General features: G+C 34.6%; 1 pseudogene; it reads right to left on the bottom strand.

Annotated features, from left to right (window-relative positions):
* Positions 1–38027: 38027 nt before the first annotated feature.
* LOC101031742 (uncharacterized) lies at positions 38028–70118 on the bottom strand (annotated as a pseudogene).
* Between the last annotated feature and the right edge of the window lie 1971 nt (positions 70119–72089).

Below are 72089 nucleotides of genomic sequence, written 5' to 3'. Positions count from 1 at the left end.
TGCTTCTTTCATACAGTAAATACATCTATTGATTTAAACCAAAATTGAATGTTGATGAAAAATGGTTATTCATTAATCATTCATAAACTACTTTTTATAGGGTGCAAGTAACTTAGAGGAATCAAAAGCTAAAAGTAGGCAAGTTGATAGAAACCATGACAAGAAGTGCAGCTGTGATGAGTTCTGGAATTCAGACCAGCAATTTAGGCAGGTGGATAGTTATATCATGTAACGGCCTGGGCAGTAGGATTGGAGAAATGAGTCATTTTATGGAAAAAGGGGATTTGGGAACATAGTAATGGAGAAAATTGAGGCAAACCTCAGCTTCAGACAGAAATTATTTTATTATCTTATTTTCAGGACAAAAACTGATCTCTGATCAAAGTTGGGGACAGAATACAGTGACATTTAACATTTGCCTTATGATTAAAAATATATTCTCTTATTTGATCATGTTTATTAAGATACATTTTATGTTTAGAAAAGCTTATTCTTTTCAGAGAACAGTTCTTTTAGTTTTGACAAAATTAACAGTCGTGTAGCCACTACCACAATCATGATATAGATCAGTTTCCAGCACCCATCACTCCATGCCCCTTTTTAGTTAATCCCTTACCTTTACTTCTGGCATTTGGCAATCATTGATCTGTTTTTTTGTCCAGAATGCCAGATAAATGGAATCATAAATTCTATGGCCCTTTGAGTCTGGCTTCCTATACTTAGCATAATGTGTTGTGATTCATTCATGTTGTTATGTTTATTGTTTTATTTTTGTTGTTGCTGTTTTTATCTTACCCCACTAGCAAAAATTATGCCGTTGAGTTTCTTGATAAGAATCTTAGCTTCAGCACATCGCCAGTGTAATAGACAAGTCTCACCCTAGCAAAATCCCTTTTGTGATCATAGTATCTCTTCTACCAGGTAAGAATTTATTAGTTTACTTTTATTGCTAAGTATCACAGGTGCTAAGTATTACAGGTTATACTGTGATACTTCTGTGATACTTCTATCACATATTGTTTACCCATTGTCCCACTGAAGGCCATTTGGTTTGCTTCCAGTTTTAAGCAATTATGAATAAAACTACCATAAACACTCCTGTACAGATTCTTGTGTGAAGATAAGGTTTTTACCGTTGGGTAAATTATATATTTGACTTTGAAAGAAAGGTCCAGTTTGCGTGGCAAGAAGCAATGTATAAAAATTCCAGATGCTCAACATCCTTCCTAGTCTGTGAAATTGTCAGGTTATTTGTTGATTTGGATGTTCTGTTGAATTTTTGCTCTTATTTTTGTTTTAGCATTCTAATCAGTGTAGTGGTATCTCATGGTAGTATGATGATGTTGGGCATTTACTCTTCTTGTCTTTAATGTCAGACCTATCTCTTCCTCACTGAAGTATTTGTTTAAATCTTTTGCCCATCTTGGTTAGCAATTGTTTCATATAATATTTTATGATTGAGTTTTGAAATTTCTGTATGTATCCTAGATGCAATTCATTTTTTTTACCAGATATATGCTTTAAAAATATTTACTCAAATCGCTGGTTTTGTCTTTCATTCTGTTAATAATGTTATTAGAAGAGCAGAAGATTTATATATATGTATATAGAGATATACACACACACATGCAATATATCCCATGTGTATATATATGTAAATCTATCATATGTATGATATACATATGGATATATATCTATATATGTGTATATATGTGATATGTAATTGTGTGTATATGTATCATACAACTTTTTTTAATGAATGAGCTCTTTTAGTGTTGTATTTTTAAAATTTTTCCTTAAGTTCAAAAAGATGTGTTCGTATGATTGTTCTAGGAGTTTTATGGTCTCAGGTTTACATTTAGGCCTCTGATTCAAGTTGACTTAGTTTTTGTGTAGTTTATGAGTTGTGAGTGAGATTCATAGTTTCTTTATGAATATCTAATTGTTACAGGAATGTTTATTGAAAATACCATTCATTGTACATTGAATTACTTTGCATTTTCTTAAAAATCAATTGATGGAGATAAAAAGTATTGACAAGGATGTGGAAAAAATGGAGTTCTTGTGCTTGTTAGGAATGTGAATTGGTACAGTCATTATGGAAAACCGTATGGAAGTTCCTCAAAAACCTAAAAGTAGAATTACCACATTATTCAGCAATCTCTCTTCTGGGTATATACCCAAAGGAAATGAAATCACTACTGCATAGAGACAGCTGCACTTCCAAGTTTATGGCAGCATTATTCACAGTAGCCAAGATATGGAAACAATGTGTCAGTCAGTGGTTTAATAGATCAATAAATTGTGGTATATATACAATGAAATACAACTCAGCTTTAAAAACAAAGGAAATCCTGCCATTTGTGACAACATAAATCAACCTGGAGAACGTTATGTAAAGTGAAATAGGCCAGACAGAAACAAAAATACCACATAATATTATTCATATATGGAATCTAAAAAACGTTGGATACGTAAAAACAGTTGAATGGTGGTTACCAAGGCAGGGAAGATAAGGAAATGGGGAGCTGTTAGTCAAAGAATACAAGATTGCAGGTATGTAGGATGAATAAATCTAGAGATTGAATGTACAATATGATGACTACACTTCATAATATTATAGCCCATACTGGAAATTTTCCAAGAGAGTAGATTTCAGGTGCTCTTACCACAAAAATAGTAAGTATATGAAGGAATGGATATTTATTTGCTTGACAGTGGTAATCATTTTTCTATGTTATGTATATCAAAACCATGTTGAATACCTTAAACATATACAATAAAAAATCACAATTGACGTGTGGGTCTACATTACAAATGTCTCGTCTGTTCCTGCCTGCCCTTTCACTAATACCACATTGCCTTGATTAGTGTTACCTCATAATAATTATTGGAATCTGGTAAAATGTATCCTCCAACTTTGTTCCTTTAAAGATAAATGCTCTTTTGCTTTTCTAACTCCTTTGCATTTTGATCTAAGTTTAGAGTCGATTTTTTTCATTTCTAGGACAATTCTTGCTGGGATTTTGATTGGACTTGAGCTGAATGTATACATCAGTTTTGTTAAAATTGCTGTTTTAACAAGAGTCTTCCAATCTCTGAACATGATATATCCTTCCATCAACAAGTTATTTGATTACTATCTGTTTCATGTTTTTGGTGCAAATTTAAATGTTATATTTCATAAGCTTTACAGAAAATTTTCAAAGAAAATACAGTTACTGTATATCCTTCACCATTTCCCCTATTGTTAAAAGCTAAGGAACCAACATTGTTGTGCTAATATAGATAAAATGTCATATCGTATTAGTATTTTGTTCATGTCATCTTTTTAGTTCCAGGATCCTATCCAGAGTACCATATTACATTTATATATTGTGTCTCCTTAGGCCAATCTGGTCTGTGACAGTTCCTCAGACTTTTCTTGTTTTTGTAACCTTGGCAGTTTTGAAGAGTGCTGGTCAGGCAATTTATACATTTTTTCTCAATTGGAATTTTGTCTAATTTTTTTCATGATTAGAATGGAGTTAAATTTGGGAAGGAAGACCACAAAGATAAAATGCCATTCTCATCACATTATGTGAAAAATATACTTTATTGATATGATTTATAATATTAATGTTAACCTTGATCATTTGGCAGTAGTAATATTTGCCAGGTTTCTCCACTATAGAGCAACTTTTTGAATAATATTTTTTAAAATTAAATTTCCAATTATTCATCATGAGTATGTAGAAATACAATTCATTTTTTAAATTGACCTATCAATTGTATATCTACATACTCATGATGAACAATCTAGATGCCATTGGGTTTCCAATGTAGAAAATCATGGCATTTGCCAGTAGATATAATTTTATTTCTTCATATCCACTTTGTATGCCATTTATGTATGCGTGTGCATATGAATATAAGTATATATTCATGCGTCTATGTAGGTACTTGTCTTATTGCATTGTCTGGGACCTGAAATACAATGTTCAATAGGACTGATAAGAATGTTTTGCTTTTTTCCTGAAATTGTGAAGAAAGTATTCAGGTTTGCGTCATTACATATTATACTATTTGTAGGGTTTTTAAAAGAGATCCTTTATGAAATACAGGAAGTTCCTTTCCCTATTTTTCTGAGAGTTTTTAATGTAAATGGATGTTAAAATCTGTCAAATCTTTTTCTGGATTTATTGAGATAATCACATTGTTTTGCTTCTTTACTCTGTTGATGTGATAAATGACATTATTTTAAACTGAGGGATATTTTCTCTGATAATCAGCCTATCTCACAATTTTTCTCTTCAGCACCAGTAAAGTCCCTGGAGAAGAATCTTCACGTGTATACAGTCTTCTTTTATTGTTTGCAACTCTTGGAAATTCTGTAGTCTCGTGCTAGCCCACACTTCACGTTTAGCAAATTGTTAAATATTTTAGATGAAATCTTTTTAGCCACTTGTATAACAACCTGTCTTCCTCCTGTGCTCTGCCATAGGTGAGACAATGGCTGTGCTACATTTTACCTTAGAAGTGCCTATCTTTCCAAGATCTCAGCCTCAGTTATTCTGCAACCTCAGATCTCTTATGGGTTCAATAAAATTAATGATTTTATATTTGGTGCTGCTTTTTTCTCATTGTTGATGTGGAAATGACAGCTTTCTCAGCTTTCTAAATTCTAGGCAGAAGGAGGTAGTCCTTGTGATTAGAAGAAATTGACTTACCTCTAACAATGAAATGATTCAGGGATGTTCTTTCCTCAGAAGATTTTACGTGTAACTTCTTTGTGAAGAGTAAAATGTGACAACGAGGTTGGTTTCAGTTCATATGCACATAGGCAAGGCTAATTTAAAAATTGTCTTCTGTATAGCATCTAGTCCTTTGCTGGAAGTTAAGACTCGGATAATAACTGTATTTGCATTTAAGGAAGCTCTCCCTCTGGGCTTTAATATGAAGAAGATAAGAGATAATTATATCACTTTTGGCACAGCAAATTAAAAGCAGAATAGGATATGAAGCTCTCTAAAATTGCATAAGTCAAACCTGCTGGCTGTTTTCCCTAAGGAAAAAACAAGTGAGTACCATCCAGAAGTGAATTCCATGTTGTTTTTTTAGGAAACATGTGAATGGTATCAATCAATAAACTAACTTTGTTCATATTATGATATTTTATGTGGGAGTACATGACATTAATATATTCTTTAATTCCATAAATATTCATTGACCATCTAAAATGTAACAGAGCTATTCTCCCAGCTATAGAAGAAACATTCAGACAGGCAATTTGGAGACCTGAGTTTTCACCCTGATGTTATTACTAACCCTCTGCATGATCTTAGATAATTCACTTCTCTGAAAAAAAATTAGAGCGAATTATGTAAAAGATTACAGATATGCAGCCATCTCAGTACCTCTTACCCAATGTATTTCACACAGTAACTAGGGAAGACCGGTTTATTCATATGTGATTATTCCACCTAAGGTAAATGGGAAAAGAGCGAGCAATAATGAAGAATTACAAGACCAAGATTTGGGAGAGGAAGACCTTGAAAGGTACAACCAGCATTAAAGATTCTTGTTGAGCCAGGATAATATGCCAATCCACAAAGAATGGCTAAAGGCCTGAGATACTATATTTGGTAGCCTTGCAAGGCTAAACAGATAAAACTGGGTGTCCATAGTCCACCAGGAATAGGAATCCTGCTAATTTCCCACCATACCATCCAATTTGGGCTTGGATCCTGAAGAGTCAACACCTGGCATTAAGAATGAATCAGAAGTAAACCAACCTTCAGAGTTTTCAGTTCAGATTTAGTCATGTGAAAGTTCCAAAAATCCGCAGTCCTTGAAATTGGGTTAAGATGGTCCCTGACTGCTAGCATTTCTGGAATGCCTCATGGGAAAAAAAATAATCATATGTGAAGAAAGATGGTGATATAGGAGTTAAAAGGAAATTATTTAGGCAGATAGTGAAGGTAAGAAAGTCCTTGGTAAGGTTTTCCTTCTAATAAAAGCAGCCTCCAAATCATTTTTTTTCCTAACAAAAAGCAGTCTGTAAAATAGAGCTGCAGACATAGATAAGCAACCTAGAGTCAATGCTAGCAGCTGTGATATTAGAAGAAGGCTACCTGCCGGCCAGGCATGTTCAACATGGCGGCTCAATTTTCCCTTTTCTTTGTCAACCCTGCGTACAGTTAGGAGCGGACAATATGGCACTGGCCAGGAAGAAAAACCATTTGCATAATAAGAGATGAGAGTGGGCGGCGAGCTTCTTTGTTTGGTATGTAAACATCATACCACGTCCAACCAATCTTTGGGCCCTGACTAAATCAGACACCACCTCCTCAAGCCAGTCTATGAAACCTCATGCACTTCACCATCGGACTGGACGTCCCGCTCGGGACGCCCTCTCTCTCTCCGGGACAGAGAGCTATTCTCTTTTCTATTTCTTTTACCTATTAAATGTCTGCTCTTAACATCACTCCACATCTGTTCTTATCCTTGATTTCCTTCGCATGAGGCAATGAACCTTGGATATTACCCCAGATGAATAACGCCACTTTGTTGTGGGGGCTTGTCTGGTATCAGAATGCCGGGTATATTTATTGAAATGGTGAGTATATATATATTATTGAAACAGGTGTGGACCTCAACTCGGTCCTTTCACTTAGAGGCTCTCAGCCTTCATTTTAAAATCAAATCAAATCAAAATGCCAGGCCCACATCAGCCATTTAAAAAATGATTAGCATGGCTGCCAGCCTCACAAGACTTGGAGTATAGGCTTGCTGGGGAGAACACAGAGAATCCCCCACTATCCATGTATTGCTGGGCATATTGGCCATGTTTTGAACCAGTTTTCTTTCACAGAGGACCTCGCCATCATGTTGGGCTGGAAGAGGTCCTGAAATAACAGGATTTTTGGCCAGGGCTACATCCTGGTGTTATCAGAAGGTTTCTGGACTGACCCCAGCCTACAACTGCCCAATTAGGCATTGGCAACAGGATCTCCAGCTTTTCCTATGGTAATTTCCTTCTTTCTTGTCCACAATTGCCATGTCTCCTATCCTGTCTCTGTATACAATGCTGTGGGAATTTTTATAGTTCAGGTCAGGGAAATAATCGTTAGGCAAGATCAGGAAATGTCATAGTAACTGGGGATATAACTCAAGGAAATGCCGTTTTTGTGATTTTCGAGGAACAGAGGGTCTCCCCCTGCCTACCCACAGTGAGTGTCTCTGCTCTTGGTCTGCAGACCACAGGGCATTTCAAGGTTACTCTCTGCCCTTGGCTGGAGAGCACAAGGCATTTCAAGGTCAACAGCGCCACCTAGTGGAATAGAAATCCTCTCTATGGGGCACATTTTTGTTCCTTTGCGGAAACACTCTAGCTTCCCAATTCTCCTCCCTTTTTGTGCCCCTCTACTAGAGACCAGGATTTATGCTGCTTCTGTAAACGGATAAACTCTGCCTTCAACAATTAGAAGGAAAATGTCCTCCGAAAACCAAATTTTAGTCTCGATACTGTCCCATCAGCAGGAAAACTGCCATTCAATTCCTATATTGTTTTGACATACCTATTCTACCTCCAATTAAAATGGTACCTAAAATAGCAAGGGGATTTTAAGTTCAGAAGTTACCTGGAGACAATCTCTAAGGGTAAACACTTTAGCTATAATAGTTTCTTCGTCTGTCCCCAGGCAAGAGGGAGGTTTATTTTCCCCTTCCCAACGGGCTGCTATCTTCTTTGTTTTGGACTATAAACTGTAAACCAAGCTACTCCCAGAGTTAGCTCAGCCTATGCTCAGGGATAGGTAAAGACAGCTTGGGGGCTGGAAGCAAGATGGAGTTGGTTGGGTCAGATCTCTTCCACTGTCTCAATCACAATTTTGTGACTTACCACCCCTTTGAAAATACCTCATACACTTGCGGCTAAGTCATAACCTAATTGAGGCTTGTTGGTTTCACCTATGAGGTTACTTTTGGTAAAGTTCAAACGCTGAAAATCTTAACTGCTTGGCATGGCTAAATTCGGGTAACAAGGGTTTTAAAAGGATTTTCTTTTTCTTTTTGAAATGGAGTCTAGCTCTGCCACCCAAGGTAGAGTGCAGTGATGTGATCGTGGCTCACTGAAACCTCCACCTCTCAGGTTCACACAACTCTCCTGCCTCAGTAGTAGGATTAGTAGCTAGGATTACAGGTGTGCACCACCACACCCAGCTAATTTTTGTAGTTTTAGTAGAGATGGGGTTTCACCATGTTGGTCAAGCTGGTCTCAAACTCCTGATCTCAGGTGATCCACCTGCCTCGGCCTCCCAAAGAGCTGGGATTACAGGTGTGGGCCACCACACCCAGACAAAAGGATTTTCTTAAAGAGCGCTCAGCTTAATTAAAAGTGGATATCCAAGCTATAGGTATATTTAAAGGCCTTTATGTTTTTTTCACTTCTTGGGTCTTGTTTTTCTGGGGGAAAAAAAAAGGGTGTTTTTCTTTTTTCTTCTCAGTAAACTGAATTAGATTTCTCCATTTTTTATCTTGCCACTCTTAATGCACACACAAAAGGCCCTGAAATAACTTCTGGTAGCCTGGGACCACTTGGGAAAAACAGAGGAGGCACCATAGACACCATTTTGGGGAAAACCTGTGTTTTCCTCATGAAACCCCAAAATTAAAAATGGATAGATCCGTCTCAAAATCAAAGGCTCTGTTCTGTCTTGCATTGTATTATCTGACAGTTTTGAGTTTTGGGGGTATCAGCAATTATTTCTCATTATGAGATTGTTTTGTTGTGTAATAACTAGGTAGGAAATATACTTAAACGGATGGCTAATAGTAGTTATGGAGGGATACTTGACTCTGCACAGCTAAGTAAAAGAAGCATGCTTTTGGCCACCTGGAAGATATGGAAACAGATCTATCCCCTGCCCACTGAGAGATGAGACTCCTATGGGGGATGGGTAAATTACAAAATGGGCTGGTTGGCTTTGGGTTGCCTTGCAACGAAATGCACAGTTGAAGCACTTTGCCATCCTCTCCCATAGTATTTCCTTCCTGCGGGGGATCCAGGATACACTATAAAATGGCACCCTTAATTTTTGGAATCTGTCTTTGCCTTCAGCTGTGCCTGCTTATTAGGCTCTAGAAATTAATGCTTCTAGAGCCTTTCCTGGTCCTGTTCCTCCAAGGGCTCCACCCTGAAGGCAGTAGTCCAATTAAGAAAACTGGCAAATGAGAAATCTTACAGTGCTGAATCTTCTGTCTATCTGTGTAGCTACATATGGGTGGTGTGTAATGTCTATGAAAAGAGCTCTAATTGATTGGCTTAAAGAAAAATAAGCACTTAAATAAAATATTTTTAAAGAAAAGATAAATGCTATAATGCCTTATAGTTCATGTGACTTTAATCTTTAAGAAATAAAAAGTCTTAAGAATTATTGGTGAATACAAGTGTCATCAAAATACAAATTGGTGGTATAAATCATACAAGTCAGATACTAGGTTTGCTAAATGTTTCAATGTTGTAAACTGCCTGCTTTATAACTTGGTAAAGTCTGGGGATATATGAAATTAACCATGCCTGAAAGTATGCTGACAAAAGTCAGACTTTATTTGTGCCTAGTACATAATCAAAACAACTTACTAGGTTTCACATTAAAGTTAAAAATTGCTAAAAGTTACCATTATAACATTAATTTAAACTACTAAAAGTAGATTTACCTGCAAGGTATGTAAAAACAGTAAAATGTGTTTTTAGTAAAAGGGTATAAGAAGGCATGGAAATGTAAGTTTTTCTTAGGGATAAAGGATTGTCTTAAATTAGATAAGATAAAGCTGAAGGTTTAAGCAAGTTGTGGAACAATTGTAAAAATTATTCTTGTAAAAATCCCATGTGTTATTGTTTCAAATATTAACTAAATTTGAAAGCATATTATATGGTCTTTTCATAAATTGAGCATTGAAATAAAAACACAGCAATGTTTTCATAAGATACTAGTCTGCCCTTGAGCAAAAGTTATAAAAGCACAGTAAAATATTCACCTCATGGTCAAACTGGTTAAGATTAGATGGAATTGTCTATGAGGTTTCACTAAATAATTTGGATTAACATTAATAAAATAATGCAAGGGTAAAATTTGGCTTTGAATAGGATTTTCATGTAATAGTAAAGGCTAAAGAAAAGTTTTTGCCTTTTTAAAATTTTGAGTCGTTATTTTGGCAAAATAAGTAATTTATGCTAATCTGGAATTCTATTTCATAATATCAGGTGTTTTAAACTGCAAACATATTTAAGCAAGCTTCCAAAAATGAAACCTCCATTTTGAAATTGTCTTTCCAGACAATTGGCTTTTCAGAGACTCCAGAAAGGCCCTGGAATGTCCAGAAAAGAGAGGTAATCGGGACTATTTAACATCTTTAGCTACATGACATTGCCAAAATGATGTTTAATATTCTTCAGGTTATATTTTAGTGAAAAATATTAATATATGTTCCAAAATTGTGTGGGATGTCTCCAACTCTAATGTCTAAGTATATGCTACCAATTGTAACTAAGGCTGAAGTTATTATAAACCACAGAAATAATGAAATCTCTTTGTCAGTAACGTTTTTAACTCTAACTACCATGGAAATTTTGTCATTTGCAGACAATTGCTGTCTCGCTTTGTTGCTTCTCAAAAGATAGTTTAGAGTCATTCTATAGGACTTTAACAGTTGTTCTCAAATATAGATCTCTAATAGCTTTGAAGATTATAACATTGGCATAGTGAAAAAGCATACAGTACTCATAAAGAGCTGAAATGTTCATGAATATCAAACAGGAGTTAACTGCATGAACTACACTAATAGAAATCTGAAGTAATCTTTTTATTTTAACTTTTTTCTTGAAACATTGCTAATCCTCGTTTTGTTCTTCAAAGTTAAGGGAATCTTCCTTTTAAGCTATCTATAGCTTTTAACAGTTAAGTATACATCTGTAAACAAAATTTGAAGCATGTTTGTTTCTTACTGCCTGGTTCATTTAAACTTTGGAAACTATTTGTGAATATTCTTAACTTATGGCAATATAGTTATTTGCATCAGGGCAATAAGAATCCATTTTCTTTTGCAACAGGACGCAAGTGGAGGAACTGGTTGTTTTACCAAGGCTTTGGCTGGAAGAGTGTGTTTCCCTTTAAGGAATCAAGCTTGACTTGCAGGGCCCATAAAAGCCCCTTGGGGAGACTTGCCTACGCAGTCCCTGTACAGGGTTCCTGACCTGTGGTCAGTAAAGAATGTCACCTTCTAACAGGTCCAGGAACTCCAAATTTATTTTGGAAACTTAAAGAGGTATTTTACCCTTTAGGATATTTGAGGATACAGAACCATGGCTAGGCTCGGCTTTAAATGCTCTTATTTGAAATTCTTTGTAGAGCAGAGTTCCATCAAAACCAATTCAAAAGGCCTATGTAGAAATAATTATTCTTGCTGCTCTTTATGCAAATAATCAGGCCAAGTATAAGAATAAAGTTTATTCTACAAACAACATGGTCCTATCATAATTTGTTTTTACTACAAATCAGGACTAGAGAGAGAAAAATTATGCTCCAAAACTTATAATACATTTGTCATTATGTTCTAGTCTCACTGGTTGTTTTTAAATTGTTTTGCCTATATTTTAGATTAACCCTGCTTATTCTTGTCAATCAAGTAGTGATCTCCTGTAGCTCTGAAGAAACAAAAAGGCCTGGGTAATTAAAAAATCTGGATCAATATCCTGGTTGTGGGCAATTATCCTGCAAATCCTGCCAGGTAATGAAAGTAAAGAGGGTGCCCATTACCTGGAGATTCCTTTGATTGGAAAAATAAAAACAAGGAACTTCAAAGACCCCAAAGAGAAATTCTATGTCTTGGCAAGTAAAATTTTAGATGGAAATAATCTACACCACTCTTGTGAGAATTGCTATACTCACTCTACTATTTGCAGTAGGGTTATACACAATAACACCTTCTAACTGGAATATCAGACAGTTTCCATTGCTGTAGTATTTTGCTTAATTATTATCCTTATAGCAAGAATAATATTATGATAAGAAGTAAACATGAAGGTTTTCCTATCAATAAGTCTGCTAGGACTTTTTATTGGGTTTGGTAATATGTCACACCCTAGCTATGCAAAAAAGTTATAAAGAGAAGAGATTTTATTTAATAAAGGATCTTGTATGGTAAATTATTGTCCTAAAGAGAATAACTGGTTGTTTAAAAAGAGGGATGTTTAGGAGAAGCCAGAAAGTTTAAGAATTTTATAGATCGTCTGTGGAAGTCATGAAATGATTGATAATCACAGGAATAATTTAGCCAAGGTTAACACTAAAGTTACTCTAGCCTTCCAATAACATATTTCTCGCAATTATATAGCAAGTTATAAAAGACAGCCTACATCTAAGATTATTCCCTAATAACAAATCAAGGGAGAAATGTAGGTTTTTCTTAAAGAAAAATGTTGCTTTTATATCAATGCTTAAGGTAAAGTACAGGAACCTCTGGTGGAGACAAACCAGTATTACAATCCATCAGAATGATCAAGAGGTATCAAATTCTACTGTCACAGTTGTGGCCTACAGTACCCCCACTAATAGTGGTAATCTTAATGCTTATATTCAAACTAAAATTTGTCTCTTCTTGCCTAGAAGCAATCAACTTCAAATGGTGCTGCAGACAGAACCACACATGGCTACACCTTTCTTCCAAAGACCCTTAGCTCAATCTCAGGAGGAGTCCCAGATGCTGTTCCCCACACAACGTTCAATGTCAGCAGGAAGTAGCCAGAAAGACTAATAATCTAACATGCTCTAACAGCAGTTAATGTTACCACTTCTGAGAGGGAAGTTAGAAGTTAAAGAGAAATTATTTAGGCAGACAGTGAGAGTAAGGAAGTTCTTGCTAAGATTTCCCTTTTTAACAAAAAACAGCTCAAAATCATTTCTTTTCTAACAAAAAGCAGCCTGTAAAATCAAGCTGCAGACATAGATAAACAAGATGGAAGTTTGCATGGGTGAATGCTGGCAGCTGTGACAATTGGAAAAGGCTACCTGGGGGTTAGGGATGTTTAACATGGTGGCTCCATCTTCCCTTTTCTTTGTCAAACACGTATACTATTAGGAGCAGACAACATGGCACGGGCCAGTTAGAAAATCCATTTGCATAATAAAAGATTAGGGTGGAGTGGCTAGCTTCTTTGCGTGCTATGTAAATGTCACACCTCGTCCAATTAATATTTGGACTGTATGTAAATCAGACATGGCTTCCTTAAGCCAGTCTATAAAGCCCTGTGCACTTCACCAGGGGACTGGAAGACCCACTTGGGAACCGCTCTTTCTCTGCAGGAGAGAGATCTATTCTCTTTTCTCTTTCTTTTAACTATTAAGCCTCCACTCTTAACCTTACTCCACATGTGTCTATGTCCTTGATTTCCTTGGCATGAGTCAACAAACCTTGCTTATTACCCCAGGTGAATGATACTGCTTCAATACTATATTGAGTCAAAGTTATTTCTACAAATAATTTTTCAAACACAATAAACTAGCTAAATGTAACAATTTAACAAGAGAGCAAGACTCAGTGAAAAAGAATAAGCAGAAAATTAGACAAACATATGCATGGACTTTATTGTTTAGAAATATTAGTACATGTATGTTATTAGAAATTAACAGTGGAAAAATCCACTGTTGTTATTATGTTCAAGGCTAGAAAATAATACATTAAAATTTTCTGTAATATATATATGAAATTTTCAGTAGCAGATATATGAAAACTGAAAAACAACATTCTAAGAAGAATGAGATCAATAGCAGACTATACACAGTGAAAGACATAAGTAGTCAATGGTGGGTTAGGTAAGTTTAAATTTTTTAAATGCGATGAGAGTAAAAAACAGTCAAAACTATAGAAAAAATAATAGATTTTGAGGACAAAATGAGAAATTGCCTATCATAATTTTAACTGGAATGCCAAGAGGAGAAGATAGAAGAGAATGGTTTAGAGCAAAATTTGAAAGAATAAGTAACAGTTTTTCAGAACTGATGGAAACTTCTATCTTTGAATTCAAGAATGTGAAGGAGTCCCACATTAGAGAAACAAAAATATATTTATACCTAGTCATGCCATGTTAAAAATGGAAAATAAAAAGAATGAAAAAAATCTTAAAAGCAACCAAAGTAAAAAAAAAAATTTCTTTTAAATAATTTATAGACCACAGAGCCATAGCTGACTTTACAACTCTCCTTTCCTATATAACTTTCTTTTTGCCTCCTTATTTTATTTATTATTTTAAATAAAAATTTTAATTGAGGATTTGAAATATAGTAATGTGACTGAAAGCTATCTTTAAAGCACTGAAAGAAAATAATGATCAGCTTAGTATTATAATAAATAGAAAATTATTATATAAAATGATAATAATTCTTGAATTAAAGCAAAATTGACACAATATCTAGACAATTCAACATCAAACACTTGCCAGTCAGGAGGTTCTCCATAAGAGTTCTGCCCCTGCAGCAGACTTCTGCCTCAATGTTCAGGCATCTCCGTACATCCCCTGGAATCTAGGTAGAAGTTTCCAAACCTTAGTTCTTTACATCTGTGCACCCACAGGCCCAATAACATATGTAAGCTGCCAAGGCTTGGAGTTTGCACTCTCTGAAGCAAAGGCCCAAGCTATACCTCAGCACCTCTTAGCCACCATTGGCATGCAAGGCACCAAGCCTGGAGGCTGCACAGAGCAGGGGAGCCCTGGGCCACATCCATGAAACTATTTTTTTCTCCTAGGCCTCCAAGCCTATGATGATGGGAAAGGCTGCCAAGAAGTTGTCTGAAATGCCCTAGAGTGATTTTCACAATTGTTTTGGGGATTAACATTTGGTTCCCTGTTGTTTATGTAATTTTCTCTAGGTGGCTTGAATTTCTTCCCAGAAAATGGGTTTTTATTTCCTATCACATCATCCAGTTGCAAATTTTCCAAACTTTTATGCTCTTCTTCCCTTTTAAATATTCAAATTTCAGATCATCTCTCTTAAGTTCAAAGTTTCACAGATCTCTGTGGCAAGGGCAAAATGCTGCCAGTCTCTTTGCTAAAGCAGAGCAAGAGCGACATTTGTTCCAGTTCTCAGTAAGTTCTTCATCTCATTTGAGACCACCTCAGCCTGGACTTCGTTGTCCATATCACTATCAGCATTTTGCTAAAAACCATCCAGCAAGTCTCTTTAAAGTTCCAAACTTTCCTACATCTTTCTGTTTTCTTCTCAGCCCTCAAAACCGTTCCAACTCCTGCCTGTTACCCATTTCCAAAGTTGCTTCTACATTTTCATGTGTCTTTATAGCAGTGTCCCACTATCTCTTGTACCAATTTATTATGTCAGTTGGTTTTCACACTGCTATAAAGAAATACCTGAGACTGGGTAATTTATAAAGGAAAGAAGTTTGATTGGCTCACAGTCCTGCATGGCTGGGGAGGTGTCAGGAAACTTACAATCATGGCAGAAGGGGAAGAGGAAGCAAGGACTTTCTTCACATGGCTTCATGGCTTCGGGAGAGAGAAAAGTGAAGAGAAGAGGCAAGAGCCCCTTATAAAATCATCAAATCTTTTGAGAACTAATTATCATGAGAACAGCATGGGGGTAACCACACCCATAATCCAATCACCTTCCTCCCTAAACATGCAGGGATTACACATCCCTCCTTTGACACTTGGGGATGATAATTTGATATGAGATTTGGGTGGGGACGCAGAGCCAAACCATGCCAGTAGGTCTGGGGTAAGACTTTATATTTGACCTTCTTTATTTCTATTATTCTTTTTTGTTTTTTTTTTTTTTTATAGGCTTTTATTGACTGTCTTGCATAAGATTTGGGTTTGTTTTTCAAGTGATTGAGTTTTATCAATATTACTTTATTTTACTTTTTATTTATTTAAATTTCAATAGTTTGGTGGTACAAGTGGTTTTTAGTTACAAAGATTCATGGTAAAGTGGTGAAGTCTGAGATTTTAGTGAACATGTCACCTGAATGGTGTACCAGATATGTAGTTTCTTATTGCTTGTTCCTCCCACCCTGCCTTTCTGAGTCTCTATAATCTATTATATCTCTCTGTATGCCATTGTGTACTCATAGCTTAACTTCCACATATAAATGAAAACATATGATATTTGATTTTTCATTCCTGGGTTATCTCGCTTAGAATAATGGCCTCCAGCTCCATCCACATTTCTGCAAATCACATTATTTCATTTTTTATGGCTGAATAGTATTCCATGGTGTATGTATAAACCAAATTTTCTTTATAACTTCATTAGTCATTGGGCAGTTAGGTTGGTTCCATATCTAAGCAATTGTGAATTGTGCTGCAATAAACACACATATACAGGTGTCTTTTGACATAAGGGCTTGTTTTCCTTTAGGTAGATACCCAGTAGTGGGACTGCTGCATCAAATCATAGATCTCCTTTTAGTTATTTAAGGAATCTCCCTACTGTTTTCCGTATAGGTTTTATTAATTTACATTCCCAGCAGCAGTGTATAAGCATTCCCCTTTCACCACATTTATGCCAACCTCTATTGTTTTGGACTTTTTATTAATGGCCATTCTTGTACCACAATCAAGCTAATTTACATATCCATCCCCAGACATAGTTATCATTTTTATGTATGCAGTGAAAACACTTAAGATCTACTCTCTTAGTAGATTTCAAGTAAACAATACATTGTTAGTGACTATAATCACCATGCTGTACATGTCTTCAGTGTGTTTCAACTTATAACTGAATGTTTATACTCTTTGACCAAAATTCCCTTATTTCTCCTAGTCCCCTTTCCTCTAGCAACCATCATTCTACTCTCTGCTTTTTGGTTCAAAGTTTTAAAATTCCATGTATAAATGAGATAATGCTCTATTTATCTTTCTGTGACTGGCTTATTTCATTTAGCAAAATGTCTTCTAGTTTCATCAGTGTTGTCACGAATGATAAAATTTTCTCCTTTTGTAAGGCTGAAAAATATTGTTTTATATTTATTTTAAAAATATATTTTAATTTTTGAGTCAACAGTACATTTTTGGCTAGGTGCAATGGCTCATGCCTGTAATCCCAGCACTTTGGGAGGCTGAGGTGGGTGGATCACTTGAAGTCAGAAGTTTGAGACCAGCCTGGTGAATACAGTGAAACCCTGTCTCTACTAAAAACACAAAAATTAGACAGGCATAGCAGTGCATCCAGGTAGTCCCAGCTACTCAGGAGGCTGAGGCAGGAGAAATCCTTGAACCCAGGAGGTGGAGGTTGCAGTGAGCCATGATCATGCCACTGCACTCCAGGCTGGGTGACAGAGTGAGACTGTCACATACACAGAAAAAAATACATTTTCTTATTTTTTATTACATATATAACAGTGAGAGTTTGGCCTCCAGTGTACCCATTGCCACAATATTGGAGATTATAGCCAGTAGGCAATTTTTCAACCAAATCCCAGAGTCTATTCTTCAATCTTTATGTCCATGTGTACTCTTTGATTAGCTCCCACTTATAAATGAGAACATGCTATATTGATTTTTTTGCTTCTGTGTTAGTTCACTTAAGACAATGGCCTCTAGCTTCATCTCTTTTGCTGCAAAGGGGAAATGATTTTGTTCTTTCTTGTGCCTGTGGAATATTCCATGTATTTACAGCATTTTTTCTTTATCCATTCAACTTCTAGGGGACACTTAGGTTGGTTCCATGACTTTCTTATTGTATATAGCACTGCAATAAACATACAATTGCTGGTGTCTTTTTGATATAATGATGTTTTTTCTTTGGGTAAATACCAAGTAGTGGGATTGATGGGTGTAATGGTAGATCTATTTTTAGTTCCTTGAGATATCTTCAAACTGTTTCTCATAGAGGTTGAGCTAATTTACATTCACACCAACAGCATATGAGTGTTGCTTTTCTCCAAATCCCCACCAACATCTGTTAATTTTTGACTTTAAGAATAGCCATTCTAAATGGTGTGAGATGGTATCTCAGTGTTTGCTTACAAATTGAAGCACAGGTTTTAACTAGCATTTTTCTGATGATTAGTGATACTGAGCATTTTTTGATGTGTTTATTGGCTGCCTGCATTTCTTCTTTCAAGAAATGTTTGTTCATGTCCTTTGCCCAGTTATTAATGTAGTTGTTTGTTTTTCTTGTTTATTGTTTGAGTTCCTTATAAATTCTGGCAAGTTACCAGGTGCTAATCCTGCTAATCTTGGAAGCACACTTAGGGAAACTGTTTGACATTAGTCTGAGAAGAAAACCATGTTGCCAGATATTGAGCTCCAAAGGAGTGATTTCACACAAGTTTATAGTGACCGCTTGAATTCATTTCTTCTAAGAAAAAATAAGTGAGCATATTAAATGTAGACTTTAGTCTAACAGTCTTTCATCTTTTTGTCAAATACTATTTTCTTCCAAGATGTGATATAAGTTGATCCATGTCCAAATTGAAGCACAGTCTGCTGATTGATCAATACTTGTAGTTCATTTTGAAATAGTCAAGTTAGTTATTTGGGTACTTGAAAGCAAGTTCCATCTTTAGATGAAAATCTATTTTGTTTATAAATTGCACATCACTATTTCACTCATTAGTAATAATCTCTTCCATACCCAAAGAGATTTCTTCCATATCTGAAGAAAAAAGTTGTATGAGGGCTCAGGGAAGAATTTTCCACTGAATTTTAATGTACATTTTATTAATAAATGCTTTATTGTTGCATTGTTATTATTTAGTGATGTCCAGGAATATGTTCAATCAAATTCCTTTGGTATTAAATTACTAGAAGTTTAATAAGACAAATAGAGTTTTGTCGCTTGCTTTTCCTGGCTCTCCCCCTTACTAGTCTTAGAAACCTCCCAAAGGCTAGCTGTTGGTGAGATGTTGATTGCCTCAGGTCATTCAAATTGAAATTTTTTACAGACCTATCTTTAAAATAGTTCATAATTAACTTAATCTAATATATTGGAAGTCAGGAGTTGGGGCAGGGGAGGAGGGTGGCTAAAACACTCCTGAGTTACATATGAGCAACCCTAAATTACTACATTATGTGCTTCTTATGGGATCAGGGATCAGGATCACTTGGGAGCTTTGGAGATTTTCATGACTCCTAACAGGTCACTTAAGCCAGTTCAACAATATTTACTCAGGTAACTCTCTATGGTGATATTTTGAATTGATAACTTGAATATGTGTACAATAAATGGACATATAAATGTGTCATTTTTTATGCCACATTTATAATAGTGTATGGGGTAGGGAAATATAGTTACCCTTATAGTTTCTCATTGTAATACTGAGCGTAGAGTCATCTAAATGATATTTTTTTTAATACACAAGACTTGGGAAATTATTTTGATCAGTGGTGTGAAGAGTCTTTTTGAACTTCCTTTGGTTGTTATGGAAATGGCAATTGATAAAATTGGCTGCAATTTTTTTCTATTTTAATATAGAGACTATTCAAATAGCTAGATATAACTGCATTTTAAACTCTTCAAAGTAAATGCCTATACTCACACATAAGATATGATGGACATAATTATGAGTTAAAATGTAAATGTATTCATATGAAATATCCTTTTGAAACCAAACAAACTGAAGAAAGTGAATATGTGTTTCAACATAAAAATATTCAACAGTTAAAATATAAATTGTTATAAAAGACTGAATTACTTTTAAATGATTTCCATATTCTTAATCATTTAAAGCTTATGACTTACATACATATATCGATTTGCACATCAATGCTCATAAAAAATACTGTTTACATGTTGAAAATCAAGTAATTGTATTATGAATAATTATGTCCAAGTGAGTACAAATAGATTTTAACTTAGTTTAATGAATGTATTATTTCACCATTCATTCTTCAACTCGATGGCATTTGTTAATATTATATGTCAATAAGATAGCTACATCATAACTGGTGTTTTGCTACACAAGTTTTAGATATAACTAAGATTCTTAGTTCTTAATACAACTCTAGTATTAATAGCCCAGAAGTAAATTATTTTACATCTTCTCTTTGCCAGCTCCTCCCAACCTCACCTTCTGACAATATCATGAGTTACAGAAGTTTCTCTGCTTCTAATTTTCATAACCTTATGTATTTAAGTATGCTTGATATATTCAAGTGCCTTAGTAGTGTGTATCCACTATGATTTGGTGATGGAAGAGCCTTTTAGCTTAAATAAAATAAGACCTTGACAAGTTACATCTGAAATATGAATCTGGGTGGAGTCACTTGCTTCCTTGAGTGGCCACTGATGAGGCCAGCTTGCCATGGTCTGCATATGGTAATATTCAAGATTGAGAACCAAAAGGGGACCCGGGCACTCTGACCAAAAGACTTTGATTCAGGCTAGAGTTGACCATTAACTCTGGAAAGACAGGCTGAGTATTCCCACAGTGCAAGTCACGAGGCCATCAGGGATAGGCCTATAGTAAAATCTCTCTAGTTGAAGATTTGTAACAAAGAACTGTGAGATGCTGCTTGTTCTAACTTAGTCGTAGCAGATTGTTGGCTCCTGAACAAATTAGCAGAGACTGAGTACCAAATTCAGTGGCAAAAAATATTTCTTGATAGCAGCCATTTTCTCTTCTGTTTTTAGTATTTCTTCAGAGAAAGTGTCATACTTCATCATGAAGCTTTCTGAAGTGTTCCAACTCAAGTCTCATTTGGTTTGAATATAAATCTATCTTCCAGCCAGTATAAGAAGCACTGGTTCAGAACTGCTTACACTATCCTTGATGTCATAAATCCAGACAGACACTTTCAACTTTTGATTCCCGTTTGTACTGGGCACAGCTTATCCATTTCTCTAAATTCACCTGGCATTGGTTTTCTGCTTGGTGCTCTGATGACCCTCCAGGAAGACTCACTGTCACCAATCATGCTTGTAAGCCACAGAGAAGAGGTTTCAATCTATCCTGAAGGAAGACTTACTGAGCTATGTCACCACCTTGCACTGGGGGCTGCCACTGCTGTCTTAGGATCTGGCTTCCCTAACCAAAAGAAATTTGATGATGAAAACAAATAGTAAAGGGAAGTGGATGCTCTATGGGTACATATTTAATCACAGGAGACAAAAATGGCATATATATATATATAATTCTTCCTTTCTACTACTAGTAGTTGTAAACCAGGAAGAACCATCCTTTCAAGTAAACCAAGCTACCAGCAGCACATGTTGGGATGCTGTGACCATCTCAGTAATATATCCCCTTACGTTTGTTTCTCCTTCTTCATTTGCCTTATTATCCCCCTCAAAAAAATCTCACAGCACAGTATTACCTCCTCACTGGAGTATTAGATTTTCCTTCTGTCTCACATTTTCTAGGAAGCCCCAGCTAAAACAGTGGTCATTATCCTGCCAGGTGGAGCTCCTCCACATCTTGGAAGAATCAGGTTTCTTATTCTCACATTAGCTTTCTAAAAAAGGTCTTCATCTGGCCAGGCATGGTGGCTCATGCCTGTAATCCCAGCACTTTGGGAGGCTGAGGCAGACAGATCACCTGAGGTCAGAAGTTCAAGACCACCAACATGGAAAAACCCTGTGTCTACTAAAAATACAAAATTAGCTGGGCATGGAGGCACATGCCTGTAATCCCAGCTACTCAGGAGGCTGAGGCAAGAGAATCACTTGCACCCGGGAGGCAGAGGTTCTGGTGAACTGAGATCACACCATTGCACTCCAGCCTCGGCAACAAGAGCAAAACTCTGTCTCAAAAAAAAAGTCTTCATCCTAGAGTCTAAAGAGATTTTCCATATGTGACCTAACTGGCAATTTCTCTCGCTACTTAAAAGAACTCACGGTTTGAACACAGCCTTATATTTCTCTATCCCTTTAGTAATTCTTTGCAAGTTAAGAATCATTTATGGGAGGAAATGTGTAGTGAAGTGCTTTTAATTAATGGGATTAGGACATTTTCAACTGTCAGCAAAGCCATCAAAGGGCTGCTCAAGAGGCAGCTTCCCAGGACACTAACTTCATCACATAGGACAATATTTTACCTTACACATAAGAGTTTCCTCAGGCATTTGGTAATCTTGAATATGGGATAGATTTAATGACCCAACTTGGGAATTATCAGTCCCTTCATGCCCTAGAAATTGTTTTCCCCCCCAGATTATCAGTCTTTCTTAATTAATCACCAGATTCAAAGAGAGATATTACACTTAAGAGTGGGATGCAGGCTGGTTTTCTGTTGTCCCAACTTCTTATTTTTCCAGTGCTAAATTCCTTATTATTTTGTTTTCCTACACAACATTAGAAAAACAATCTAAAGGATTTTTTCCCCTAGTGAAATTGTTTCTGTTTTTTCCTAATTTTTACAAACCAATTTTTGAGGTGGATAGGCAAGTATTTCCCACCACTTTTTCTATAGATGGTAAAATATTTAGGAACATCACTCTGATATGCCTAGTTCTAGTATGTTTAATTTTCATATAAGATAGAATAATATTAAAATTACTATTGAATTTAATATTTTTGCTATTATTCTACTAGTATCAGCAGCAATAGTAGTAATGACAATGACAGCACCAATAATTATTATCCCTTAATATAAACTCAGTGAATATGATCAGGAGACTGACCTTGCTTTTTACATGACCTAAATCATCAAGCATAAAATAAAATGAATATATATAACTTCCTTTTACATTCTTTTTTCTCTTTTTTTTGAGACGGAGTCTTGCCCTGTCACCCAGGCTGGAGTGCAATGGCATGATCTCAGCTCACTGCAACCTCTGCCTCTGGGTTCGAGTGATTCTCCTGCCTCAGCCTCCTGAGTAGCTGGGATTATAGGCACATGCCACCATTCCAGGCTAATTTTTGTATCTTTAGTAGAGATGGTGTTTCACCATGTTGGCCAGGCTGGTCTTGAACTTCTGACCTCGTGATCCACCCGCCTCAGCTTCCCAAAGTGCTGGGATTACAGATGTGAGCCACTGCGCCTGGCCTCCCTCTTATACATTCTTTAAGTTCTCAGGTTCATTTGACAGATATTTCCTTGGGCAAGCTAGGAAAGATGAGAAATAATTAGAGGGCAATCCTGCTCCTAGTCAGTCTTTCCCACATTCTATTTACCAAAATGATGCTGCTGCATGCAATTATTGGTATTCATGTGCTTTTTTTTTAAGTTCAATTATTTTTTTGTTTGTTTAGCTACTAAACTACCAGGAGAGACCATCTTGGTCAATTGTGTGTGTCAATACTACTCTTTTCCTTCCAAGATTCCATCTATGAGGTATGTTAGTATTTCTTGTTAGAAGAAATATTTTTAGCAGCTCTCTCAAATGAGATAAAATTTATCCAGTCATATAATAAAACATATTAAATATGAGATATAGATGTTTTGTTTGTTTATTTCTTCCTTGAAAAGGAAACTTCTTGGTTCAGGCCAATTTTTTCAAATCAATTATTTTAAATTAAAGTTCTAAATCATTAAATCTATGAATTAAGAGAGTTAGGGAATAAGATAATAACTAGTATACTTACTAATTATTACTTATTTGGTATTTTGGGTATCCAGCAGTTAATATTTTATAGACTAAACAAAATATGAGTACTTGTAGACTATTTCCAGGTTCTAATAAATGAGCATGATTTCAGCATAGAGAATTTTTTTTACTTTGAGAATCTTTTGTCAGCTGGAGATGGTGGACATGTAAAATAGCAAGTCCTGAGTTGCATTCTACACAGTTCCTTCCTCAGCTCATCTCTCTCTTGCAGTGCCTATCATATGAACTATAAGCTCCCAATTGATACTTTGGTTTCTTTATAATTTATATAAATTTAAGAGATACAAACTCAATTTTGTTATTTGAATATGTTGTGTATTGGTGAAATATGAGTTTTCAGAATATCTATAACCAAAACAATGTACATTGTTACTCATTAATTTCTACTCATCCACCCCTCCACCCCCCAATGTTTCTGCATCCCCAATATCTGTCATTCCATACCCCCATGTGTACACACTATATAGCTGCCACTTATAAGTGAGAACATGCAGTATTTGACTTTCTGTTTCTGAGTTGTTTCATTTAAGATAATGGCCTCCAGTTCCATCCATGCTGCTGCAAAGTACATGATGCCACTCTTTTTTGTGGCTGAATAGTATTCCATGGTGTACTTATACCACATTGTCTTTATCCAATCATCCATTGGTAGACATGTATGTTGGTTACATACATTTGCTGTTGTGAATAGTGCTTTGATAAACATGCAAGTGCTGGTATCTTTTTTATATAATGATTCTTTTCCTTTGGGTAGATCCCCAGTAGTGGAATTGGATTGAAAGGTAATTTTCTTTTTAGTTCTTAAGAAATTTTAGTACTGTTTCCACAGTGATTGTATTAATTTACATTCCCACCAACAGTGTCAAAAATTCCCTTTTTTCCCACATCCTCACTAAGACCTGTTTTTTTTTTTTTTTTTTTTTTTTGTCTTTTTAATAAGAGCCATTCTGAGTGGTGTAACATGGTATCTTGTTGTGGTTTTGATTTTCATTTTTCTGATTATTAATGATAAGCATGTTTTTCATAATGCTTGTAGGCCATTTGTATGTCTTCTTTTTAAAAAAAAATCTAGAAAAAAAACCTAGATAAAATTCTTCTGGACATTGGTCTAAGCAAAGAATTCAAGACCTCAAAAGCACAAGCAACAAAACCAAAATAGACAAATGGAACTTAATTAAACTAAAAACCTCTACACAGCAAAATAAATAATTAACAGAGTGAACAGACAACCTACAGAATGGGGTGAAATATTTGCAAACTATACATCCTACAGGGGACTAGCATCTAGAATTTATAAGGAATCCAACTGATACTTTTAACATTCTACCTCAGGAATTCATGAAACAAAGTGCTCTTCCACCTTCCCCTTACCACTTAGTCTCAAAAATAGTGTTACCTTTCATGTTTCGTTAGGGCAATACTCCATTTCTAGGAACCAATTTCTGTATCAATGGCCTATTGCTGCAAAGGAAATTATCTCAAAATTTGGTGGTTCCTAATACCAACCATTTTTTTCCCCACTATTCTTGACATTAAGGACTGGCTTCAGTTGCACAATTTCGCTAGTCAAATTTTGCTAGTCAAATTTCCACTGTCATTGAAATAGCTATAGTCATTTGGTTGTTCAATTGAACCTTAATGGTCTAAACTCACATTTCTTTTTTATTTTATTTTACTTATTTATTTATTTTTTTAAACTCACATTTCTAACAATTTGGTGGTGGCTGTCAGCTGAGTCACATGTCTCTATAAGGCTAGCCTGCAGTACATTACACAACTAAGAAAAAATTTCAACAAATGAAATTCCAAGAAATTCTCAAGACCTTTTGAGAACTAGACTTAGAAGTCCAATATCAATTCTGTAGGTAAAAGCAAATCACAAAGCATTTGTGGCCAAATAAGAATAAATTACAGTATTAGATGGTAGTATGATTTAAGTTTTAATTTCAACTGAATGAAAATATCTAAACTCTTCTTTCTCTCATACGTAATCTATTTAACCACTACTCTTTGGTGGAAGATCAAGTTATCTCCTAGGAGACATTACTGAAGATAAAGACATAATATAATTGTAATATTAAAAATAAGAGTCTGAATCTGAAACCTCAATTTTTAAATTATTTAAAAAAAAATTTTAATGGACCTAAATTAGTTTTTTTAAAAAACCTACTTGCAAATCCAGTCAAGTAAAATTGTGCTAAATATTCTGCTTTGATTATATTTTGTGTCTCATGTAAGATTAAATACAAAATAATAAAGATATATTATTTTAAAATAAAGACATATTAAAAATCATACATTTATGATAATTATAAAATCTGGTACAAAGAACTGAAAAACCAAGAGGGCAGAATCTGAAGTCCAGAAAGAAGCTAATACATACACTTGTTCTCTCTCTCTCTTTCTCTCACAAACAAATATAAGGCACATTTTAAATAAATAGTTGTATTTGGCTATCCCCAAATTTGGAATGTGTTTAAATAATAGAACAAAAAAAGGTTTAAAATCAATGAACATATCTATTTGTCTGCATTTTTACAACATTGAGTTAATATAAATATAGTTTTAATTAACCAGAAAAATATGAGCATGCAAAAAAATAGAAAGTTAAAGACATAAACTGGCATTTTACAAAGGAAGAGATTATACATACATATGCATATTACTTTATATGCTAGATACAATATGGAGAAGAGATAGGACTAGAACAGACATGCACAAAAAGAAACTGTTTACAAAGTACTAGGAAGCAGGAACAAAATGGTGACAGAACCTAGAGATATTTGAGATACTATGAAACATTTGTTCATATATTTGATCTAAGATTAATGAGTGAAAAAATATATCAAAGATGACTGGCAGATTTCTAGCTTGAGTAACTGAATGGATTACAGCTATATTTAACAATACTGTATGATTAAATTTGGAAGAAAAATACGGTGGGAATTCCTTCTGAACATGGTGAATTAAGCTATTTCCTCCTTTCCAGCCTCATTATTTTCTCCTTCTAAACTCCCTTTTAAATAGAGTTGGAAACTTTAAATCAATCTTTCTCTGTCAAGTTCTCTTTCTATTTTTTCTTTTGCTTTATGTCTTCTTTTGCTTTATTTGAGGGGAAACCCATTACTTGAGTATAATTTCTATTTCTCCACTCTGCTTTTCCACTTTGCTTAATCTGCCATTTTTCTTATGTATTATCTCTAATTTTTTTTACATGATAATGCAATGATTTACAATACTGTGTTTTTCTTCTGTGCATGTAATACTGTTATTGACTAAACTTGTAAGTTTCTACACTTGTAGTTGCACTGACTATTTTTACTGAGTAATTTCTTCTCTATTTCAAGTCACTATTCTCTCATTCATAGTACTGGCTTTAATTAAATGTTTAATCATCTTTGAATATGGAAGTTTTATGTAGCGCGTATTACCAAAAGGAAGTTTGGGATGGATTAACGTTTGAATGAGAGGTAAAGGAATGGAAACAAAATGATTACCCAATAATTATAGAAGATTGTCTTCAATAGATAGAAAAAATGGGGGCACAGTGTAGTTGGAGAGGATAAGGAGTCAAGAGTGAAGTTTGAATATTTTTGTATTTTAATTTTTGTATTAGATTTCATTGTTTTGAAGGTAAGATATCAAATCACATTTATAAAACTTTCATAGCTATATTTAAATAATAAATGTTTAATAACCAATGCTAACCTAATGTTAATTTTATTATGAGATAAGATTTTATTTTCTACGTTAGATAATTTGTCTTTTAAACGTTGTATTTATGATCATTGTAGACAAACTGATGACTGCTGAGAAGTAAAATGTTTAAAGAAATCACCCATAATCCAACATCCCAGAACAACTTTTAATATTGATATGATAGATTGGGTTTCTAATGTTAGCTGCAACAACAGCTCCCATTTCACATTCTCTTTTGCAATGTGGAACTTGCCATGCCACCATCCAGAGGTGGAGTCTATTTCTCTTCTTCTTGAATCTAGACGTTCCAATAAAATGTGGCAGAAGACACTCTGTGTAACATGAAATTGTATATTATGAAATCTGTAGCTTTAGACTGTAGTGCTGCCTCCTGAAAATATTAATGTATAAAGCATATGACTACTCTAACACAACCATGCTGTAAGGAAGCTCAAATATGGCATATGAGGAGAAAAGTCATATAGAGGAGCACAAAGGTGCCAGGTGCAAATAAAATGGTTGCTTAAATGTTTAAGTTTTGGGGTAGTTTGAATATGCAGCGATGGATAACTGAAGCATTTAGAGCGCGTTTATTAACAGCCACCCTTTTCTTCCTAAGTGCAAATATTTTTACTAGGTTAGCGTTCTATGAAGAGCTTTTTTTTTTTTTTTAACATTTATTAACTTTCAAACATACAGAATATTTATAAATATTAAAATAGCAAACACACATATATCAATCACCCAGCTTAAGAAATAAGACTTTACAAAATATACTGAAAGCTCCCTGTACACTCTTCTACAAAAATATTTTTCTGCCTCCCCGTAATGCTCTTTATTAATCTTCAAATGTCTTATATGGTTACTATGTAAATATTTTTTCTTAAGCACTGTAGACTATTCTTATGCAAATTTAGTTTGTCATAAAAATGGCATTGGCTACAATGATCCATTGATAAGTTGTCATTTTTGTGCAACGTTGGTTTTTAGAGATTCATCTATATTTGATACAAGTTACTCTACCTAAATTATATCGCTGATTCTAACTGCATTGTTTTCAGTTGTTTGTATTACAATGTTGCTATAAATATTCTTATACGTGATGCATCTAGGAGTGAAAATCCTAGCTGGATTGTAGGGTGTTCACACTGCCATTTTTCTTAGATATTTTCAAATTGATTTGCAAGTCACCAGGATGATTTTTTACACAATACTCCCTAGTTTACCTAGATTCATTAACTCTAAATGTAGTAATGAAGATATTTTGTCTTACACAGTTTCACTTTGGCAAGTTGGGTATATAGATTATCCCATGTTAGTATTTGACATAAAATAATACATCTTTTATTTAATCATTTGTGTAATTAGGAAAGTAATGTTTCATTGTGTGGGAACAAAATCAGGAGTGGTTATAATTCATTCTCTTATGGATTTATAATTTGGCTTTCTGAGAGCCAAGTATCATTCTTCCTCTTTCTTTTCATTCTACTTTTTTGAAACTCATAACCAATAGGAAAAATAAAAATTCCGAACCTACTTTTTTATTTTTCCTGCTAGCCTAGCATATTTACCTCTGGGTTTTTGTTTTTCTAAATCAAGACTATTTTTTTCCCTGCTTGCCTCTTTGTCCTTAGATGCAATTCTGATATTTTATATAACACTGACTTCTACTGTTCCTCTCTAACTTAGTTTCTTTCAACAGGACATAACTCTAAAGAACACAAACAGAACACAAGAAGGCTTTAAAGCAGAGATAAGAAGTTATTTCTCCACAATAATCACGGCGTAGATTCATACATATTGTGTTACTGGGTAGTTCTCAGTCCACCACCAGAAATCAAGAGCACAATATCTACGAACTAGCAATCTGAATTATTGCTCTGAGTGCTCCATTTGTGAACACATATTGGAAAAGTAAAAACAATCAAACTCTAAAATGGGTTCCAGATCCACCTTGATAATACCCTCTTCATGCAGAACGCACCACCTGAGCTACAGTAGCCTATCAATTTAGGTTCCTTTCAGTGGAAAAAAAAATATATGGAAGGAAGCAATTCTTAGCTCCAAATATTTATCCTTCTCTCATGTTGTTTCAGAAAGAATGCACTCCAAAATTCTACATAAACTTTATCTAGCAGTAATATTTCTTATAACTTCATTCTGGCATCTTTTGAAAAGCCCCTCTTTTGTGTTATCTAAAGTTTAAATCAAATTCTGAAATACGTTTCCAGAATAAAATTAGTGTTTTCCAAATATTTATATTCATATGAGAGCAGAGTATTCAGTTCTTGATGATCCTTAGCTTTAAAGTAATGATAACTGCACTCCACACTTGAGGCATGAGGGGGGACATAGTTTTAATTTGTAAGTAATTAGCATGTGAATCTCTCTTACCTGATTATATATAATTTATTTTTGTTTTAATATTACCATATTTTTCTCAACTTTCCTCAATTTATCATTGCAACCCAAACCAAATTATAATTAATGACACTTATTTGATACTTTCACATGCCAGTTATTGTGCTAATTGCTTTATTCATGTTTTATTTAATTCTATCAATTTATTAGTTAATGTCCTCATTTTACGTATGAGGAAACCTGAGGCATATAAAAACTTTCAGACACTGATTTCATGTATTTATAAGAAAATCATGTTTAATTTAATTTTATAAACTAAAAGCAAAGTAAGAATGAGGATACAGACACATAATATTTAAGAAAGATATTTAGAAATTAAAAAGTTAAATTAGGCTGGGTGCCGTGGCTCACGCCTGTAGTCCCAGCACTTTCGGAGGCCCAGACGGAGGGATCACCAGAGGTCAGGAGTTTGAGATCAGCCTGGCCAACATGGCAAAACCTCGTCTCTACTAAAAATATAAGAACTAGCTAGATGTGGTGGCGGGTGCCTGTAATCCCAGCTACTCAGGAGGCTGAAGCAGGAGAATTGCTTGAACCCCAGAGGCAGAGATTGAAGTGAGCGGAGTTCATGCCATTGCACTCCAGCCTGAGTGATAAGAGCAAGAGATTTCATCTCAGAAAAAAAAAAAAAAAAAAAGGTTAAACAACAACAAAAAAAACACTTGATTAGTTTTTTTAAATGTACTTTTTTATTGCATTTTAGGTTTTGGGGTACACGTGAAGAACATGCAAGATTGTTGCATAGGTACACACATGGCAGTGTGATTTGCTGCCTTCTGCCCCTTCACCTATATCTGGCATTTCTCCCCATGCTATCTCTCCCCACTACAACAGAAAATCAAACACCGTATGTTCTCACTTTATTAGTTTTAATGGCAAAAACCACAATTACTTTTGAAGCAACCTAATAGTTCCATGAAAATCTTCTTTTATTTTTGCCTAGAACACTTTTTTTTTTTTTTAATTTTAAGTTCTGGGATACACGTGCAGATTTTGCAGGATTGTTACATAGATATACACATGCCACGGTGGTTTGCTGCCTCCATCCCCCTGTCACCTACATTAGGTATTTCTCCCAATGTTATCCCTCCTGAGTCTCCCCACCCACTGCTATCCCTCCCCTAACTTCCCACCCTACAACAGACCCCAGTGTGTGATGTTTCCCTCCCTGTGTCCATGTGTTCTCATTGTTCAACACCCACTTATGAGTGAGAAGATGTGGTGTTTGGTTTTCTGTTCTTGCATCAGTTTGCTGAGAATGATGGTTTACAGATTCATCCATGTTCCTGCAAAGGACATGAACTCATCCTTTTTTATGGCTATATAGTATTCCATGGTGTATATGTACCGCATTTTGTTTGTCCAGTTTGTCTGTGATGGGTATTTGGATTGGTTCCATGTCTTTGCTATTGTAAACAGTGCCACAAAGAACATACGTGTGCATGTGTGTTTATAATAGAACGATTTATAATCCTTTGGATATATACCCAGTAATGGGATTTCTGGGTCAAATGGTATTTCTATTTTTAGATCCTTGAGGAATTGTCACACTGTCTTCCACAATGGTTGAACTAATTTACACTCCCACCAACAGTGTAAAAGCATTCCTATTTCTCCACATCCTCGCCAGTATCTGTTGTCTCCAGATTTTTTTTATGATCCCTATTGTAACTGGTATGAGATGGTGTCTCAATGTGATTTTGATTTGCATTTCTCTAATGACCAGTGATGATGAGCATTTTTTTCATATGTTTGTTGTTTCTCATATATGTCTTGTTTTGAAAAGTGTTCTATCTTTTGCCCACTTTTTGATGGGGTTGTTTTTTTCTTGTATATTTGTTTTAGTTCTTTGTAGATTCTGGATATTAGCTCTTTGTCAGATGGGTAGATTGCAAACATTTTTTCCCATTTTGTTGGTTGCCGGTTCACTTTAATAATTGTTTCTTTTGCTGTGCAGAAGCTCTTAAGTTTAGTTAGATCCCATTTGTCTATTTGGACTTTTGTTGCCATTGCTTTTGGTGTTTTAGTCATGAAGTCCTTGAAAATCTTCTTTAAATAAACTTATAGGACCTAAAAGCTAATATAGAATTGAAACTGAAAGCTACCTAAAATATTTTCAGTTAATTTCCTATGCGAATCATAGGAAACTATTTATAATGAAAAATACTTTACTTTATGTAACTTATAAACTCTTTATCAAAACCCTAATTCTGATTGCAGGCAGTAGTAAAATCATTAGATTTTGGGTTCTAATCATGACTAATTACTTTCTGTCCTCTTTGATTTGGCATGGAATTCCTGATATTTTACTTTATTAATCTATCTTCTATTAGTTACTCATTGAACTATCAAATTTATGATATGAATAGATAGATACATATTGAATTCTGTTAAGTTTATGTCTTAGGTTTCTGTTTTTTGAAAATAGATGAAATTAGAAGGGATGTAAGTATATATAGTTTCTTTTATACTTGCAGACGTTCATTAAACATTAGAAGAAAATGGAAACATTTTCTGCAACACCCAAATATATAATTTCACAATCAGTTTACTTTTTAGAAAAGATGATGTAGTCATAATTTTACATTAGTGGCTGAAATTTTAGAATACATAATGACAGAAGCATAGACTTAGAAATGTCCTTTTTATATTGCATTATCTAATTTGTCATTTGATAAATTGACATATACTTGGAATATGAAATCAGTGATTTAAATTTGTACCTATAAGAATATGCAGGACATAGTTATATGTTCTAGATTTATATGCATGTTTCCTCCTTCATAAAATAACTCAGTTTTAACTTTTTGACTAGCTTTCTCCATATGTGGAAAGGCATGTTTCTGAATATTGAGATTAGATGAGATGAAGGTATTAATGAGAAAGGGGGATACAACTTAATTTTATATTGTTATGTGTTTTAATTAAAAAAAATAAAGTTACATGCAACACATAAGAATTTAGAAATTTCACCAGAAATATCTCCTAAGTGTTAATACATCACTATCATTTTAGAGGTTTGTCAAGTGCTTTTTTGTTTGACAGATTTAGATTCCATATAGAAGTCATTCATTTATTTATTCATTGAGTATGAATTGAGTGCCTATCAGGCACCAGGAGTTGTACCAGGTACCGATGATCCAAGGTATGGCTGAAGTATCTTAAGATATTTTGAGAGGAAGAAAGATAATTTAATGAAAAAAGCAATACAGATTTGTTATGTTCTATGTTATATACTGTTAAATTGTAGCCTAAAGCTGCCCCTTACATATTTTAGGTTTGGCCTAAACGTTTCTCTGTACATTGTGAACCATAACGTAAATGGAGGTGTAAACAGACTGTAGCCTACTCTTGTGCCAATCACCAAGTTTTGGCCAAACAAAGGTGGCCAACTGTTCAAACCATGTTGAAATAAGGCAAATACGAGCTGTAACCTATCTGGCTGTTTCTGTACCTCACTTTCATTTTCTGTACATCACTTTCCTTTTTCTGTTCATAAATCTTATTTCATCATGTGCCTGTGCTGGAGTCTCTGAGCCTACTCTGGCTTAGGAGGCTGCCTGATTTGTGAATTATTCTTTGCTCAATGAAACTGTGTTACTTCAGCTAAACTGTGTTAATTCAGCTAAGATTTTTTTTAACAGATGGTGTCAGATGTGGGATATAAGGTAGAGCTTCTAGCAACCCCCAAGATTATTGAGTGATGAAGAAAAGTACCCCCTGGGCCCATTGTGTCCACTGCTCTTTCACAGCAACTGGGGATCATAGTTAAATTCTCCCTTGGATTCCAAAACTCCATGGATTTGTGTTTCGAGCTCTCCAAATTTCTTTGAGCAAATTTCAGATTTAAACTGGGTTTGGAAGTTGCAATAGAAACTGGACTGGGTCCAGGATCAGATTGGAGCTGATAATTAAGTATCTTGGTTCCAGTGACAGGCCTCTTATGTCTGAGTCAGAAAGAATCTTGGAGTCAATGGCAATATTACAGGGGGTGTAAACTTTAGCTTTTGGAAATTCATGGGGATTTTTGTGTTCCATCCACTTTGTTTCTTCTTTCTTGCAGGTTCATGCTTAGGCAGGGAAAAAAATAACTGGCTAAGTTGATCAAAGGGACCTGAGAGTCAAAGCCAATATTTGAGATAAAAATGGGATCCTTAGTTTCTGAAGAACTAAGTACCTTCTGGCTTATACATGGATAAGTTTTAGGCCCTGGAAGCTGCAAAGGAAGACAGGGCTGTTATACCTGGCAGATCCAATCCCTCCCAAAATAACCTGTAGAGAAGCAGGAAAAGTAGGGAAGAAGGAGACCATATTGGGCTTGATTCTGGCTTCTAGTTGCTGATGTAGGAACTAAGAACATGTTTCTAGACCTCATCATGACCACCTATCCAAACTCCTAAATCCAGAGGCTCTAACCAAAAACAGCTCATGGCCAAATAAAGCAAGTATCTAATTATATTTAACTGTTAATTTTGAAGCCATTCCTATTTTACTTACAATTGAAACTAGCTTTATTTACCAAATATTATCACAGACACATAACACATGTAGACATACAAACACACAGAAGCAGATCTTATAGTTTTCATAAAGGATTTTCATTTGCCAGCTTTTAAAAAGATTTTTTCTCCATTTACCTATTTCATTGCTCTAAGCAATTGCTAACTAGGCAACAAATTGCATTTCTAAAGGGACAACTCTTAGTTGTCACAAAAATATATGTATATTTCATAAGCACAAAGCTAAGATTTTAGGCCTAAATATTGTATCATCATTTGCTCAAACCAAGAAAAGTAAAACTGTGCTCAAGTAAAAGATAACTCAGGACAAGAAGATCAGAAAAGCATCTTGAACAGAGGTATGATTATGTAAATTTAAAAGAATAGTAAGTTTCTAATGTACATAGGTAGCTATCCTTAAAAATGGAGATTTCCTTTATAGACATAAATTTCTTTTTAAAAAGAATTTTTAGAGCACCAATTAAATTCCAGAAAGGTGTATCACTTTCCTTTTTCTGTCCATAAATCTTTTCCTACCATGTGGCTGCACTGGAATCTCAGAGCCTACTCTGGCTCTGGAGGCTGCCCAATTCATTAATGGTTCTTTGCTCAATTATACCCTGTTAAATTTAATTTGGTTGTTTTCCTTTTAACAATTGTATTTGTCCAGAAGTAAGAATTGCTCTTATAGAGGAGAAAGACAATAATAAACTATAAAATGTATGTATATGAGCTGTCTACTGTTAACATAGTAAAGACCTCAGGTAAAAGGATCATGTCTTATTTTTGTTTCTTATTCAAGATAGAATACATGCTGTAACAAACAACCCCTAGATCACAATGGCTTAATAAAAGGGAGGTGTATTTCTTCTTATGTCACAGGTAAATTGGCTATTTGGTGGTCAGCTTTTTAAAGACAAATTCAGAATGAGAGGTCCCTTTTTTAGTGGGTCAACCGATTCCAGGGTCTTGGAGATGAGACTTCTACAGCAAGCTTGAAGACGAAAATAGAATAACAGACATTGGATTATCCCTATCTATTCTAAAATATTTTCTTCTTCCCAAAGAGAAGAAACTGTTCCTTTTTCTCTTCTCCTTCTGGTATTTTCATTACATGTAAGTTACATCTTTTGTGATTGTCCCACAGTTCTTAGATTTCATATTTTGCAGATCAATTTTTCGTTAATTTTCTCCTTACATTTCCGTTATGAAAGTTTCCATTGATATACCCTCAGATTCACTGTTTTTTTGTGTGCTCTGCTAATAAGCCCATTACAGACATTCTTCATTTGTGCTTCAGTGGTTTTGATTACCAGCATTTCTTTTGGTTGTTTCTTAAGAGTTTCCATCTATCTGCTTACATTACACATCTGTTCTTGCATGCTGTCCACTTTTTGTGAGTTACCTGAGTCACTGACAGTGAATCTGCATGCATTTGCAGCAACTTCAATTCTTGCCCCCTCAGAATAAACAGTTTGACTTAGGGTAGTAAAGGAGAAAAAGAGACCAAGGCAAGTTTCAGAGCAGGAGTTGAAGTTGATTTAAAAAGCTTTAGAATAGGAAAGAAAGGAAAGAACCCCTGGAAGAGACTCAAGTAGGCATCTGAAAATCAAAGAAGAAAAAAAGTGGGGGGGGGGACCTTTAACCTTGATCCTGGGACTTTATACGCTTGCCTCTTTCCCCTGTTTCTTTCCTTAGGGTGGGCTTTCCACATGCATGGTGCCCTGCTTACCTTTCGGAATTGAGCATGTGCAGTGTGTTTAGGGAATTATACACATGCCCATCTGAAGCTTTCTTCCTTTTTCCAGTAGAGTGTACCTGATAGAGCATACTTTGCCATTTTTGTCTCTTAATGTGCATAGTTGCTTCTACCTGGGGCCTGCTTTTAATTAATACTTTAATGTTAACAGGTGTGGACCATGAGGAACTGGCCTCGCCCTGGCACTGGTTGCCAATTTATCCCTTTAGAGAGGCAATATGATAATTGCCAAATCATTACCAGACATTTCTAGCGGGTGGTGAGAGGAGAGCCCTCTCCTACCCCACTCATGCCTAACTACCTGTAACAAAAGGAACTGAGGTAAATACGTCTTTTGTATGAGATGTTAGATTTGTCTATGTGTTAGGTTGTGTTAATTGTTTGCTACAGCTGTAGATGTCAGAGGCTAAAATTTTCTCTGGTGTCTTTGTTTTCATCTCCTCTGTGGTATTTGTGTTTTCACAGAGATTTCTTAAATGCAATATAAGCCTTAGAATTCTTTTCAGCTGTAATGCCTTTTTATTATACAAGAACCCTGTTGATGCGGTAGTATGGAGGCACAGGAAAAGTATGCTATTAATATATTCTTACTATTAGGTCTCAATGTTTTAGTGGGTCGGTGGGTCCCTAGGCTATGACCTTAAGTGCTTCTGAACTTCTTTATATAAAACAGGAACATTAGAGTGCACTGGATTTGTGTATTTTCCTTCCCTTACATAGTAGGCTAGAGGGAGTTAGAGTTGAGTATCTCTCTTCCCCCCCATCAGTTAGACTCTGTTAAAACCCATATTGGATAGGCTCTAGTAAAAATAGTTTTTCTTTAGGGCAGTCCTTTGTTAATGAGAACAGACACTCCGGGTGTATTGCAAAATGGTTACTTTTCCCTTTCCCCTGAGGGATGCATAAAAATATTTTTCTCTGATCTTGACCCATAAAATCTTGTCATAAAATTCAGTATGGAGGACCCCAAAGGCTGACTTCCTAGGAGTTTTTAATCTCTCAAATGTCCCCACTGAATCTACAGCAATTAGTCAATTACTCTACCAGTCTTCGGCTGTGGCTTTTGAGCCTGGTAAACTAGAATTAATCTGTATCTTTTTCTCTAATTTTAAGAACTACAGTTTGCCCTGTGACCTCAATTTGCTAATGGATCTAAGGTGAGTTGATTTCCAGTCTGTTTAGCTTTAGAATTTTGTTTCCTTTAAAAATTTCCTGCTGAATAGCAAGTAATTTAAATATTTAATTAAAAACTGGGTTTGGGGAAATTTTTTTTAAAGTTTCTTCAAAATTAGTAAATTTTGTAAAAAGTAAACAAGTTAACTATATGGTAGTTTCGTGAAACAAAGTAGTTCAAAATTCTCGTTTCAATTCGTGTAACCCCAGTATCCTTCAAAGATAGGGTTAGTGCAGTTTTTGTCTGCATAATTCATTGTGAACAAGAGACTAGATGTTCCATAATTATTCATCTATTATTTATTAGTGCACTTTTGTTTCCAGAAAAGGATTTTTTTATTTAAGTAACTGCAAATAGAAAACTAGAAGAGGGTGGGCCTGGGCTGGGACAAATCATGGCTACTCCTCTCCAACATAACAGGTGGAAGAAGTGGCCCCTAGACCTTTTATGGTGGATTTGGGCCCCCTTGCTCACTCTGCTACAGCATCCTAGGGGCAGGGCCCCACCTTCCCTGGGACTGGGGTAGTCGGTCACCCAGCCTGCCATGCCCAGCCCCTCTTCCCCACAAACAGTGTCTTGGGGGTGGGGATCGTTGGCAGAACCGGAGGCAATGAGGACGAACATTTGGCGCTGGTAGCAGCAACAGTGATGGATGTTGAAGAATGGAACACTGAACAAAATCATCACAGCTATCCAGAGGTAGTTTGTAATCAGAGGAAAAATGAAAGTAGAACCTTGGTAGGGCAGGGAGGAGCAGAAGGGTTTGGAGTGGGCAGCGTGAACTCATTGTAATTGGTGCCCCATCTGAGGAGGGGGAAATTACCCAGTGGCAGAAGCAAAGTAGGGTTGGAGGGAGTGGCCCCAGCCCACCTCAGGTGGAGGCCATAGGGCTCGTGGGCCTCACCTGGACAATAAGTGACTGCATCTCCATCACCGCAATATGAGCTCAGATCCCAGGTGGAGGGCAAGGGGGCTGGGGCCACATTGAAGAGGGTGTAGGGAATTCACACCCCACCTGCCTTCCTGTAGCCAAAGGGGGCTGTCCAACTTAGTGCAGGGACTAGGGAAGGCAGGGAAGGATGAAAGGTGTGAGCCCCACATGCTGACAAAGACAGTTTGGCTCGAGGAATCTTAGGGGCCAGCACCTGCCTCTATTGGCCACACCTGCTGCTGCTAGGGCAGTGGAGTAGGGCGTGGCAGCATGGGATGGGGCTGGGCCCCTTTTATGGCCAGGGCAACCCTCCCAGGTACCACTATAGGAAGCCAGAGTGAACAGTGGAGGAGCAGAGAGGGTGCCTGCAAACCTCAGAGAGCGATGTCCCCATCACCAAGGTAGTGGGAACGCAGCAGTTGCAGGGTGCGGTTAAGTGGTGCGTTAGCCTTGTACGGGAGGGCACGTGTATATGCGTGGGTGGGTGGGAGGAGCTGGGAACTGAGGGCACGGGAAAACTTCCCCACTCAGCCCATGGGGGCCCTGCAGCGGCTGTTGTGCTGTGTAGTGTGGTGGCGAGGGCACAGGTGGAAGATGGGGCTGGCGACTGGAGGCGGTAGTGATGGTGAGCTTGGGGAAGGGGCAGGGGTGTTGGGAGCAGAGCAAATCTGTCCAGCTCCAGAAGGAAGCTGCTCCTCCAGTGAGGAGCGGGTAGCACGCACCGTCACTGCTCCTCCACCAAAGACTGCTGTGAGATGTCCTCTTCTTCCTCCTTCTCCAGTTTTTTGGGTCTGCCCCTTGATTTCCTTCCTGGAGCTCTGGTGGTTTCCCGAGTCTTGGCAGTGCCCTTGTTTTTGCTTCCCTTTGGTCTGCCCCGAGGTCTCTTAAGTGTTGGCACTTCGCTGGGCTCCTTCTCATTCTTTACCAGCGTTGTCCGGGTCTCACCGAAGGCAGCTTGCTTGGCCTGCCCCGACCCCGCTTCTCAGTGCCGTCCTTTTCCTACTTGGAGGCCAAGGACGGGCTGCACTTCGAGCTCCAGTGCTCATCTTCCCTTCTCTAAGGAGCAGGTGGAAGAGCGATAGCTGGGATGGTCTTGTTGGAGCCACACCAGCTCCAGAAATAGCCCCAGCTTGGAAGCCCAATTAGAGGAGACTAGTGCACTTTTTTTTTTTTTAAGCAGCTTGACTACATGATTATAGTACCCTAATCAAATTAATCTGACAATTTTTCATGTAAGGCAACATCAACTGAAGATTTTGCTCAAGTCATTCCAAGAAAAGATCTGCCTTGTTGGGTGCAGGCAACTACTATGAAATTTAAAAATACCTATACAATTATTGACAGGTATTCAGCTGTAATGTGATGACTTAAAAAAAAAAACAATTTATTTTGCTTGCTTAACAATCACTGAAGGAGACTCTGAGACAAAATTTAGTTTGCAGGACCAAAATCCGTGGAAAGGAAGAAAACAAAGCAGGCCTGGGAAGAGAAAAATGTCGAGTTCTGAGGCAGGTCTATCAAAAGTCTCAACTCACCTCATGGGGGAAATTCTGGAATTAGACCAGTTCTTCAGAATTGTCCCTTATGGGCCTGAAGGTTGGATCTTAATGCCTGCATTTTGAGCAGTCATTGGATCTGGGATGCCAGAAATGGGCATGACATTGAGGTGGGCAGCTGGAACAGTACCTGAAAAGTTGGAGAGCAACTACGGCAACAAGTTCTTCCTTTAAAGGGAACTATCACCCTGTTCATTACAACATGATAGTTGGATAAAAAATCACATTGCAATATCTGCATAATTAAAGTAAGTTTTGAGATTAAACAATAGAGAAATGAGAGACCTTTATTTTATATTGTAAAAGAAATGTTCATGTATAGGTGAGCTTAACTGACTTTGAAAAGCAGATATTCCTCTTACAGGAAATTTTTGCAAAGGAATGCATTAAAGACAAAAATTTTCTAAAACAAAACCAAAATATGAGCTCGGTACTGTAGGAGACCTGGAAAAGTTGCTTTTGTATAGTGGTGCTCTTTTACATTTTAGTATATTTTAAAACAAAGACTTTTTATTCATTTGATGGCATCTTGCTAAAAATGTGTTATCTGTGCTATTTTATAGTCAAAGTGAGATGAGTAGTTTTCACATTTTTTAATGACCTTTGGACAACATTTTGACCACATTTTATATTTTACTAAATTATCAGTATGTATACAAGACCTCCTTAAGAGAATGGATCAAACTGATTTGGGAAGTGACTGTAGGGACATATATGCTAAAAGGTTAATTTGGGGAGATTCTGCACTTAGCTAAAGAGAAACAAAAGTATAGTTGAGAAAGACCAAGATATCTATTGAGATGAGGGTTGAGCCAAGGATATGGAAATGAAAGGAGAGTAAACAGTGTTAAGAATATTAGAAAGGCAGATGAGAAACCTTAAGGATAGTCATCCAGCATAAAAATATATGATGCACTGAGTTTATAGTATACTCAATTGAATATGCTATATGCATTTGTACAACTAAAATTCTTTAAATCTACTTTCTTTATGTTCATTGCATCATTTAACATTCATTTGTTGTCTACTAGATTGTAAACTCTTAAACCAGGGAGGCAGAAGTTGTAGTGAGCCGAGATTGCGCCATTGCACTCCAGCCTTGGCAACAGTGTGAGACTCTGTCTCAAAAAAAAAAAAAAAAAAAAAGGAAATTTTAAATCTCAATTTTTTATTCTGCAATTAAATGGTGGATGTAGAAGTCAGTAGAAAAGCCCAGTATGTTAATAATTTCCCATCTCTTGAGTGTACCTTAATCTTAATTGAGCTCAATTTACTGTATTTTTTCCTCCTCCAGTTGCTTTCACACTTTGAAAGATAGTAACAAAATTATTCTTCTCAGACATTTCTGTTAAGATGTATATCTTTAGCTGGGCGCAGTGGCTCATGCCTGTAATCCCAGCACTTTAGGAAGCTGAGGTGGGTGGATCACCAGGTCAGGAGTTCAAGACCATCCTGGCTAACATGGTGAAACCCCGTCTCTAAAAAAAAAAAAAAAAAAAAAAAAAAAAAAAAAAGGAGAAGAAAGATGTATATCGTTAACATTGCATTGCTTTGCAAACAGTTAAGCCTAGAAGTTATTTGAGGAAATGAAGATATAAGAATAATACAATGGATTTTGGGGAGTGGGGAGAATGGTGGGAGGGAGATGAGGGATAAAAAACTACACATTGAGTACATTGTACACTGCTCGGGTGATGTGTACACCAAAATCTCAGAATTCACTTCTAAAGAGCTTATCCATGTAATGAAATACCATCTGTTCCCCAAAAACTATTGAAATTAAAAAATTTTTTGAAAGGCAACCTCTGTCCTGATTTGTATAGTAAACATATCCTGTCATACAGTAGTGACATAACTGACATAACATTTTCTTAAAAATATTTTGATCAAAGACTACTTTTAACTGCTTTTTGAGATGCTGCTGAAGACTACTTAACAGAAGGCTTCTTCTACTAAAAAGGATGGCAAATAACTGAAATAATCTGACTCCCCTCATTTTACAGAGGAAAAAAATGAAGTCCAAGAAGGGAAAGAGCTTTCTTGTTTTAAAATTGACAAATAAAAATTGTATATATTTGTACACCAAAAATAAAATTCCAAGGCTCTCCAACCATCTGAATGGACTTTCTACTCAACCAGGGCTCTTAATATTTAACCTGTGAGACTGGTTCAGGCCATGAAGGGAAGTGGGGTTGAACGTGGCTCATTATACCTCTCTGGCATTAACATCAACACAGACTTAAAATCTGATAAGAAACATTTTGTAATGTATTCTCTCCGAAGCCTGCTAGGTACAAGCTTCATGTGCATGATACAATTTTGGTCTGCACACCTATTTTCTTGACCCAGACATTCATTTCTGTTTGATTCCAGATATTTAGACAAACTCAATCAATTGTCAACCAGAAAATGTTTAAATTTACCTATAGCCTGGAACCCCCTACCACTTGGAATTGTTCTACCTTTCTGAACCAAACCAGTGTATTTCTTAAATGTATTTGATTGATGTCTCATGCCTCCCTAAAATGTGTAAAACCAAGCTGCACCCCGACTGCCTTGGGCACATGTTCTCAGGACCTCCTGAGGGATGTGTCACAGGCCATGGTCACTCATATTTGGCTCAGAATAAATCTCTAAAACTATTTTACAGAATTTGACTCTCTTCATTGACATATTTATGTTGTAAAAAAACAGCAAACAAAAAAGAATAGAAGTTACTTAGAATTTCCAGATAGCCTTTCTTTTTTTGAGAAATTGTGATTTTATTTTTATTTTTTAAAACCAATATACTTTCTTAATTTTGTCAGGAGTATAGGTTTATAAAGATCTGAATACTAAACACTAAAAGTTTAGTGACAGATAAACTATATTTTTCATTTTTCTCATTGTTAATATTTTATAGTGCTCTTGAAGTAACTTAAGTTCACCTGTGGTAATTAAGTTTTTCATAGCTGGCAATAAGACAAATTAATATTGTTTTCAAATGTTTTGTGGCAGTAAAGATAAAGATACATAGGCATTTAATAGATAAATGCCTACATGATCATCTCATTCCCTGAATTGTAAGTGAAGATTAATTTTAAGTATGATATTAGATGACAGGAAAAGAATTTGACTTTTATTTGGGAAAATGTTTATGAAGCTGGAAACTGTTAATTCTGAAGTATTGCTGCTTCTTTCTTTTTTCTAAGTGAACTGGATATACAAGGAAATAGCTTCTTTTAGGATTCAGATAAATGAAATAATGTATTTTTTCTACACATTTTGAACTACCAGCCCCCCAGCAAAAATTGATTGAGGTACTTTGATTAATTATAAATATTAACATTTTTGAGAATATCTTTTTAAATTAGCATGCAATAATTTAAAAGATTCTCTTAAGGAGTTATAACTTGCATTTTAAAATATGATATGTCATGTTTAATTCCTATACTTGGTTGTATAAAGTAGCACAGTAATACCATTAAAGAAAATAAGCTTAATATATATTTTTTTTGCTGATTGAATTGGCTTGGTTACATGCATAATGTATGTTTTCACTGGAAAGTGAAACTGTCTTTTACTGAAATGTTTATAAGAGAGAATCTTAGTACATAGAATGTTACATGGTACATTAATATGCTAGATATTTTTAGTTTAGTATAGTTTTCAAAATATTTATTACAAAATTGATACAACTGACTCCCCTGACCATTTAATTGAATTGTGTTAATATAAAGTAGAACCCTTGCAATAAATTAGGCATCTTGTAATTTTGGTGAAAATCCAACTAGTTTCTTGTTAAAAACAAATGGAAAAGTCGGTTTAGTAAGAGATGTACAGTTCAATTAAATAAACAGTGACAGTAATTTCACTTGGATATAATCTCCCTGAGGAATTGTAGAAAATTCTATAATTGCTTTAGGATTCAGATATCCTAACCTGTGAAACATGAAGATAATATATACTGTTCCTGTATATGCTTTCCAATCGTTTTGAAAACATGGAACTTAAAGTATTGCTTTTTTGCTGTAAACCTGCCTGCTTTGAAATCTTAATTCATATTTTGGATTTTAGTAATTTCCAATATACTGGCATGGTGGCTTTATTTTACTTGTTAATCCTGAAGAGAACAGAGAAGAAATTTAATGCATATTTTGGAACCATACACATTATTTTAACATTATTAAAGTTAAGAATAACTATGCCCATTCTCCTAAATAAACTGCACACAGCTTGTTTTTCTGCCTCTTTTAAGCTTGATTACATCTCTGCACAATTAAAGAAATGAGCTTTTAATTGGACTTCCTTAATTGGAAATTTGTTGGTTGGAGAACACAACTGCTCATTTGTTCCTTAAGAGTCAGTTAGGTCTGATCCATGTTAATACAGTATGAAAGAATGAAGAAGATTTGAGTGGTCTCTGCAAAAACAATGTAATCCCAATTGCAAGTTTCTAAATTACAAATGATTTGTTGATTAGTCATGTCTAAACCTGTTATTTTATAGGTGCCTTCTTGGTGTCTGGTGGTATTAGGAAAACATCTATGAATATAATTAATTTGAACTACCTTTATAAAGAAAATGGCACTATGGTTTATTAAAATTAGAAATATGTTCATTTATAAAAATTCAAATATTCAAAAAATAAAGTAAAAGTGTAATTTTTCAAATTAAATTCATAGTACCTGTGCTCTTTTGAAACTACAAAGTAATACAAATACATTTATGTTTATGTAACCAATAAAATAAATTGAAAGGGAACATGGAATCGCAGAGCTTAAGGTAAATGTGTAGTTTTAAAATCATAATGAAATAACTAATTAAAAAACAGATTTTCAAAATTATTAAGAATTTGGAGCAATTTTGTTTTAATACATGTTTATGTTTCAAATCTAGATTATACATTTTGGCAGGTTTCTGTAAAATTTGAGAAAATTAGCATCCAACCCCTAACTTATTCCAACTTTCCCTTTACTATCTCTAGCTTTTATTCACTTAAAACATTTTTTGCTATGGTAAACTTTCATATCATTTATTTACTCTTCTCTAACTTTACTCTTAAAATAGCATCAATTGTCTATTAATTTATTTCTCATCACCGTGTTTGCAGGAGTTCGGTCAGGGTGGTGGGAAAAATAGAGAAAGATGGAGACCTTTTTGAAAGGCCAGAAGGTTTTGCCAAAGCTTTGGTAAAGGGGTTATAGGTGAAGGCTGCCTAATACTCTTACCTTGAGCTAATAGCAAAGAGCAGGTAAAAAAAGGAATGTATGGGAGTTTATCTAAATAGCTTGTTGTCCTAAGACTGACCTTTGATCATCTGAGGGCAGAACTGCTCTCTACTTGGTGGGTTGGCAATGTTAATTATACACTAATGGTGTTTACTCGAGACCTTTGTCATTAGATCTGTACTAAATAAATGTGGAGCCTCTCTGGCTGATCAGGGTGGCACAGTGGGACCCGCTGTTTGCTCAAGCCCCCTGGCTGCACTCTCTCAGGCCAAAAAGCTGTGTCAGTGTATTTTTCCACCCATCGCTTGGCCAGAGTCTGCTGGTCAGACATGACACATATTTGTTCTGTTTACATCATTCCCAATTTCTTTATTTTAAATTATACAGCCAATTAGTTGAATCTTGTGATCAAGTATCTTTTTTGTTTGAGTTTTACATATAAAAAGAAAGCTGCATTATCTGGTAATTATATGCCTTAAAATATTTTCTATTGTTTTATCACTTGAAGAAAAACTGCTGGATATAACGTTTTCGAAACATTATCTTTTTCTCAAACTGGAGTAACTTGCTCCATATTGAGTTCAATGCTGGTCTGTAGAAGGCTGAGGTCAACATACTTCTCACCACCATTGCATGACTTGTATTTCCACAACTGATGTCTATTTGAATAGTTTTTAACATGCTAGATGTTCAGTATTTTGCCACTATATGATTTGGCATTTAACATTTCATTTCATTTTTTTCTGGAGATGATGTTTCCTTTTGGTATACACATTAAAACCTTTACTGAAGATTTATTACCTTTTACATTTAAATAATTTTTATGTTTGATTTTTCTCTCATATTTATCATTCCTACATTCCCTGATTATTCTTCAGGTTTGATCTTTTCTAGTTATTTTGGTAATAACCTTCATAGTGTTTGGCTGTGTCCCCACCCAAATCACATCTTGAATTGTAGTTCCCATAATCTTCATGTGTCATGGGAGGAACCCAGTGGGAGGTAATTGAATAATGGGGATGGTTTCTCCCATTCTATTCTCATGATAGTAAGTTCTCATGAGATCTGATGGTTTTATAAGGGGCTTCTCCCTTTGCTGACTTCTTTTTCTTCTCTTTTTTTGCTGCCATGTGAAGAAGGACATGTTTGCTTCCTTTCCACCATGAGTGTAAGTTTTCTGAGACCTCCCCAGACCTGCTGAACTGTGAGTCAATTAAATTTCTATCCTTTTAAAATTACCCAGTCTTCAATATGTCTTTATTAGCAGCACAAGGATGGAATAATATAAACCTCAATTCTGCTAATTATTTTCTTGTTTGTTTTCAGTCATGTCTGTTCAATTTGTATTGCCTCTAACATGTTCTGTCTCTGAAGAATATCTTTTTTTCCCCTTGGTTTCTTAGAGCTCTAACAGCTCAAAATTTATTTTCTTCGCCCTACTGATGTCTTTATTTTATATTTCAAAGCATTTAAACACAACATTAAATGCTTTTGTGTGGTTTCTTAGGAAATAAAAATCTTGTCACTAATTTATTTAAGATAATGAAAAATTATTTGTTGAGCTGCCTTATTTGTTATGTCGTATTTCCTCTTTTGGTGTACATTCTCTGTGTGTGTATGTGTTTGTGTGTGTGTGTGTGTATGTTTATGTATAATTCCTGCAGCATTCATTCTTCCAATTTGAAGAACCATGGCTACTAACTAAATTTTTTTGTGCATGTTGTCCTGGAATAATTTTTTATTCAGTTTGGCCTTTGGAAAGTATTATGGGCCTTACACAAATGTCACAGGGAGTGTTAATAACAGAAAAATATTTGTGTATTGAGAAGAGTATTGAGTACCACATTTCCAATACTCGATAAAGTTATAAATACATGAATTGATTTTTAAAACTATTTAAATATCCTTACACAAATATCATGAAAACAAAATAGAGTAAGTATTGTTAGACATTTAAATGCAGATTATAGTCAACTTTTTTATCTGTGCAATCACAATCAAGCTTAATATGTTAAAAATTCTCAATTATCTCCAGTATCTTAATCATACACAAATTGTTCCCATGATAATAAAGTTATTACTACAAATATAAAGTATTAAAATAGGAATGTTTAAAATTGGCCTTTTAGGAATATTTTTAAAGCTTTGATTTATCTAAAGTTATGGGCTTCATACCTTTTCGAAATATAAAAACACATCTCTAGAGTTAAAGTAGGATCCTATCTCAAGATATAACCATTTTTCTTAGAGGGAGACTCAAGGTATAGTCTTTCAGTTTTTGAGGAGATACAGAGTTTTATTATTCTTTTAGAAGAGGTCAATTAACTAAACAAACAGCTTTCTCACTTCTTCAGTGAACTTTGTACTGCTTTGCTGTATAAATTATGTAGAATTTTATACATAACGCACATATACCTATATACATTTTAAAGAATTGCTTTATTTGTTTAATAGCTCTATATATGTCTCTACCTACCTACAATTACAGAAATATTGGCAGACCATAAAGATAAAGAGCACTGTATCGAACCAACCATAGATGCTAATTCTGACCAAGACACGGGATCTAATTTTATCTTTAAAAAATATTCAAACCTGAACCAACATTCACTGACTGAGCCTCTTCTTGAGTCAAAGCTCATTACTACATCAACTGGACTTTACAAATCCATGCATGATTTTAGATTTTGGTGTTTCCCCCTATTTACATGGCTATCAACTTTTTATCTGGAAATATCTTTCTTCTTTTAAAAGTTATCTCTTTGTACCTTATTAGCAATTTATTTTAAGATGTTAGGTTATCTAGATATTTCTGCTTTAAGAAAATGATATACTGTATTTATGTATTCGGTTCTTGTCTCTGGAGTTTTGCAACTCATTGCTGTATTTTCATGTGTCAAATCATTGCATGTGAACCTGAATACCAGTGCTGATTATTCCTCCTGATTTTTTATGGTGTCATAATATTCCAGAATTAGGTGGCTTTCCTACAGTTTCTTATAGCAACTATCCTTTATGTAAAGGAGACAAAAATATATATAGCAATGCTTAATTTAAAAAAGAGGAAATTCCAAGCAGGTTGCCATTGTATTGTAGTATATTCTGTTATGGTGTTCTTTTATATTTACAATTCACTTTTGTACATTTTGAATTAACATTTTCATTTGCAATTATCCTTATGTACTCCAAAGCTTTTCACAGAGGAAACATGTTCCAAATAATTGTAATTATTATCCTCTTTTTGATGTTTCATTTTTTCACATTTTGGCCAGTGGGAGCTCTTTTACCTGACACACCTTTGATCTTTTAAAACTACTATAGGTCTATTTAAAGGCATCTTTATTTTCTGGCAACAAGGTCTTCCAATCCATTATTCATATATTTTGCCTCAAGACCTTAAATCAGTGACTCCTCAATGTACACATTTTGAATTGAAAAGTCTTTCAGAAATGTGGTAATTGAGACTATATTCAGGTGCTGGTGACAAGTCCTGGGAATGACATTTATTTAAACAAGATATGGGTTTATTACCTTATGCTCAGGAAGCATTTCAGAAGTCAGCAGTCCAATATTATGTGTAATGTTAAGTGGTTCTGTCTTCTTGTAACTTTTAGGAAAGTATCCATGAATCAAATATGCTCAAGTATCATTTAAAATAATTATAGCAGCTATGTAATATTCTTTAAAATTTTATATAGTTATTTTCATTCTAAAATATTCCCTAGACAGTGTGAATACAAGTATGCTAGCAGAGCAGCTTTTAATTCTGATTAGATGATAATTTAGCATTTATATTCTTGTAAGAAATTTTTCTGGTACTATAAGAGTGGGCATACCTTTATCTACATTTCTTCGTTACTCATCCCATTTCTATTAAATTATTTATCTCCTCTATTCCTTTCTATAGTTTTTATATTGCATTCATTTTAATTGTTGCTGCCATTTTCACTTTATTTCTATAGTTAACAAATAAAATTCTATGAAAATCAGTTAATGTAATTCATCACATCAGCAACAGGCCAAAAAAGAAAAACAGTACTTGATTATATAAATAAATACAGAATATGGATTGGCTTTGTCCCCACCCAAATCTCATCTTGAATTCCCATGTGCTCTGGGAGAGACCTGGTGGGAAGTAAATGAATCATGGGGGCAGATCTTTCCCATGCTGTTCTCGTGATAGTGAGTAAGTCTCATGAGATCTGCTGATTTTATAAAGGAATTCTCTTTCATTGCTGGTGTGAATTAAAAATAAACAGTCACTTTGGAAGATGTTTGGCAGTTTCTTACAAAACTAAACACGTTATTACCCATATGGTGTTTATCCAAATGAACTGAAAATTTATGTCCACACAAAAACCTGCACATGGATATTCATAGCAGCTTTACTCATAGAACTTTTCTTTAAATCAAAAGATAAAGCCAAATTTTGCCCAAACTTGGAAGCAACCAAGATATCTTTCATTAAGTGAATTTAGAAATAAACTGTAGTACATCCAGACAATTGATTATTCAGTGTTAAAAAGAAATGAGCTATTAAGCCATGGAAAAACACGAGGAAATTTAAATGTACATCTACATGAAAGTACTGTAGCCAAATTAAAAGGATACATACTGTATGATTCCAGCTATATGACTTTGTAGAAAAGCAAAACTATAGAAACAGTAAAAATATCAGTGGTTGCCAACAGGGAGGGAGAGATTAATAGGTGGAGCACAGGAAATTTTTAGGGCAGTGAAACTACTCTGTATAATACTATAATGGAAAATATATGTCATTGTACATTGGTCAAAACCCAAACAATGTACAGCATTACATTGGGAGAAAATATTAATGTAAACTATGATCTCTGGGTGACAATAATGTGTCAATGTAGGTTCATCAATTATCATAAATATACCATTTTTGTGGAGATGCTGGTTGTGGGGAAAGACACACATGTGAAGGGGCAAAGACATATGGGAAATCTCTATACTTTCTGCTCAGTTCTGTTGTGGACCTAAAACTGTTCTAATTTACCAGAAAAAAAACAACCCCATCAAAAAGTGGGCAAAGGATATGAACAGGCACTTTACAAAAGAAGACATACATGAGGCCAACAAATGTATGAAAAAATGTTCATCATCACTGGTCATTAGAGAAATGCAAATCAAAACCACATTGAGATACCATCTCATGCCAGTTAGAATGGCAGTCATTAAAAAACCTGGAGACAACAGATCCTGAAGAGGATGTGGAGAAATAGGAATGCTTTTACACTGTTAGTGGGAGTGCAAATTAGTGCAGCCATTGTGGAAGACCGTGTGGCGATTCCTCAGGGGTCTGTAAATAGAAATACCATTCGACCCAGAAATCCCATTACTGGTTATATACCCAAAGGATTATAAATCATTCTGTTATAAAGCCACATGCATATGAATGTTCATTGTGGCACTGTTTACAATAGCAAAGACTTGGAACCAACCCAAATGCCTATCAATGATAGACTGGACAAAGAAAATGTGGCACATATACACCATGGAATACTGTGCAGCCATAAAAAAAGGATGAGTTCATGTCCTTTGCAGGGACATGGATGAATCTGGAAACCATCATTCTCAGCAAACTGACACAAGAACAGAAAACCAAACACTGCATGTTCTCACTCATAGGCAGGTGTTGAACAGTGAGAACACATGGACACAGGGAGGGGAGCATCACACACTGGGGTCTATTCAGGGGTGGGGGACTAGGGGAGGAAAAGCAGTGGGTGGGGAGATTGGGGAGGGATAGCATTAGGAGAAATACCTAATTTAGGTGACGGGGCGATGGAGGCAGCAAAGCACCATAGTATGTGTATACCTATGTAACAATCCTGCAAGATCTGCACATGTACCCCAGAACTTAAAGTATAATTTAAAAAAAGATACAAAAAAAGAAAAAACAATGCACTGTCAAATAGGCCATATTTTCTCAAATGTAATTGTTTTTAATTTTTTACAACCTAATAGTGTAAGGATTCTATACTTAATGGATGAAAACAAATACCCAATTTATATATGTCTTTACTAAATATTTATACATTTATTGTTCCTTTATTTATTGAATAAATGTTCCAAGAACTCTTTCTATGTTATTAGGCTCCAAACAAGCTATGGATTATTTAATTTATTAGTATCTTTATAACTATTTACTGAGTACCTACTAGGTACTGAAAACAAAATAGACAAGATCACTCCTCTCCTAGAGATGATTAGATTATAATCTGTATTAAAAATGATAGACATGAGTCTTGCCATCAGGGTCATATTCATGATACAAATCCCATTGATTTAATAGAAAACCCTATGTATGCTGTTCTGTGTTCCTAAGAATATTTTTAAAGTTTTCTATTTCAGGTTTTTCTTGTTCCTCATTCAACTTTTCTATAATCTGTGCATGTTATGAGTTTAAGTGACACAGAAGGCCAGATATGGTCAAGATTGAGATGTTTGATGCCTACAGTTTATGGGAAATAAATTTTATCAGGTGTTGTTAGTTAGATCACTCATAAAATGCTTATTAAGTGGCTAACATGTATCAGGTTCTGTTCTAGTAATTGATATAGGTCTATACACACAACAGAGCAAGATGTTTGCTTCTGAGGAACTTACATTTTAGCAGGAATTTATTGAGTCCTTGTACTTGCCTGATATTGTGTTATATTATATATTAATTATATTTTTGTTGATTAATTATCTCACAACTGGCATGTAAGCTCCATTAAGTCAAGCCCATTTATTACTTCCTTCCAAGTGGCTTGACAAGTTTCTTGTCTAGAATATATATAGTGTAATTGTTAGTGATCATAAAAACAATAATTATAGTAAATGTTTATTCATAAAGGAATTTTGTTTTTCTGATAATACTGAAAAAGTGACATCAACATAACAAGTGTAAAATGTAGTTTTGATGATGAACTGATTATGAAAAGCAGTAATTACAACCCAGTAGAAGAAAACCTGCTTATTTAGAGAGAGATGCCTTGTCTCTGAATGATACTGAAAGGAAGAAACGGAGATTAAGTATTCCAAAGATAGCTTTGGCTTACAATTGAATTTTCAGTTATTTTTACTGAGAACGTTCTTTCCAGGAAGCCTATTTTAAACTGTTAGCCTAAACTCAGGTTTGCAAACCAAAATTTTGTTTCCTTACTGGCCTATAGAAGTATCTAAACTGTTAGTTAGAGGTTTTTAGAGTGTATGCAGCATTTTGTTTGTTTGTATATAGTATCTGATACCTTTGAAATGTGAGATTTTACTAGACCTATCTGAAGTGCTTAGTAAAAAGTGCACCTGACATATGCCCCAGCCTACCCTCACCACGTGCACACAGGTACACATGTCACTGGTATACACATATAGACACATATAAACACATTCTAGAGCTTGATATTTGTACTTATAGTTTCTGATCATTATAAATTCTGTAATATAGTCAGTGGATTCTGAAGAAACAAAATCAGTCAGTGTTTGTGCAGTCTCTCAGGAAATTGATGACTATTGAGAAGAGTGAATTCCATGCTGTCATCAACCAGGAAAGTGACCTGCATGAAGGTCGTATATACTTTAATCCACTCATTTTGCACTCATTCATAAGGTATACTCTGAAAAACTTAATTCAGCTTCTCCTAAACTTCTTAGCTTTCCCTTACAGATAGTTTTTCATAAAGTAACTAACAAATGTCCACTGGGATGGGGTGTGTTGATAATGTGGGAGGATATGTAAGTGTGGGGGAAGAGGCATATAAAAAAAATCTGTAACTTCTTAATTTTTCTGTGAACCTAAATCTGCTCTAAAAAAATAAAGACTTTTTTGAAACAGAGAATTATGGGCAAAAATACCTACAGTGCCAACATTGTAACTGATTCTGATAAAGTATGACTATATTCTATTACACTGAAATATTACCTCTGTATGAATCTTAAATTAGTTTTATTTTGAAGATAGTAAGTTTCAATAAAAATTACAATTCTCTACATATCATAAATGTATGCATCAGTTGGGGAAATTTCCTGTTGAAAAGAATGAGTATTAATTTATTGAATATTAGTATTGTAACACTGGAGTTAATCCATTTTATTTTACATTATATAGAGAAGTGAAACAAAATAAATATTGATAATTATCCTTAGTAATCCAAAGTAGACCATTGCTATTCACTTGAGTTTAAAAAAAATAGATCTGAAATATGTTTTGTTGTTGTAAAGATTTTGCAGGAAATGACTTTTATTTAACTATGGCAATTCTACTTTCTAAATGATAATTTCTCCTTATTGTGAGGTAATATAATTTTTTACAGTTTTTATTCTCCCACCCAACCTTACTTGGTTCCTATAAATTTCTAGAACTACCTTAGGCTATTCCCTTCTGTTATAGATTTCTCCTGTTGCATAACAAATTACCACAAATGTAATGGTTTAAAACAACACACATTTATTATCCCATGTTTTCCTCAGGCCAAGAGTCTGGGCACAACTTTACAGGGTCCTCTGCTCAGTCTGCAATTAAGATATTGGCAAGTTGCATTCTTATCAGATGCTTAACTAGGGAAGAGTATGGTTTCAACTTTATTCAGACTGTTGACAAAAGTAATTTGCTTGTGGCTGAATAACTGAGGTCCCCAGCTGATTACTGGGTATTGGCTGAAGGACAGCCACAGTTCCCTGCCACATGGCCCCTTCACAGGCAGTCAACAACGTGGTTCCTTGCTTCTTCAAGGATGCCAGGAAAATAAAATCTTTCTCTCTCTCTCTTTCTCTCTCTCTGTCTCACACACACACACAGACACACATGTACACACACATATATGCACAAAGACACACACATCATTATTATCAGTGGAGTGGCATCCTATCATCTGTATCATAGTCTATTGATTATAATCAATCACAGATTCTGCCTCTAATTGAGGAGAGAGAATTATACAACGGTGTGACTCATTGGAGTTCATCTTACTGTGTGCCTGCCACACGTCTAATCCTCAGAATCAACTGGCAACACTATAGAGATGAAAAGGTAGCACTGATCTGAGCAAAAATCATAACAAAAAAACTGGGAAACTACTGACAGTCTTTGGCTCCCTTCAATGGTGTTTGTTTATCAGGTGTGCTGCAGCATGGGGAAGGGAGTAGCTCAAGAGAGCAATAAAAAAGAAAATGATAGAAGATGTTAAGTTCTGTTCTTCTCTCCTTGTTACCTTGAAACATCAGTCATCAGCCCCTCAACAAAAATACCTGTAGCAACAGGACAGACCACCAGTGTAGAAAATAATAGTAAAGAACAAACTTCTGCAAGGCAGAAAAATTTAAAATAACAGAATCAGGATGATCAGGCAATTTTGGGTGTTCTCTATGCCTTCACACTGCAAGTCTGAAAGCCAGTGGATTTAATCAAGTGTTTAAAATAAAATCGTGGCTAGAGGAGTTACTTTCTTGAGTAGCATCAATTGAGAATGACCTACGGTATTTCTGAGTTCCAGATATTCTGTGTATCTCTTTAAATTCACCCCAAGAAAATGCTTACACACTGCTGGTGGGAATGTAAATTAGTACAACCTATATGGAAAATAATATGAAAATTTCTCAAAGAACTAAAAGTAGATCTACCATTTTATTCAGCAATCCCACTACTGGGTATCTATCCAAAGGAAAAGGAGTCATTATATTAAAAAGACACTTGTACATATGCCTATCACAGCAAAATTCACAATTGCAGAGATAGGGAATCAACGTAAATGCTATCAACCAATGGGTGGATAAATATAATGTTGTATATATAGAACATGCAATCCTACTCAGCCATAAAAAAGAATGAAATAATGTCTTTCACAGCAGCTTGTATGGAACTGGAGGCCATTATCCAAAGTAAAGTAGCTCAGGAATGGAAAACCAAATGCCTAATGTTCTTACTTATAAGTGGGAGCTAAGCCATGAGTACAAAAAGCATACAGAGTGATATAATGGACATTGGAGACTCAGATGTGGGGAAGGTATGAGAGGGATAAGGGATAAAAACTACCTACGGGGTACAATGTATACTATTCCAGTGACAGGTACACTAAAATCTTATATTTCATCACTGTAAAATTCATCCATGTATCCAAAAACCACTTATGCCCATAAACCTATTTTTTTAAGTAAAAATAAATAAATTCACCCTATGAGATTGTCCAAGACATTGACTTTTGACTGTTCCAATACCAAAAAGCACAGCTGACACTACCAGGAAACATGACCTCTTTGATCAAATATATTAGATATTTAAAGTACAATTACTTCAAAAGAAAGGCAAACAAAACCACAGAAAGCATATGAAGCAGAAGAGAGGCACCACACATTTAAATATAATTAAATAATTATTATATGATATAAACAATAAACACTCTAAGTGATAAAAGATCAAAAAGAAGTAGAAACATTTGGTATAAAATTTATAATTTTGAAATAAAAATACATAGTTTGAATAAATAGATAGATACATCCTACTGTTACTTACTGCATTTGAAAGATCAGGTTAATAAAATATCCTAGATGGTAGCAGAAAATATAAAGCTAAAACTGATAGCAAAGGGGGATAGAATTATGAGTTGCAGAAAGAAAGAAGAAAAGGAGATGTGATAATGTTTTTAAAAATAATGTTAAAACTTTCCCAGGATTGAAAAACAAAAACTTTAGATTTATAGTTTTTCAAGACAGTAAATGGGAAAAAATCTACACTAAACAAATTATAGTGAAATTTAATGACACCAATGACAAACTTAAATTTTAAATGATCTCAGAGTAAAAAGGAAATAACCTATGGAGAAGGATGAACAATTATATCAGAATTATCAACAGCAAAACTCAGCATAAAAAAAACAATCTTCTACTTAAAGACTATTGACATTCTTTATATATCTATATGTTCTATATAATATATATCCTATATATCTTTATTGAGATACAGATATATATAAAAGATATATATATATAAGACAGATATATGTATCTTAATAATTAAAGATATGTATCTATATATCTATAAATATTGTACAATATAGATATAGATAGTAGTATTGGGCCTCAAGGTCATTCAAATGTGAGGGCATAATAAAAATAACTTTCAGAAGTGATGTCAAAATGTTTGCCAAAAAGAAAGAAACTGTATATACATCTGCAAAACCCTGTAATAAGTGAAACACACCCAGAAACACACTTTAATATATAAAAGATGTAGGAATAGTATAATCCTTTAGTAGACTTTTTGTGGTGTAAAAAAAATCCTAATTCCCACAAAGAGATAAAAACAATGTATATAATACCAACATAGACATAAAAATTTAGACAATATTATCATAATGGAATATTTCAAAGACATGTATAAAAGGGACATCTTTAGATAGTTGCATCTTAAATATCTAATTTTATAAGGTATAAATATTTGTAAGGTTAAAACATCAAAATAGGAAGACCCTAATTCTAGTTTGGTTGTAAAAAGTCACAACCAAAGGGAGTCTTGCCCTCACCTTCAAAACCATAAAACTGAACACATGATGAAAACCTACAAACTAAGTTCCAAGGAGTGGCGAGTACTTCTCTGCAGAAAAGGAGACCTACAGCTATTGTCATGCTTGGTGGAAAAGAAAGAGGAGGAAGATGTAGCTACCATAGATGTAGGGTGCTGGTAAGGAGAAAACAGATGAACTTTCTATAAACTTTTAATGTTAGATGATATGAGAGATTTGAATCTAGACGTTCCTCTACAACAGAGCAACCATACAACCATCTGTCAACTCCCTTTCAGATGTATTCATTGAAGTCTCAGTGGTCGTATACTATGTGCTATTGGAACTAAATTAATCAATTTCTAGAAAAATAATTTCTATTTTAAAATATGCTTTTCTGGAAACTGATCAATATGTTTTCCAAATTATATATATATATATATATATATATATATATATATATATATATGTGTGTGTGTGTGTGTGTGTGTGTGTGTATATATATATATATATATATATATATATATATATATCTCCAACATACAGCTTTAAAAATTGAATGTGACCAATATTTCTGAAGTTCCACTGTGTATTCTTTCTATTCTCTAAAGGCAACCACTATCCAAAATTGTCCATGGATTATTTATTTTATAGTTTTACAATGTGTCAATAATTTTTCAAATTTTAACCTATATCTAAATGGAATCGTGAGTTTTCTCTGTAACTGCCTTTTAAATTTAATAATATATTCAGCATTTTTATTTGCTATTGTTGCTCATTCATTTTTACAAGCATATACTATTCAATGCTGTTAATGTACCACTGCACAGTTATCCATTCTCCTGGTGATAGTCCTGTGGATTTTTGTGGGTTACTTGCTATTTCAAATTATACTGCTATAAAAAGTTTTACTTTATTCTTTTTGAAAATGTGCAAACATTTATCTACATTATATATTGATCTCAGGGTAGTAGTCTGGTGGGGGCTGTGCTCTCAAATGGCATCTTGCTGCAGCTGCTTGGTTCTTGGAGGATGACTGGGACCCAGTGTGAATTCTTCCCCGGAAGAATTCAGTTGCATAGACTCCAGCCATCTCCCTGCACTAGACTCAGGGCCTATGATGACTGAGGGGCTCTCCTGTGCTAGGATGGCAGGCACTGGTAGTGGTGATGCAAACCTCTGGAGATGTCTTGCATATTTGTCCCCACAGTGAGAAGTTCCTCTTATCTCTGAGACAATACCACCATTATTTCTGTGTCACATACAAAACACAATTTAAAACAGATTATATATCTAACTTTACATGTTCAATTTACTCATCTTCTGGAAGAAAATTTAGGATAAAGTTTTTGTAAATCTTGGCTTAGGCAAATTTTTTTCAACAAGACACCTAAACATAAACCATGAAAGAAAAAATGATCTAGACTTAAAACTTCATGCTCTTACAAAACTTGATTTCATTTAAGAAAATGAAATCAAGACACAGACTGGAAGAAAATATTTATTGTTTATCCAAAAAGAACTTGTATCCATAGTATATAAATGTTCTTGCAATTCATTATCAAGTAACAGTTCATTATTATGTACAATTAAAAATTGGTAAAATGTGTGAACAGATATTTAACAAAAATATGTGATGTCTAGTCAAAAGATAAAAGTACATTAAAATACAATTTGATATCATTACACACATATTAAAATGGTTTTCATAAAAAAATTGATAATAGCACGTTTTAGCTAAGATGCACAGCAATTAGGCATTTTAAACTTTTTCTGATGGGAGTGCAAAGTGATAAAACAACTTTGGAAAACAGTTTCAAAGTACTGTTCTCATGAATAAGTGCTTAGAAATGAGATTGCTGAGTCATATGTTAAATTATATTTTATATGAAATTGTCATATAAAAAACTGTCATATAACATTATGTATAATTTAACATATGACTCAGCAATCCAATTTCTAAGTACTTATTCTTGAGAACTGAAAATGTAGGTCGACCCATAGATTTGTACTTGAATGCTTATGGCAGCTATATTCATAATAGTCAAAAAATTTATTTTAAAATTTGGTACTTCAATATCCTTTCAGAAATAAAAAGTGATAAACCAGTATATACAACAATATGGATGAAATGTAAGTGCTTACTGTTTGATTCCTTCTAAATGAAATTCTAGCAAAAACAAAATTTTAGTTACAGTAATTATATTAATGGGTATCAGAAGCCAGTAGTTACAAAAGGAGATTGACTTCAAATAGTCACAACAGAATATATTGAGCTGATGGAAATATTCTATATCATGATTTTGGTGGTCATTACATGCTAAATGCATGTCAAAACCTAATTGAGCACATAAAATTGGTGAATCTTTTGTATGTAACCTATATTTCCAAAACTTTGGTTATTAATTAAATAAATGACAAAAGACAAAATAAAAACTCAAGAAATGTTATTACAATTTTAAAAAGGAAAAAAGAAATACTTGTATTTATGAATATCTGCCATATACCAAATCGAAAATATTCATAGCTCTTGTTGGGAATGATAATTGGAAAATAGCTTAATTGCATTTCATATACTTTAGAAACTTTGAAAGTTAATGAAGAGTTAATTTATTTCTAAAATAATTGGTTTAACAGCTTAGATTGAAATTCTATCTTTTTGGTATATAATACATTAGTAACAATTAGAAACTTATCAATTCAGTACAAAGAATCAAATCGATTCTATGGGCAGTCATACTAATGAAATTATCTAATGATCAATTTAAAGTTAATATGTGTGAAATGCAACTCTTTAATATCTTCTTATGCAACTCTACCAATATGTATCTTCCTAGTTACTCAGAAGAAACCTTTAATTTAGAAGTTATCTCTAACTTCTCTTTTCTTACTCACTACATACAATCTAGCAACATGTTTGCCTAGGACTGCTTCAAAATATGCTCTGAATCTGATCATTTCTCATAAGCTTTATTACAATAATCATAGTTTCAGTCCTAATCAACTCTTTCTTGAACAATCACAATAGCTTTTAATTCATCATTCTGTATTCATTCTTGCCCCTCTACAGTATATTCTCTGCAAAATTTCCTGATTGACATTTTAAAAGCCTAAATTAGATCACGTCTATCCTCTGCTTATAAATCAATAATAGTTTTCCACCACATTTAGGCTAATATCAAGGAATTTTCTCAAAATTATAATACTCCTTATACTGTAAAGTGGATACATTTTTTATGGTTTAAAATAGCAAAATTTAATAATCTTGCTTTATTAAAGGATTTATACTTTTGATATATGAACTTGGTCTTTTATATGGAGAAAGACTGTGATGTGTGTGTATGTACATTATTTTTTAAATTCACTTAGCATATGTATGGGACCTGTACCATTACCTGGCTATATTATGTTTCCAATAAAAAATGAATTAAATAAATATATAAATGAGTAGGAATGTAATTATGTATAAATCTGAATTTTGGTAATTTCAACTTTTATTTCCTGACCATCAGTTTACCTAACACATTTTTATTTAACTTATACTAGTATTTATGCCTTAGAATGATACACAATTATTTTATATGTATTAAATATTAGCTTGTGAACAAAACATCTTAATAATCATGACAGAATGTACCTTTCCATAAAAAGAACTTTGTAAACACAATGATATAAGAATAATGGCACAGGACAAGATACAGATACTTGAATTGTGTATACACGTTATACATAATATCACAAATGTAATTGTCTGCATACTACCTAACCCTCATTAACAAACTTTTTATATCACTCCCAATTCCAGACTGTAATCAATCTTCATAGAATTATAGAACTACCTAGAGTATGAAAAATTTATAAATTAATTCACAAACCAAAGCATAAATCTGAGAATGATTCATTATCTAAACTATTAAGGCAACAGTTCTCTGTGTGTAGTATGGAAACATCTTCGGGGCACTGAGATCCTTTCAGGAAGTCTGTGAGTTCAAGACCATTTCATACTAATACTAAGATGTTTGACATTTTACCCTCATTGTCTCATGAGTGTACTGTGGAGTTTTCGAAAGCCTACATGAAATAAGATATTGTAACAAATTGGAAACAGACACAGATATGAGAGACCAGCTATTCTCTATTCAGCCAATAATCCAAAAGATTTGCAACAGTATAAAAAATACCATTTTTCACTACATTTTTGGAGAAAGTATATTTTTATAAGGTATGCCTTTTGTAAATATGTAAAGGGATTATTAGCATCATTTTAAATGAAATAATATTTTTAAAATTATTTTAGTTTCTAATATGGCAAATAATGATAGGTATAACCCATACAAACAGCAGCTCTTTGGTGTCCTCAGTGATTTTCAAGTATATAAAGAACTCCTGAGACAACATAGATTGAAAAGTGCAATATTAAAGAACCTGTGAAAATCTTTTTTTTTTTTTTTTTTTTTTTTTTTTTTTTTTTTAACCAGAGTCTTGCTCTGTCCCTCAGGCTGGAGTGCAGTGGCACAATCTGGGCTCACTGCAATCTCTGGCCTCTGGGTTCAAGTGATTCTCCCACCTCAGCCTCTCAACTAGCTGGGACTACAGGCACACAACACCACGCCCAGCTAAGTTTTGTATTTTTAGTAGAGACAGGGTTTCATCGTATTGGCCAGGCTGGTCTCAAACTCTGACCTCATGATCCCCCCACCTCAGCCTTCCAACATGCTGGCATTACAGACATGAGTTATTACACTGGGCCTGAAAATATTTTAAACAGATTTTATCACCTGTCCTCATCCCAGGCCTACTTTCATCAACTTAAATAATACCACATTATGTTATTAGGTTTAAATAAGAGAAAGACTGCAAAAACTCTTTGTGCAATGCTCAAGTAAAGTTAATTATTATTATTACTGTTGTTATTTGCAGAATAATGATTTAGAACAAGAAAGAAATATTTTAACATCCTATGTAAGATATATACCTGAATCATGTAATAAAAACAGGCTAAAGGAGATATTTAAGTAAATCTACCCTGTCTACATATTTTTTACTGTTTTTACAATTGAGACAATTTTGATTAAGTAGATGTAGCATTAAAAAAGGAATGCAAGAAAAAATATCTTATATGAATCTAAAATTCTGGTTTTACTTATGAGAAAAACAGAAACACAAATTCGAGAGAAAAAAGTCTCAAAATGCCTTCTTTGTGTTTTGAGGTACTCTTTAAGTATGCATTTTCATTTTATGACAAATGGTGGAGGAAGAGAATGCTATTTCATATACATGTATAAATTTGTATGAGAAAAATTGATAAGACTTCTGATGAAACTTGATATAAAAATCATAATTTGGTAGGCTATTTATCATATTACTTCCAAAAACCAAGTTGCCTGGTAGGGGTTATTTGAAGTCATCTGTAAATATTTGACTTGATTTTATAATATTGTATATCTGCAGGAAAACTGGAGGAAAGTGATGCTAAAACATTGCCCCATGAAACACTGAAAAAAAAGAGTAGGGGATGGGAATGAAGATTGCTTTCTTCTCTAGGCTTTACAACCTATCCACCCTAGAACCCAAATTAGACTTTCTTAAAGCATAGAAATTCTTAAAATTACTATATCATGCTTCTGAATGACTTCAGGGTAAACATCTCAATTGGTTCAGCTTACACAATTCTGACTGAAAAAATTAAACTTCAGGTCTTCAAAAATTCCATGGAAAATGCATATTATTAAAAATGATGCATGGATTTCAAATATTTTGCATAAAAACAAACTCATACTAACTTGTTATGTGTAAACAGGATCTAGTTCAAGGTACAAAGAAGGATAAGACATCAGTTTGAAAAGAACCCTAATTACAGCAACAGGAATTCTATTATAATTGAAGAAAGAACAAATATCAAATTATGGTGAGGAATGGAAATTACGGTGTAAGAATGATAAAATTAGTGAGACTTTATGAAAATTTTATGGGGGAAATGCCCTCCCCCCCAAATCAGCAGTTTGCAAATTGGTAACCTGCTTTAAGAAGTGATGAGATAGGCCGGGTGCGGTGGCTCAAGCCTGTAATCCCAGCACTTTGGGAGGCCGAGGTGGGTGGATCATGAGGTCGAGAGATTAAGACCATCCTGGTCAACATGGTGAAACCCCGTCTCTACTGAAAATACAAAAAACTAGCTGGGCTTGGTGGCGCGTGCCTGTAATCCCAGCTACTTAGGAGGCTGAGGCAGGAGAATTGCCTGAGCCCAGGAGGCGGAGGTTGCGGTGAGCCAAGATCACGCCATTGCACTCCAGCCTGGGTAACAAGAGCGAAACTCTGTCTCAAAAAAAAAAAAAAAAAAGAAGTGATAAGATAATATTAAAGATGAAGCCTGCAGCAGCAGAGCATCCACATCTATTGTTAGGAAAAAAATTCATCTTTTCATGCTCTAATTGAAGAGGACCAATGAATAACAGCAGAAACAACAGCCAACACCATTAACCAACTGGATCTAATAGACATTTACAGAGTGCTCCATGAAACAGTCACAGAATATACATTCTTCTCATCCACACATAGAACATACTCTAAGATCAACCATATGCTCTGCCATAAAGCGAATCTCTATACATTTAAAAAAAGGAAATCATACTAAGCACACTCAAACCATAGCACAATGAAAATAGAAATCAAAACCAAGAAGGTCTCTCAAAACCAAAAAGCTACATGGAAATTAAGGCGCTTCTGAATGACTTTGGGGTAAACATCTCAATTGGTTCAGCCTACACAATTCTGACTGAAAAAATGAAACTTCATGTTTAAGTCTTTAATCCATCTGGAGTTAATTTTGGTGTAAGGTGTCAGGAAGGGATCCAGTTTCTGCTTTCTGCACATGGCTAGCCAGTTTTCCCAACACCATTTATTAAACAGGGAGTCCTTTCCCCATTGCTTGTTTTTGTCAGGTTTGTCGAAGATCAGATGGTTGTGAGTATGTTGTATTTCCTCTGAGGCCTCTGTTCTGTTCCATTGGTCTATATCTCTGTTTTGGTACCAGTACCATGCTGTTTTGATTACTGTAGCCTTGTAGTATAGTTTGAAGTACGGTAGTGTGATGCTTCCTGCTTTGTTCTTTTTGCTTAGAATTGACTTGGCTATGCGGGCTCTCTTTTGGTTCCATATGAAGTTTAAGGTGTTTTTTTCCAGTTCTGTGAAGAAGGTCATTGGTAGCTTGATGGGAATGGCGTTGAATCTGTAAATTACTTTGGGCAGTATGGCCATTTTCACGATGTTGATTCTTCCTAACCATGAACATGCAATGTTTCTCCATCTGTTTGTATCCTCTATTATTTCGTTGAGCAATGGCTTGTGGTTCTCCTTGAAGAGGTCCTTTACGTTCCTTGTTAACACCATAAAAACCCTAGAAGAAAATCTAGGCAAAACCATTCAGGACATAGGTGTAGGCAAGGACTTCATGACCAAAACGCCAAAAGCAATGGCAACAAAAGCCAAAATAGACAAATGGGACCTAATCAAACTCCACAGCTTCTGCACAGCAAAAGAAACAGTCAGTAGAGTGAATCGGTAACCAACAGAATGGGAAAAAATTTTTGCAGTCTACCCATCTGACAAGGGGCTGATATCCAGAATTTACAAAGAACTAAAGCAGATCTACAAGAAAAAAACAAGCCCATTCAAAAATGGGCGAAGGGTATGAACAGATACTTTACAAAAGAAGACATACAGGAGGCCAACAAACATATGAAAAAATGCTCATCATCACTGGTCATCAGAGAAATGCAAATCAAAACCACATTGAGATACCATCTCACACCAGTTAGAATGGCGATCATTAAAAAATCTGGAAACAACAGATGCTGGAGAGGATGTGGAGAAATAGGAACACTTTTACACTGTTGGTGGGAATGTAAATTAATTCAACCATTGTGGAAGACAGTGTGGCGATTCCTCAAGGACCTAAAAATAGAAATCCCATTTGACCCAGCAATCCCATTACTGGGTATATATCCAAAGGATTATAAATCATTCTACTACAAGGACACGTGCACACGAATGTTCATTGCAGCACTGTTTACAATAGCAAAGACCTGGAACCAACCCAAATGCCCAACGATGATAGACTGGATAGGGAAAATGTGGTACATATACACCATGGAATATTACGCAGCCATCAAAAATGATGAGTTCACGTCCTTTGTAGGGACATGGATGAACCTGGAAACCATCATTCTCAGCAAACTGACACAAGAGCAGAAAATCAAACACCATATATTCTCACTCATAGGCGGGTGTTGAACAATGAGAACACATGGACACAGGGAGGGGAGCACTACACACTGGGTTCCGTTGGGGGGAAAGGGGGAAGGGACGGGGGGTGGGGAGGTGGGAAGAGATAGCATGGGGAGAAATGACAGATACAGGTGAGGGGATGGAAGACAGCAAACCACACTGCCATGTTTGTACCTATGCAACAATCTTACATGTTCTTCACATGTACCCCAAAACCTAAAATGCAATAAAAAATAAAAAAATAAAAATAAAAAAATAAAAAAAAAGAAAAAATGAAACTTCAGCAAACTTGCCACTCGACGGGTGCCAAAACTGTTATGTGCAGATCAGCTGCAAAGATCAGAGCTTTCGTGAGAAATTTTAAACAAGTGGGATCAAGCTTGAAGCATTTAGTCAAAGAATTGTAACAGGAGATGAAACATGGCTTTACCAGTACAATCCTGAAGACAAGGCACAATCAAAACACTGGCACCAAAGAGGTGGAAGAGGTCCAGTCAGAGCAAAAGCAGACTGGTGACGAGCAGAGGTCATGGCACCAGTTTTCTAGGATGCTTAAGGCATTTTGCTTGTTGACTTTCTGGAGAGCCAAAGAACAATAACGTCTGCCTATTATGAGAGGGCTTTGAGAAAGTTAGCCAAAGCTTCAGCAGAAAAATGCCCAGGAAAGCTTCAGCACGGAGTCCTTCTCCACCATAACAAGCTCCTCGTCATTCTGCTCATCAAACAAAGGCAATTTTGCAGGAGTTCCAATGGAAAATCATTAGGCATCTACCTTACAGTCCTAATGTGGCTCCTTCTGACTTCTTTGTGTTTCCTAGGCTTAAAAAACTCTGTAAAGATGACCCAGTTTTCTTCAGTTAATAGTATAAAAGAGACTGTATTAACGTGGTTAAATTCCCATGACCCTCAGTTCCTTAGGATGGACTTAATGGCTGGTAATATTGCTTTAAAAGGTGTCTTGATTTTGATGAAGCTTATATTGATAAAGTTTATATTTATTTGTATATTTTAATTCCATTTTTCATGAAAATTTAATGTTTATATGTGTGTGTATATATATGTTTTATTCATTATAGAGAATTAAAGGACTACCAGCTAGCACACACCACTGAGCTTCAGTTTACCCTAGATTATTTGACAAACTCTGACTTCATATGAAATTATAAAGGTTAATAAAGTCACACTGTGCTATATGGAAAAGTGAACTTAAATTAGTAGAGGGACTAGGGCAACAAATACTAATTAGCTTGAAATCACCTGGAAAGCAAAGTGGTTTTAACATCATTTAAGAGAAGATTGCTAGTCAAGATAAGTCTAAAATCCCCTTGATAAAAAAGTGAAGAAAAGTACGTTAATGTATATTAATACTTATAGTAATAGAATATCACTGTAATAACAGTAGAAAATATGTAGTACTTAAAATTAAAGAAATATCCAAACTTGAACAGAAATTTGTTGCAGTGTTACAGATAAATGGCCTCTGGTTATTAAAATTTATTACACATCTAAACAATGTCTTGAGTTTTACAATAGATGTGCAAGAAAGCTGAAATAACACCAGAAGTATTGATAGAACTCATGAAAGCACTATACAAGGAAGAAGTCTTTACTAGCACATATTGAGTGGTAGAATGTAAAGCTTTTCCTCCTACTTTTAACATTATTTAATATAATGAAAATAAGCATGGAAAATTTATGTTTTTATTTTTTTCAATATAACAAAACATATTTTCATTAGATATTATGAACCAATAATGCATGTCAACTAAATGCAATACTTCAAATCATTCTGCACAAAGAAATTATAGATCACATTTATTTAATAACAAAATGTCTAGTTTAATAAAATGTTTAGGAACTTACAATATAATTTTCAAAACCAAAGAATAAAAATATTAACTATATCACTTTATGGCACAGGACAACGTAAATTTATTTCTGCAACACAGCAGTAAAACTTTTGTGCTGGAAACAGAGTGGAGAAAAATCTAAATTAAAGCAAAAAGTCAGGAAATGGGTGTTCATGAATTTCTGGTTAACTGAGGCCCAATATTTATTGTAAGAAACAGGGGCCTTTGAATATCATATTTTGTTTATAAAAATAAAAACTTCCTCAAATATCAGATTGTTTTCACCTCAGCAAATATTTTTTTTCCTTTGATAATTCATAATCCTGCTGTTCATTTGTCACATTTATGAATATCTGGTAATTTCATAAACAACTTCCAGTGGCAGACTTCAAATGCTGATTCTGTTGAATTTTCTTATGTATTTTTCCCAGTGAACCTAGGACCTATGATAGAAAAGATACTGAAACATGCTAAGATAATAATTGGTCTCAGACTTTACAGCAAGTATTTAATGAAAGCCACTACATTTTCAGCTTCTGAAAGAGCCAGATAGACACAATTTCTGCTTCCAGAGTTCACTATTCAGAATACAACAGGTCGAGCACTGATTCTGAATCATTATGAGCTTTAATTTCATCTTTCTCTAAAGATTTGCATAGATACTGTTTCTTCTGGAAGGCAAATAAAATCTTTCTTTACACACATCATTCTTTGGATTCTCACAAGGGGTATTTTGAAATCTGTATATTGACAAGGCTATGTCAAGTATTTTGTTTTCCCTTTCAGTTGGGAAATTTATTTTGAATTCACTTTTTCTTCCATCTCTGCAGACTGAGCAACTTTTAGAAAATAGATGGTATTATCATAACTTTGTCTCCATAGAAACACATTGCTGGTCATGGGAATACAGTTATGCCATGGCAGTTCTGCTTTATCCCTGATCGTCTTGCTAGTGGTAATCATTGTTAATTTTTTGTGTATGTTTCCAGACATTTTCTGTATCTGCATATACCAGAGATTATTTAAAAATTAATGGCTAGTATAATATGTCTCTAACATAATTTATTAGATCTGCTCCCAATTGTTAGGTGTCAAATTATTTTAGGTTTTGTTATGGGCAGTGTTTTTAATTTTAAAATAATCAACTATATTTCATGTTTCAACATCCTAGCTGAAAAAGTTGTTAATATGGAACATCCCTTATAAGATGGATCTATTTTAGTATGATTACTAAATGCTTATGGTTTTTCAAAGTTGAAGGAAAATAAATCCTGAATTAGGATAAATTTAGGAAATCAGTGCCAATCTGGAAGTTCAGAATGAATTCTAGACACTAGAGTGGAACTGAGCCCGCAGGTCAGGAAAATATATGAAATCTCTAGATTTTGCTAGGATTAACCGAATTAATGTTAAAAATGGTATTTAGTCATCTGGACTAGATTACAAATGTTGATTTCATTGGTGATATAGCTGAATTATTGAAGCTAATATCTGTGTGACATGACACCAAAGGAAAATGGCAGGTTTCCCATTTAAGACTCATAAATATATTGCCTTATCTATTGACACCTCTAACTATACTCACAGGGACTATCCTAAGGTGTCAGGATACAGGATCCCAGTGGAGTGAGGACTAACTTAGTAGAGAAACTCCAAAAAGTTGTTTAAATAAATCTAAATTAATAATTGGTTACTAAATCAATAACACTCTGCTGAGTTTCTTTTATATTTTTTTAATCAACATGTAGTAAAATAATGCACTACATAATATAATCCTGTTGTTGGATAATGTTCCAAACTAGGTAAATCTCTGTGTATGTGGTCTTGACATTATGACAAGCATTTCCAACAAATGCTCATATCTACTGGTAAAATGGACTGTCGGGTTTTGGTTGATTTCAAAATCTCTGCAATTGCCTAGTGAAATTTCCAGCTTGTGCTAAACTCCATGCTTGGAAGGATAATACTGACCCTGCACCTGTCAGTGAGGCTGCAGATGGTGCACGTAACACACACGATTGCCTTCAAAACAGGAAGGAGGAGGAGATGAAGGAACAGATTGCTGTGTGAAATGAACACACACGTCCAAAAGGCTAATTATTTGTTCCCTAAAACTATTTCCAGTGTGTTGCATCCTTAAATACTGAGGCTCATTTCTGTGCATAATTAAAAAGCCAAAGAAAATTTACTACAGCAAATGTAATACATAAATACATTGTGGTGTCATTCACCAAAATGCATACTTTATAATCTTTTGAAATTATTTTTGTTTGTGGTAAGGAAACGCAGATTATGGATTAAACTTTCTCGTATAAATTATGAATAGATGAAACATTTTTCTGCTCTTAGGAAACAGAAAAATTGGTATTAGTTTCAGTATAATTCTTTCACATGACCAAATTATTCCAGAGTATTGACTTAATCAAATGACATTTAAAAAGGAAACAGCTACCAAAAATAGTCTGGCATTGACCTTAAAATAAAAAGTTGAAAGGCATTATCACACATAATCAAAGTAGAATTCATTTTATCTTGGGAAATAAAAAATGAATAATACAGATATTAACAAAAACACGTTTGAGCAATTATATATATAGTAGTGAGAAAAGTATTTTTCATCAGAAATGAAATATATAGGCTGACAATTCAAAATTCAAATTATTTGGTGTGAAAAAATAACTTAAAATATATAAAATATGTGATTCAGTAATGGTAAGGCATCTACATTTAAAATCATTACATCTGATTAAGCTTAAACTATTTTATGCTAAAGTATATTCATAATTCTTAGTAAAACAATTTCCTTACACTATGATATGTGTTTGTAGGTTGGTATTTGTGTGTGTGCCTGGGTGTCAGCAGGTACATTTATTTGCATTTTAAATGTTTTAGCATGATAAAATAATTTGTTCCCTAATTGTATTTTCCTGTCATTGTTCATTTATCCAAATGTTCTCAGAACAGTGGAAGTGTGGATTTCCAAGCAGTTTATGAAACGTTTTTTGAAGTCTTGCATACAAGTTCAAATTCCCTGTAGGCTGATACTATCATTGCTTCATTATTTACTTTCCAGTTGACCTGAGATCTGTCTGGTATATTCCCTCTCCAAAATAACTTTCTGGCAAGATTTATGGAAAGTTAAGTGCCTGTGGAAACAATACATCTAATATCTTAGTTCTTGGGCTGGGGACCTGCCATCATTGTCATAATCTACTAAGGGCCACAACAGTGCTCATCCAGAACTCTTTCCCACCTGGAAACATATACAATATGTTTGTTTCATTATTGTTTCAATAATGTTTCATTATTGTCCCTGTGTCCTTTCATACTCTGGACCAAACACAATTTCCCTTTTCCTTCACTTCATGCTAGTGGCTAAATGGCTTTAATAAAAATCACATATATATGTCGTTTAAGAACGTGACAAATTCAGAGCTTCCAACTTCATCTTTGTCCTCAGAACTTCCCCAGGAATCTGTGTATTTGTCTTCCTTCACCTCCTGACCCTGTCACCTGTCTTTTCAATGAATATAACCCATCTCTTGGTCTCTGGTAGCCACCTATTGAGCATCTAATTCTCAGGAGATAACCTAATTTACACTTATCCCATTAAGAAAACTGGTAACACTTAACATTTTGATCCCAAACATGAAAACTTACCTGCATCCACCTTTTCTTTACCATATTTGATCAAATCTCAGAGGATGCAGTATATCTTACTCTGATCAAGGGCACTCATTTCATCTGTAGCTTTGACACCCACCTTCTTTGAAATCTCATTTTGTCAATGGTCACCATTCTCTGGTCTTTTCACTCTCTTTACTTGTTCTTCATTGTATTCACCAAACATGCTGAGATTTCTACCAACCTAAACAAATATATTTCTTGAACTTTGATCCCATCTTGCTGCCATAGAATGTCTTCCTTTCTCTTCTCACACGGGCTTCCTGAAAGACTTGTCTGCCTTTTCCAGTTCAATTTATTCTCACTTTAATTCTGTAACTCATCAGAATATGACTTCTGCCCCCTTGTTGTTACTCTGAAACTGTCACAACATCCTCATTTCCAAATCCTGTGACATTTAAAAAAATATTTATGCTTATGAAACTGTCTGTTGCATTTAATGCTATTGGTGCACAACCTATTTCGTATTTTATGCAATTCGTATTTTACATATTCATTACAAAACATCAAAGAAACCAACAGACAAACATTTCAGTATATATATTTCAGTCTTTATAAATTCTCATTAATATCTACATATATTTAAATATATTTTGAAATGAGTTAATGGTCTAGTAATTTGCAACATAAACGTTTTTGCTTAAGATTTTATTGTGAATGTAGGTAAATGACACTAAATATTGTTTTAGAACATAAAAATAATGCAGCCATCATGTTTTTCCTTATTTATTAATCAATTCTTAGGTTGATTGATGGTATCCACTTCTATTACTTTTAGAAATAATGCAACAAAACAATACTCTACTTGGATCTTTACACGTGTTAGCTGATAATCCCTTAGGATAAACAACTGAGTTAAAATAAAAGTACATTTTTAAGGGTTTTGTTAAATATTTTAAGCAATCTTGCAAATAGTTACAATTTACAGAAATAGTAGATTTTATAAGCCTTTGTTTCCAGAAATAACGAATGTATATATTATATTCAATTTGATTGGCAGAATGTGACGTTTAAATTGGTTTATATTTGAATAATACTGAGATACATATTTTTTCAAATATATATTTCTACTTATTTTTAGGGATTTTGTAATTCATGTCATTGCCTTTGTTTAAATAGACATTTTGTATATGAGATTTAAAAAATGTATACATCTGTATAACCACCATAGAAAGATATTTCATGCCCATTTGCAGTCAGTACAAGCCCACCCACACTTCCAGAGGCAATTCTAATCTTTATCACCATAATTTCGCATCACAGTTTTTTTATAACAGCTTTATTAATAATTAATCCACACAGCATACAATTGACCCATTAAAATGTATAAGTCAGTGCTTTCTAATATATTCACAAGTATATACAGTAGTCACTACAGTCAATTTTATAAATATTTTCGTGACCTGAAAAGGTTAAACCCTCCACTCTAGCTATCACAACCCTCTATAGATTTTTCTATTTTGGATATTATTTTAAAATTGAATTATATAAGGTGGTCTTTGGTGAGTGGTTTGTGTCACTTAACATATTGTTTTCAAGGTTCATTCGTGTTACAGCATATGTCAGTACTTTATTTCATGTCATGACTGAAGGCAATTCCTGCCTTTATGCAGGAGTATTTGTAATTTATCTATTCCAACAGGAAGGAGAGTTGAGAGTATAGGTACAGAGTAAGTAGGTGGACAATCTGGTGTGATTATCATTCAAATTATATACACTTTTTAATAAAAGTTTCACTATTTCACTATTCTTCTCTTATCTGTGTGTACTGATCTCTCTAATACTTGATTTAGATGCTGTATCTTTATAGAATGTTTTAGCATCTTCAAATCCTGTCTAAAAGTTTTATGTTTATCTAGTATATATTTTCTGGTGACAATATTCTTAGTGTTGGTTTGTTGACAATGTTACTATTTCTTCTTCATTTTGAAAATATTTTCACTGGGTATGTTACCTTCCTCCAAAAAAGAT

The sequence above is a fragment of the Saimiri boliviensis genome, chromosome X (assembly GCF_048565385.1).
Source record: "Saimiri boliviensis isolate mSaiBol1 chromosome X, mSaiBol1.pri, whole genome shotgun sequence".
NCBI classification, from domain to species: domain Eukaryota; kingdom Metazoa; phylum Chordata; class Mammalia; order Primates; family Cebidae; genus Saimiri; species Saimiri boliviensis.
The sequence above is the reverse complement of the archived record's forward strand: the minus strand, read 5'-3'. Positions and strand labels throughout refer to the sequence as shown.